This window comes from Mauremys mutica, chromosome 1, assembly GCF_020497125.1.
Source record: "Mauremys mutica isolate MM-2020 ecotype Southern chromosome 1, ASM2049712v1, whole genome shotgun sequence".
Taxonomy (NCBI): domain Eukaryota; kingdom Metazoa; phylum Chordata; order Testudines; family Geoemydidae; genus Mauremys; species Mauremys mutica.
The window spans coordinates 14,304,251-14,376,339 of record NC_059072.1 but is presented as its reverse complement, the minus strand read 5'-3'; the positions used below and the strand labels follow the sequence as shown (position 1 = coordinate 14,376,339).

The 72,089-nt window shown below is 42.5% G+C and overlaps 2 long non-coding RNA genes across 2 annotated transcripts in view; one reads left to right on the top strand and one right to left on the bottom strand.

Moving 5' to 3' along the window:
* The first annotated feature begins 15,195 nt into the window (after positions 1–15,195).
* Positions 15,196–62,903, top strand: LOC123361759. Its single transcript, XR_006576217.1, has 3 exons — positions 15,196–15,276; positions 53,560–53,676; positions 62,443–62,903. It is a non-coding gene; the product is annotated as an uncharacterized LOC123361759 (long non-coding RNA).
* A 7,825-nt stretch (positions 62,904–70,728) lies between these two features.
* Positions 70,729–72,089, bottom strand: part of LOC123361760 — a 13,214-nt gene continuing 11,853 nt past the window's right edge. Inside the window, exon 3 of the long non-coding RNA XR_006576218.1 lies at positions 70,729–70,773. This is a non-coding gene — a long non-coding RNA (uncharacterized LOC123361760). The remainder of the gene's footprint in view (positions 70,774–72,089) is intronic.

Here is a 72,089-nt window from a genome sequence, read left to right as displayed (position 1 = left end):
AAAGGCAATGCAAACTTCCACATAATGCCACAGCAATGTACCTCAACCCTGCTTCGGTGCTTCTAGTGCAGCATTTCTCAAATGCAGCCACCAGGGGCTTTTCTTGTGGCCACAGCCTCCTGGGTGGTGATTGGATGGGGGATGGGGGGAGAGAAGGAAGCAGAGGCCCCTTCCCCTGGGGCCACCAGCAAGAGTTGGTCCCTGCCTCCTTCTGGAGCCACAAACACTGTAGGAGAAGGTGACCGGTTGTGAGTTCCCCACCTTCCCAAGGGCGATGGGGCTTGGGCTCTGGGCATCAGCTCTGGGGTGGTGGGCAGCAGGCTCTGGCCATGTGGCAGTGGGCTCCATCCCCCAGCTGCAGGGGTTCAGGCTCCAGCCCCAGACTCAAACCTCCTCCTCCCCGACGCTGCCCCTGGTCCCCGCTGCCTTCTCTAGCCCCCAGCCGTGGAGCAGGATCTCAGGCTCCAGCCCCAGACTCATCCCTCTCCCCCATCACCCTGACCACTGCTGCCTCCTCCAGCCCCCCATCGCCCCTGGCCCTCCTGCCTCCTTACCCACCTCCCCATCCAGGGTTTAATTTGTCCCCCAGCTTGCCGGGGATAAGTAAGTCTGCTGTCATATTAACAAATATACAAATAACATTTTTCACAGTAGCAGGCTTACTAGCTAGCAAGTCTAAAAAAAAAAAATCTACCAAAAAAAAGTAAATAAAATCAAAACATGCAAAGCACCTTATTTGTGTTTCCTTTCTGCTTAGATCCAGTAAAGGATAGAGAGAACGGTACATTATTTTTATTACTGAGTCTGCAAAAAAACAACACAAAAACCCTATAAATAAATTACAATGATTCGGACATGTATCTGTGCATAATTATTTGTTTCCCTAAAGTTAATTCCCTAAAGTTTAAAAGGGGACTGGATAAATTCATGGTGGCTAAGTCCATAAATGGCTATTAGCCAGGATGGGTAAGAATGGTGTCCCTAGCCTCTGTTCGTCAGAGGATGGAGATGGATGGCAGGAGAGAGATCACTTGATCATTGCCTGTTAGGTTCACTCCCTCAGGGGCACCTGGCATTGGCCACTGTCGGTAGACAGATACTGGGCTAGATGGACCTTTGGTCTGACCCGGTACGGCCTTTCTTATGTTCTTATGTTAATTAAGCATTTTAGGAAAAACTGTCAGGGCAGCCACCAGCAAGAGTTGGTGGCCAAATTCTGAGGCCACCAAAAAAAAAAAATTGTTGTGAGAACGCCTTAGATGTGTTAGTATCAGAGAGACTTGAAAGTCAAGAGATCACGATATACATGCAAGACCTAAGTTTGGAGGAAAGGTACCTCCCAAGGCTTCTTTAGCTCCTGCTACATTCTCCACTCTGGAGAGGAGATTGTGGTGAGGCAGAATGCACTAGTGACTAGCGTGAAGTACTGAGCTGCAGGCAAATCCTGTTGGCCTCTCTGTCCTTATTCTGCTTCCCTCTCCCTCTATCAGCACGTCTCACTTACAGCTGCTATGCTGTCACTGACTCCCTCCCATATGGCTGTGAAGCACTCCCCCTCACTGAGTGGGAGTTAACGCTATTACAAGCAGCCTTTTAACTCCCACATGGATTGCTGTCAAATTTTGGAATCGTGCAGCAAAAAGTGGTTTCTCGCTAACTCGGCATGCTTCCTTAAACCCACAGCGCCCCTACCAGCTGGTGTTCCTGGGGGAGATTTTGGGGACGTTGGGGAGCATGTCCCAGGTCTGCTGGAGCTCACTGTATCAACTAGTTGCAGGACCACCCCTATCCCTTTTTAATTATTTTAGTTCCCTTCCTTTACTACACACAGTGAAGGGGAGCAGCTGGCCTCATAGTTGCTTCTTTATTACACTTGGCTGTCTTTGCTAATACTGGACCAAGTTTTTTAGACCCGTGAACATCTATTTTACCCTATTTTTTCAGGTTGGTACTGAGGAGGTAGGATGGCATTGTGTTTAAGGCACATGCCTAAGAGTCTGGAGACCTGCATTCTCTTCCCAAATGTGATAAACACATTGGAAAAGCAACCTCTGCTTTTTGTCTCAGTTTCCCCTTCTGAAAATTGTGGATACACCTACCTTCCTCCCAGGGGAGGTATGTGGCTAAGGTAAAGTTTGCAACGTCTGCTGAAACTGTCCCATAGAAGGTGCCGTAGAAATGGAAAGCAACAACTGAACCCAGATTTTAGGTTATCTGCAATTTATTTGTTCCTTGAATGCAAAATTCAATAGCAACTAAAATGAGCTGATATGAATCTGCAGTTATCCAAATGTTTTGGCTGTCCCTTGAGGCAATCACATAATCAGTTTACACCTGTGTCGCATTTACCTAATGAAAAAGAACATTCTGTGTATACTATTTGAATGTGCATCAATAATTTAACACCTTTTCCAAATGAATGGGATGTCACCATATGACAAACAATATGTTCAACTGCAGAGGATCGGTGAGAAAGCCCCTGTGAACACGCAGCTTTGCAAAGGATGCATCTGAACCAGTAATGAAAATAGCTTAAGTGGCAGTAGATCCTGGACAAAGATATTATTGGAAACCAAATCTGCCACACACCTTGGATACAAACAGCTTGGCTAAGTCTTATTTCATTTTTTATATTTCCTGTCCTCCTAAATCAATCCCACTCTCCTCGCAGTCCTCTAATAATCTTTGATGCTCTTCTCAACAACCTCCAGTTTGTTAACTTCTTTCTGGACTTGAGGTCCACAGAATTGAAGGCAACATCCAAGATGCAGTCTGTTTGCACAGCATGCTGAGTGCAATCCAGTAGTGTTTATATATTCCACATTCTGTTTTTTGTGTAAATATTCTGAAGTATTGAGGCAAGATTATATGTGGCTCTCAAAGAACCCTGTAAGTGCTTATGGAATGTGAATGCTTTGAAATTTCACTTCTTTGATCAGCACTTATAGGCACTAAAGCTCATCAGATACTCCTAGCACCCAGACTAAGTAACCTACCTGATTAAACTCAAATTACATTAAACTGAACTTAAATTCATAGCTCTACTAGGGCTTGTCTTCACTACCGGGTTAAGTCGACCTAAGTTACACTACTACAGCTATGTGAATAACGTAGCTGGAATTGATGTAGATTAGGTCGACTTACCGCGGTGTCTACACTGTGCTGCTTTGATGGGAGACGCTCTCCCGTTGACTTACCTTACTCTTCTCTGAGAGGTAAAGTACCGGGGTCTACTGAAGAGCGCTTTGCCGTTGATTTGGCAGGTCTTCACTAGACCCACTAAATCGACACCTGCTGCATTGAATGCAGCAGTATTGATCTCCCCAGTAGGGAAGACAAGCCCCTAGACACAAAAATCATGGACTCAGTAGAGAGACTGGTTTTCTGTCTCTTTACAACAATCTGCAACCCACTAACTCTCCTTTGTCCTCTGACTGCAGAGGTGTTAATTGCCCACTTCATTTTAAATGATTTCTTGAAACGTGTTACTCTTACGGATCTGTTTCACCTTGTATTTAGTGGTAACACTCTGAGGGCATGCCTTCACTAGCAATGTTAAAGCGCCATAAACCCCCCACCTTGACGAGGGGAATAGCTACCAGTGCGGGGAGTGCGGTTTCCAGGGCTAGTGCACTGTCTACACTGGCACTTTCCAGCGCTGAAACTTGCAGTGCTCAGGGGGTTGTTTTTTCACACCCCAAGCGAGAAAGTTGCAGCGCTGTAAAGTGCCAGTGTAGACAAGCCCTGAGTATCTTTCCCAGACCTGAAGAAGAGTCAATATTAGGAATTAATATTCTGTGCTGGTAGGATCTAGTTGTGATTCACAATTAAGATTTTGACATTCTAATCTCCCTTTTTTTTGGGTACTCAACCTTATCCTACCGCCGGCCGCCACACCACGTCAGATCTCACAGATTTAGCAGGCTCTTGCCTGGTGAATACATGCATGGGAAACCTCTAAGGCAAGGCCAGACAACTGCAGGAAATAGTACTGATAGCTTCACTAGATGGCATGCTTCCCTCTGAGTTAGTACTGATGTAATGTCTTTGTTATAATGCTAGGGGACACGATGCCAGTGGAGGTGTCTTTACTATGGAAAGTGGAACAGAAATCTTGACCACTTGTGGTTCTTAACAACTCATATCACATATTGTGAAAATACCATATGGGTATTAGCGCTAGTGTCTTGGTCCAATTCCAAAAGGATAAAATGAGATTCCCACGACTGAGGTGGAATTTGTCTTCACTTCCTGTCCTAAATGGTTACATAACTTTGCTGTGCACTGTTGAACAGCTGCCATATTTTACCCTGGGGCACTCTGGAGGCAGATGAAGTGATTACATAAATAAATATCCTGCTCTCACCCTGCATATTGTAAATAGAATGTTTAAGGCACCAGTGTCATGTAGGTTTTGAAATTACACTCAGATACACGTATATAATAATAGATAAATATCTACATGTTTATAGATAAATAAAGATGATGTTCTGCAACACAATGTCCACTAATAATGGCAACAAATATGTCTTTATGCGCATAATACTTAGAAGAGCAAATGGTACAGAAAGCAAAGCAATTGAGAGTTAAGCAACCAATGAACTGGTGGTAATGCTAGACAGTCACAGAAGAACTTCAGAGTCCCAAATGACCCTCACTTACTATGCCAGTGCAACAACATCAAAACTGGAGTAAGCACAGATTCAGACTGAATAAAATAACTATTTTGTGGCTCAAAACTAATTCCAATCAGCCTAGAAATAAAGTAAAATTAATAAAATAAATATTTCAAGTAATATCTGGAGAAACTTTCCCACCAATGAGATCTTCTAGGCTGTCAAATAGACGCCCCAGGTCAGTGGTAGATTCCCCTTTGTTTGGGACATCTAACAATTCACGTGATTAATTATATGCAACTACACCAAGGAATGATGGGTTTGTGGTTAAGGTCCAGGACTGGACTCAAGAGCTTCTTGATTTCTGCCTCTGCCCCAAACTTCCCATGTGACCATGGGCCAGTCACTTAGGCCATGATTCAATAAGATACTTAAGCATGTGTCTGACTTTAAGTATTCAAGAAGTCAATGGGACATCTCACTTACTATCTCTGTGCCTTAATTTTCCACTCGTAAAATGGAGATAATAAATATCAGAGCTGTCTGGAAATCAATTCTGTTTCACAAAAGCTTCGAGGTTTCAAAAGCTGTTTTTGTTTTGTATCAGTGAAAATGAGATCGTTTGAAATGTTTTGCAAAATGGGAGTAGAGAAAGACAGCAATTCTAGAATAGGCCATATCCAAATGGTTAGAGCACTCAGCTGGGATGCAGGAAATCCAGGTTCAAGTCCCCTTTTTACCTGAATGTGAGTTTCACACATTTAAAGCCAGTGTCCTAATCAGTCTCCTGACTAATTCCAAAAGTTTGACTCATACAGAATTCTAGCTGTATCTCTATCAGTCTTTGGCCTGGTTTACCCTGAAGTAGTGGTGGTGGTGGTTGCGGGGGTCGATCTAAGATACGCAACTTCAGCTACGAGAATAGCATAGCTCAAGTCGACGTATCAACTTACCTCCCGTCCTCACGGCGCAGGATCGATGGCTGTGGCTCTCCCGTCGACTCCACTTCTGCCTCTCGCCCTGGGGAGTTCTGGAGTTGACGGGGAGTGCGTTTGGGGATCGATTTATCGCATCTAGACGAGACGTGATAAATTGATCCCCGATATATCGATCGCTACCCGCCAATCCAGCGGGTAGTGTAGATGTACAACAAAGACTGATTCTGACAAAAACGCTCCCTCCCATAACTGGTATGCAACAACTCGGGCCTGCCATGGCAGTCCCACTCCATCTAGGTTGCATTTTCTGAATTTCCATTGCTCTAGTAAAAGTATTGAAAGGTCATTGTTATTTTTTTTTTAATATAAAGCTAGGTCTTCAATGGAATTATTGCATCTTTTTGTAACTGACTGTAGTGACAGAGCCCATAACTTACCATCCAGGATTTTAAGAATAATTGCCAAACATAAGCTGAAAGAAAGAAAAGGGTTAGATTGAAAGTATGAGGCCTATAGACAGGTGGTAGGAGTTCTGGAAAATGTATTAAATGTTGAAATATTATGTTAAGCATAAAATAAAGAGAATATCCTAACACTGGTTAAAAGTCAATTTTCAGACCTGGGCACCAAAAGTAACATGTTCTTATGCAATTTAGGAGCCTTAAGTCCCATTTTCAAAAATGATCTGGGCACAGAGAGTCTAAATCTCATTTTTCAATTTAGACTCTCTGTGCCCAAGTCACTTTTGAAAATGGAATGTAAGGCTCCTAAATCAGTTGGGTATTTTTTGAAACTTTTACCCAAGTCTGCTCCATTGTGCAAGACCGCTTATGGGAGAATAATGAAAAACAAAACCAAACCAGGAAGAAATATCCAATCAGAGGCAGGAGAGTCCATTTAGTACGAGTTGTTCTTCCTTCCCACTGGGCCACTGAAGTGAAATTAAAAGAATAAAAAATTAAAAGCTACCATAATTCAGCAGACCTTGGAGATGACTGCCCTGGCTAGCGACAGCAAATATCCACAGCCTCCCGTATTTCTGGGATTTATTCAGTGTTGAAAGCTCTGGATAACTTGGACTAAGGAGAGCCTGCCTACGCAGTATTACTAGAGCTGTCAGATAGTAGTTCAGATGGACACTGTTGTTCAAATATTAAGTGTAATCTTCTCAAATCTTCTTGACTTTTTCCCCATTAACTTTAAACTGCCCTGAAATCATTTTGACAAGTGCTTCAGCTAATGCAGCGGCAGCCAACATGCCTGCCATAGATAGCATCATGGAAATGTAGCTGCTTTTCCTGTACTTGTGAACCATTGTAAAATTATGAACAGCTGCACCAGAAGATGATAAACAGACAAAAATGTAACAAGTCTTCCTGTTTATTACACAACTCAGTATTAAATAAACCCATGCAAGCAAACCTAAATTTTTCTACTAACCCTTTCTAATAAAGATTGAAATGTAATAAAATATGTAAGAAAGATGCATCATCATGAACCAAAAGTCTGCAAAATAAGGCATTTTGTTAATTATTTATTAACATATCCAGCAAGAATATTATTGAGGGAATGTGGACTATCCATATTAGAAACATTTTTATCTTTAAGAGATAGTGCAGCTCCCATTTTCTTTGTGCAAGATTTATATACGAGAGAGGGAATGAGATCAAAAATGTAAAATTGATACTACTCATTTTTTTTTGCATGGTAGAAAGAAAAATGCCTTGTGGTTTGAATGTGCTTAGCAGAATATATTTTTTAATTACACCATGTTTGTATAAAACAAAACCCCCGTCAAGGAAAAAAAATGACTCTCTTACATTTGACAAAACCAATAACATTGCACCTTAGCTGCATATGTGAGGAGCATGCGAAATTTAGAGCGGAAGGGCAGAAGACTGGACTTCTGCATATTCAAAACTAACAGAATTGGTCAAAATTGAAAACAAAATCACCTATATCTCAATCATCTCCAGCATCTAGGGGAGCACGGTTCTGATGCAGTATGACAATTCCTATGTTGTTCTTTCTGCTCCTATTTGGATTTTGTTTTTAATTGTCAGCATATGATTTAAAATTAACCTGAAGAGCTTCATGAGAGAGATTTACAATCCATGGGCCAAATTATGAACCAATGTATCATCAATAACGTATTTTATTACTCCAACTTACACTGGGATAACTGAGATCAGAATCTGGCTCTCTTGACTTAGCTTGCTTAGCTGTTATGTACAAATTACAGCCTCAATCCTACCACCTGATCCAGACAGGCAGACCCAGGCACCTGCATGAAGTCCAACTGAAATCAGCGCAGTTTCTGAATCGGGACACGTGTCTGCCCACAGGGCTCAGATTGCACAATCGTGGTCTAGGATTTCTTAGGAGGTTAAAAAAAATGTGCTTTAGCGTTGTTAAATAGCTTTAGGCTACGGGAATAGACGAGTTGTGTCATTACTACATCATTTCCTTAATATGAAACACAATCATTAGAGGTAAATTGGTATGTATAAATGTGCTGGACTTTTCCTCCCTTGTCAAAACTAATGACTTATAAAGTAGTTTAAGAAATCATTCCAATATGCTATTTTGATTATACAGAGTCTCTATGTACTTGACTCGTTTTTTTTTCTAGTTGACAATGAAAATAAGACAGCAAATTAAAGGCACATGGGAACATAATGGTAAGAACAGTTACAGGGGTAGGACATGAATTATTTTAATATCTTACCAACAGAGCTGCTGATACTTCACAATTCATGAACAAATTTTCTATTACTACAGAGTCATGCTTTTATTGACTGGTATAAAAACACCATTTGTATCTTTTTTATCCTGCTGTGTTTCTATTTTATTGGAAATATCCTGTAACAGGTATAACATCAGCTCAGATTACCAAGAAATCTATAAAATAGCTTTCCTGCTACTACCTTTGGAGCAGATTGAAAGAATACATTATGATCCCACTGAGTCACTGATAAAAACTGTTATTCACAGGCAAACATGATTTATCCTCACCTGTTAGAAATTCTGGATTTATCCACTTCATTATAAAATGCATTTCACCCACATTGATTAGCAACACAGATGTATTATTAAAGAGACACTGTTTGGGAGCATGAGTTCCAAATTTAAGTTTTAAAGTTTACAACATATAATAGGAACAGAAATGTTTCATGCAAATAAGAGTGATCATAAACAGTGTCTTGGGAGAATTAAACATTCCCTGGCAGGGCTAGAAACACAAGCAAAAGCCTTGTGCTATTGCATAAGAACCAGGAAATGATACTGACCAGTTAAACTTTATTATCCAAGCAACAGAGAATGAAAAATTAATACAGAATAAATGGTGATAAGAAACTTAGATTTAAAAAATGAGTATGCTTTTAATAATACAAGTAAGCTTTTCTTTAATATAACATTAATATGGGACATTAATATAAAAGGGATATAGTTTACCTTTTTTTCCAGTTCCAGGCCAGAACTTATGATGACTAGTTCTATGCTCCAGAACTAAAACCACTGCAAAATCGATGGCTTCTCAGTTATATATTTAGTTCAAAATCTAAAATAATTGTAATATAAATATAAGGTAGGGAAAAGCATGGGACTTATTCTTCCCTTGGTATAATGAATGCTCTGTGGGTGGAATTTTAAAAAGCACTCCGTATTGGGCAAATTCTGCTCCCACCGAAGTCAATGGAAATCCCACAGACTTCAATGGAAGGAGAGCTAGGCAAAAACAGAATGCTATTAAGCATCCCACCTTTAGTGCCTATTAACAACAGTCAACCTTAGCATATTTGAGTAGGCCTGCAAAAATTTTTTTTCGAGTTTCTCTGGTCTACAAACATACTACTATTATCACACCATCATACATGGGGTTGACCTAAACGTTTGGACTGGGCTAGTGAGATGGTTCTTTGAAAGACAACCCAAACTTAAATGGTTCACAGAAAGCATGTGCGCGTTATATATATATATATATATATATATATATAATGATCTCTCTCTCTCTCTCTCTCTCCAGATGATATCTATATGTCTCTCCTAGTCTCCTAATACAGAAGTAGAGACCAGCTACTTGTTCCCTTCAACCTAGTGATTGGTTTCACTTTGGGTTACATCAATTTCCATTTTTCAAGTCTGTCTTTGCAAGAAAAAGGGCTAGATACTTAAAGAAATAAGCTGAAATTCTCCATTACATGTATAGTGCTTCAGATCATAGGCCCAATGACTAGCTTTACAATTAACAATGATCGTCATTATGCCTGTGCTTGGACAGAATTCACATTATTTGGTATGACTGTTGTCCAATTTTATTCACTGTGTCTTTTCACTATTACATTAGTGTTTGAAGGATAAATAATACAAAATAATACAGGAAGTGAAACTTTTTTTCCTACTATTTCAGGCTTTTTTTAAATTTAAGAATTGTTTATGGCTGTGGCTCATAAGCTGGCAGTCACGTTAGGGATTGTCTACACAATCATTTAGTGCACAGCAAGCTGGGGTTTAAATCTACAGTGCTGTAACCTGCTGCATTCTAATTGGCAGTGTTGATCCTGCTACTGTGCACTTAATGTGCGCTTTGACGTACTTCAGTAGGACATACTGCACACAATGACTTGGTGTGCGGGAGGCTGGAAAGCTACACAGTCACCGTCTGATGTGCTAAGTTTCCATGTGGAAAAGCCCTTTGTCTCCTCCTTACCACTTGTCCAGGTCATAGCCAAATCTTGCATATTATTGTATCTCTTCCTCTAAAGCCCAACAGATAAACCTCTTATCTAAGCCTCAATGATCTCACATCTTGACTTCAGTATTTTGCTCTCTAGGTTCCTTGACACCCATATTGCTTTGCAACAGCCCCTCCAAATTCTAGCTGCTAAAAACTTCCATGTCCATCAGTTTGTTTTGTTTTTGTGAGCTTAAGGGTTCCTAAATTCCATAGGCTAGACCCCTTGGAAAGCCCAGTTTTAATCTCCTTTTCACAAACACAAGTTAAAAAACATTCTGAAATTCATGTGCAGTAAGAAAGAGACAGAAATACTTGTCATAATTTACAGGCTTGTCTTACTGCGTAAACCCTAAGCAAGTTAATTTATATTGACATTTACAATTTGATTTTATGGACAACAGTAACTTACTAATTTATTGCACCTTTAGTACTTTTTGAAGAGAGCACTAAAATCCATATTTAGTACTTAAAGTTATTTGTGGAAACGAATAGAAATACAATCCTGTTCACTTTTCCTGATTACAAGGTAAAATATAACATATCTTGCTTTTAGGATCATTTCATTTGTTTCATTTTGGGTTAAGAGAACTAGAAACTGATGTTACAACAAAAGTGTAAAGAAGTCTACTGTATTCAGTTTGGCTCTGTGGTTATCAGAGCAATCATACACAGGCTTCCATTGAAACATACATGACATATTCAACCACTTCTGTGCCTATGATAGACTCACAATTTAATCTCTCTCTTTTTAAGAAAGGAGGTTCGAATGCAAATCTCAATATAGAGAGGAAAATCTGTTGACCTAGATGAGTCATTACACATTAGATTTAGTCATTATAACAAAATGTTCGATTCATTAAGTGCATCCTTAAATTTCAAAACCTTTTCTGATCATTGCCACTGTGGCCGTACAATGTACATTTCAGTACAAAGTACTACCCAGAAGGCTCAAAGTGGTTGTCATTAGTGTTGCTTGAGCTTTCCATAATTCTGTGGCTGCAATCCCCAGGAGGGCCACTGGGCTGCATATAGACGACCTCATGGAAACAAAGGAAAAATAGATGAGAAGATACACAATAGTGACGCTCTAGAATAATGAACCATCCTTTCACACCTAGGTCAATACTGAATGAGGCCCTCTGAATACTCTGTTTATAATGCTGGAAAATGATACTTTCTGAGCAGTCAGTGCAAAAGAAAATCAAGGCCTTTTTTCTAGCCAAGAGAATACAAAGGATGAGGCATCAGGAGGGAAGGTCCTTTCAAAGCATTTCAAAATGATGTGCCTCTGCTTCATATCTTAAAATTCTTTTCAATAACTGTTTCCCCTCATACTGGTGCAATGCAGTGAGTACAATATGACTATACTACACTGCGCAAAGGGCAGTTGAAATATCTGAACATTCTCTCCTTCTAGGGTATTTTCTTGGTCGTTTGGATTTGTGCTGCTAATCCATGGGCAAAATCCTCCTCTCAGCTCTGCCTGGCAGATCTTGAGTCTGATATTGTGATCTATTCTGCACTCATGGAACACTCATTAAGTCAGAATCCACAAAGATGGGCAGGGTATCAGAACATGAAGTTTGCCTGCGCTAAGCCTTTCGAGCCTCCACTATCACAAATTTGCATTTCCCAATTGACTTTAATGGAACTATGCCTGTTTACACCAGCTGAAGATCTAGCCCTTTAAAAAGAGTAATTGTTTCCATGATTACAAAGTTACATAAACCAAGCTTTAACCTGTACTCAGCTATGGATTCTGCAGATGAGCAAACTGCAGTGTCTTTACAATTACCATTGCTATAGAACTGACAAAAATCAGAATACCCAGAGTAACCACTGATTTTCACATCATGAAGGGAGATGGGAAACAGAAGAAGGCATGACGCAAATGAAAAAACTTAGCTGCACTGAAAGCCCGATGAGTCCATTTTCTCTATTATTAGATTTGAGCAGTCATAATTTTCAACTTGTTTGTATTTCTCACAAATTGACAACTCTCCTGAGACACAGCTTTCTCTTTCTTACCTTAAAACCAGACAAAGGCCAGAATTTTTCAGAGTTGGTTGTCTAAAGCTAGGCAGCTAAATCGATATTTACACCTACATTTTTAAAAGTGACTTGTGATTTTGGGAATTTCCATTTTGTGTATCCAGCTTGAAAACATCTGATTTTGAGAAAGCATTGACCACCCACTTTCTGAAAAACCAGGTGGTGTCTCCAGGCTTAACTGTGGTTTTATGTCAGGACAGTTTGAACAATTTCTGTGGAAATTGTTTTCCAATGGAATTTTTTTTGGACAAAATGTGAGAGGAGGCAGTTGCATCATGGGAGACGTAGGCTGACCAGAAGCCTAGCCTAGAGAAGAGAATGGGAGGAGGAGGGCACCCAAACTACAACACCCATGAGGCACCATGGCAGCATTTCTGAAACAAAATATTCTTTTTTTTTTTTTTAGGGAAAAAGCCCAACTCTAATTAAGGTACCTAACTTTAAACATGCAGGTTTGAAAATATTGGCCAATGTTTCATCATCTTGTAAGATCTTTGTAGCTCAAAATGTCTTGATTTCCACTATTGAAGTTATGCAGCTTGGCTAAAGGTATTGCCATCTTTTAATCTCAACACCAGGGGCTGGAACATGCAGACACTCCTCTTTAACGAAATGGAAATAGATAGGACCCATAGCCAGTCAACTATTATGCTATGACAATGTCAACTGCTGTTATAATTAAATAAGTAATTAAGTGAATAATGTCAATATCAGTTCATTAATATTGGCAAACTGTGGAAAGCAAAAGATTCAGGCCATTTGCAATTTGTTAGAAACTGTGTTTTGCAGCTATAGCTCAGTCTAATTCAGTGGGTACACATGTCAAATTTGGTTGAAGATAATTAGGCATGCATTCAATTCTTGGTCAGATTTCTCTATTGGAAACTAGTATTCCCATTGTACTGCAGCATTCTTTTCCTAACCTGTTGTAGGCATTTAAAAAAGAATGATTAACCCAAGATGCACCCTCCTTCTCATCTCCAATTACAAATTAATCTTTAAATTTTCTAAACTAATTGTTAAATTTCGATTTAGCAGTTAGCACTGTGCAACATTTACTGGCAGAATTAACTGTCTCACTCACTACAGGACTGATATTTCAAGCTCAATTACATTTTCATATGACTCAGATTGGTAGCTCACATCTTCTTACAATAACCATAGTCAGGAGTGGGCTGAAACCAGAAACTCAAATCCAAACACTTTCAAAATTCCTGGAGGAGTTGGCTGAGAATTGTTGGACTGGACTCTGCACACAGGGGTTGGGTTAGTCATTAGATCCAGAATTAGAAGGGGCCCATTTTCTGGTTATGTTTTGGATAAGGCTACAATCTCACATGAACAGATTTCCCATCAGATTTCCTCTCAAAATGTCTTATGCAAATAGTCAAATTTTATAGATTTCCACCATTAATGAACTATGTAACACTAACTGTAGGTGGCTGGATTCTTCAGTTGACCTGATTTGTTAGCAGATGTTTGAACTTTATTGGGAGATGAAAACTCACTGTGGCAGGTGTAACAGTGTAATCCCAGCCTGGATGAGAAAATGCGGGATTGGCCTGTCTAGGGTGTGCGGCTCAGAACTCCAAAGGGATGAACTCTAGAAACATCCAAGCCTGGAAAGAAGCTTAGGGCTAGAGTTTGTTAGACTGACTCTACATCAGCATATCAAGTCATTGATTTGGAGCCAACTGCTCAGCATAACCTGATTCACTGAATCATACGATTATACAAATTCACCCACAACTAACACACTTGGAGACGAGAATAGTTAGGAACCTCGTGGTTACACTAGAGTTGACATTAATGACACTAGTCAGATGCACAGTGTCTTCCTAATAGTAAAAACCTCCAGTGCTGTTGCGTTGGTATGGATGCCACTCAGTATAGGGGACCCTGAGGCTCCTCTCACTCACCCACATAAATCCATCTCTTTTGCAAAAAGGAAGTACACAGAATGTGCCGCAGAGTGTGTGGCATCAGTGTGAAAAGGAACAAAGCAGTTTAAACTAAGAATTGATCTGGAACTCTTCCAATAATGAAAAGTTATGGGAATTTGAGATTGAAACTGTCCGCATGAAGGCAGGATTGTCTGTCCTAATCCCTTTCTGGCTGTGCCTAAATCCTTTCTAGTAAGAGCCAATGAATAATAAGGGATTTAGTCTTTTTTTATTGATTGATTGATTGATTTCATCCTCTAATCCCTCTGTTTCTTTCTCTCTCGACTCTATAACTTTTTCCATACAGTCCCCTATGCCTGGAGCCCCATTTCTGACCCAATCTGCCAGAGATCTCCACCCTCTCCTACTCCAAATCCCTATTTAAAAATACATTTCTTCCTTGAAAGGCTTCAAGTATCAGAGGGGTAGCCGTGTTAGTCTGGTTCTGTAGAAGCAGCAAAGAATCCTGTGGCACCTTATAGACTAACAGACGTTTTGCAGCATGAGCTTTCGTGGGTGAATACCCACTTCTTGCATCTGAAGAAGTGGGTATTCACCCACGAAAGCTCATGCTGCAAAACGTCTGTTAGTCTATAAGGTGCCACAGGATTCTTTGCTGCTTCTTGAGAGGCTTGACATTCCTTTCTAACCACTGCTGACTTTCAAAGCGCATGCTCTGATAACCAAAGCAGCCACATGCTCCTATTGATGACACCCTCGTCCTCCTTTCTCTTTGCCTCTCTACTGTTCCATCATAACCTATATCTTGCCCTTTGTGGCGGTAACTTTACAAGGCAGCATGGGGAGACATTTTCAAAGTCATAAATGGCACCTCACTCCCAGTGACTTTGAATGGCAGTTAAGTGCCCAACTGTCATTTGTGCCTTGAAAATCTCCTCACCGTGTCATATATATCAGCAAGCACCATAGACATTTGTGGGGCTGTACAAGCAACTTGCTGTTGTCACCATATTATAAGCATAGTTAGGGTAAGTGTTCTGTGATTTCTGTTCAAAAATATCTTTTGTGAAACATGCAGGATATATTCACTCTACTGAATGCACTGGGTAAATAAGCATTGTGCGTATTGTGTGGCTGATATAATCCTACTTTGATGTACCATTTGGCAAAATGATTGGGTTATGCCCAAGTGGTGCTATCAACGTATAGTTAATTTGGCTAATCAAAGAATTATAGAATGCATTTGTAGATTCATATATTTTCAGACCAGAAGAGACCTTTGTGATAATTTAGCATGATCTCCTGCACTACACAGGCCAAAGAACCTTACCCAATAAGCTGTGCACCAGGTCCATAACTTTTGCTTGAGCTACAGCATATCTTTTAGAAAGACATCCAGTTTTACTTAGAGATGGCAAGGAATGCAGAATCCACCACATCCCTAGGCAAGTTATTCTAATGGTTAATTACTCTCACTGTTAAAAACTTGTGCCATATTTTCTAGTCTGAATTTGTCTAGCTTCAGAGCTACTGGATCTCATTGTGCTTTTTTTCTGCTAGATTAAAGAGCTGTCTATACTATCAGAAATGCATGTGCGCACGTGCATCTGATTCTGGGGCTGAAGGAACCCAGCCCTGGGGAACCTAGGTCCTGCAGGAGAGCTCCACTGGGAGGGGACTTGCAGAAGGGAGAAGTAGAGCTCCTTATGAAAATACAAGTGACACAAGCAGTACGTTGATAGAATTACAGAACCCCCTACCGCCCAGAAGAGTAACCCTAATAAATGAGTGTACCTCAACATAATGGGCAACTCTGGTAACAGTAAGCCCAGAATCCTGGGTTCTAATACTAGCTCTAGCACCAACTAAACTCTTCAGGACAAGGACTGTCTCTCATGATGTGTTTGCACAATGCCTACCATATCTGATTTGGGGATTCTTAGGTGCTACCATAATCAGGGACGGCTCCAGGCCCCAGCACGCCAAGCGCGTGCTTGGGGCGGCATGCCACGGGGGGCGCTCTGCCGGTCGCCGGGAGGGAGGCAGGCAGGCTGCCTTCAGCGGCATGCCTGCGGAGGGTCCGCTGGTCCCGCGGCTCTGGCGGACCCTCCGCAGGCATGCCTGCGGGAGGTCCACCGGAGCCGTGGGACCGGCAACTGGCAGAGCGCCCCCCCGCGGCTTGCTGCCGTGCTTGGGGCGGCAAAATGTTTAGAGCCGCCCCGACCATAATATAAATAATAACCAGCAATGGGTCAAAGTCAGGACATGTTTTGGTTAAGACAGTAAACTTGTGGACTAAGAGGTAGAAAGTTCCACCATGTTTCGGGGAGCAGAGGAGTCATAAAGGGAAGCTATATCAGCAAGGAAAGGTAGGCAAAAACCTGTCAGGTAACTAATCCATTCGTGTTAAGTGGGATGGACTATGCCCATATAATGTCTGAGGAAATACCAGCTAGTCTATTTAAAAGTCTGGCCATGCTGCTGCATGCTTGCAAATGTCTCATATTGAAAATGATGGGAAGCTCGCTGGTCTCATTTAACTCAATTGTTTCCCCTTTCTAATCAAATATTTTCATAGTGTAAAACTTACAAGAGCAGCATAGGCTGTCGTACTATTTAGCAGACAGTACTGCCGCAGAGCCATGAAATATGGCCCTTCATTGTTAATATAATTTTGAAAAATAAAGTATGTTTATTACCTGTTATTTTCTGTTAATTGTTTTGTGTGGGGAAAAATAAAAGCTGCTGCCTTGAAGCATAAAAAAAAATGACAATGTGCAGTCATAGTTGAGAGCACGAAAGTGTTCGGGCTATGAAAATTATGTAAATGATGCATTCCAGTAAAAGAACTTTCAAACCCTCGGGGTCTTTAAACAGCATTAATTCAAGAAGTTAGATATAAAATTTAACTTTTTCATGCTAATAATGATTTCATAAGGAAAAACTCATTAGTAAAGGTGACAAATATGAAAGTCTATTGAACATTTAAATTCAGGAATCTTAGTGTGTGCCCCTGGGATATATTTACACAGCCAATGACTCTCTGATGTTATTAAGTAATTTATTTGAGAAAGTCTCCATTCATGAGTTTACATAAGAACAATATCAGGTTTACAAAGGCTTGTGTTGTCAGTATAGTAAATAACTAATTTACAGTGACTTTTGCTTAAGATTTTCATTAGGTTGTGCAATATTGTTTGATAATTTAATGTCAGTTTCATTAGATCATAGTTCTCCCTCCATGAATAGAGAAAATTAAAGTGAAAAATAAATTATGCTACCAGGGGCGGCTCTAGCAATTTGGCTGCCCCAAGCAGGGCGGCACGCCGCAGGGGGCGCAGTGCCAGTCGCCGGTCCCGCGGCTCCGGGGGACCTCTTGCAGACGTGCCTGCGGGAGGTCCACCCGAGCCGCGGGACCAGCGAACCGTCCACAGTCATGCCTGCGGGAGGTCCACTGGTCCCGCGGCTCCGGGGGACCTCTTGCAGGCATGACTGCGGAAGGTCCGCCGAAGCCGCCTGCCGCCCTCCCGGCAAAATGCCGCCCCAAGCGCGCCCTTGGCACGCTGGGGTCTGGAGCTGGCCCTGTATTCTACTTAGAACATTAACTAAACTTCAGAACTATATATGAGAAGTGAGAAAAATTAACCTGATTTTCATCTAAATTATAAATCAGCTTAGCTATATGATACAGATGCAATTAAGCATCTGAAGTGGTAAGAGCCTGAATTTTATTGGTGTGCACATTTTTCATATGCCAGATCTTCCAATGACAATCCAAACACTGTGTATTGCTTACTCATTCTGGGTGGTTTGGTAATCTGCGGCATTAATTTTATCCATTTATAAGCTTCTTCGCATGAGCATCAGCAGTGAGGCCTTCCATTGAATAGGCCTGGAAACTCAAATACCCTCACACTTCTAGAGAATTTGTCCTTGATCTTTATGATTATTAATTACAATGTGATCTAGAAACTGGAACCATTGGGCTCTGTACTGTAAAAATATAACAAAAATATAATCCCTGCCCATAACATAGTCCCTGTTACAACCTGAGTGGATATGACAGACAGAAGGCGCAAAACATCCTTTCAGTCTTGATGTTGAAACACAGTTGGGGATTAGGGTGACCAGATGTCTCGATTTTATAGGGACAGTCCCGATTTTTGGGTCTTTTTCTTATATAGGCTCCTATTACCCCCCACCCCCGTCCCGATTTTTCACACTTGCTGTCTGGTCATCTTATTGGGGATGGATATGTGGAATCTTCAATAGCTACTGCTCATGTCATAATATCCTGGATAGACTTAGGAGAAAGAAAGAAAGCTCTCCCTATGTGACACCTTTCACCAGCACTAAACACACTGAAAAGCATGACTAAGCCACTAACCTGCAACAGATAATGTTCCAAGATATACAGCAATCATTGTGCAACACCCTTTGCTGCCCCATAAGTTTAGTGTTGGCGTGCAATGCCATCAGAAAAGGTGAGAGCAACAGAAAATGAATTGACTGCTACGAAAGGAGGAAATATATAAGTACTCAGCTAAAAAGATGCTCTTTGTGGCAGCATCTTGTGTGGACTGGAGGGAGGTGATATGGGTGTCTGTGACGAGGCGATCTGGTTCCCCGCCACCCCAGAGAGGGACGAGCTCCTCTGGACGCCAAAGTGGGCAGAGCCAGTGGAGCTTGCGCCCACCCCCCAGAGGTCAGGGCGCAGGACAGAAAGTAGAAAAGCCTGACCCCAGAGCTCACTATAGGCCCGGCCGCTGGAGAAGCCTGTGGCCTAGCTCCCGGTTGGGAGATTCCTGCAGTTTGCAGCTGAACCGAGGGCTGGCCAGATGCCGACCAGACCCCGGGGAAGCTGTTAAGCCTGCCTGTGGCAAGTTACCCGGAGGAGCTGCCAAGCCTACTGCTTGCCAGGTACCCAGAGGAGCCCATGGTGCTTGACTTAGTGGAAGACTCCGTCCAGACGCAAGTACCTCTGGAGCGGGAGGTAGGAAGTAGCCCGGGAGCTGCTGACCCTAGTCTGGCTGCAGCACACCCAGAGACGATGTCAGTGTGTCGCAGCCAGGATCCCCACTGACGCAGCAGCGGGTCATCTACCGCTGCTAGGGCCCCAGGCAGGAGTGGGAGGGCCTGTGTCCCCCCTGCCACCCAACTCGCGGGTGGCCGTCTCCCCCTCGCCCAGGCCCTTTGGAGCTAGGACCTGGGCCTCCTAAACTTATTTGTTTGCTCAGCCCCTGCCTGAGGGCCTGAGCTATTGACCGTTTGTTGCCCCGCCCTGACCCAGGGCCGGGGCTTGCTAATATTGAACTGTTCGCTCAGCCCTGCCTGAGCTACTGACTGTTTGCCGCCCAGCCAGGCTAATTCCCTGACTCACCTGACCTAAGTAGTGAGGCGGCCTCGTTCCCCGCCGCCCCGGAGGGGGACGAGCCCCGGCTGAACCCCCTACAGTGTCACTGAGTACAGAGAAAAGTAGGTTAGAGAAACGGAGATGATTAGGGCCTGGATGGGAGTTTCAGCTGTAAAAACACAGAAAGTGGCTGATCGTAGAGGTACTGTGCAGGAAGAAGTGAAAGGATATAGACCTTGCTTGGTTGGATGGGGAAAGGGAGGGAGGAGCAGCAGAGATTAACCCTGGTTATGGCCCTGAGTGTCAAGGAGAACGGTGTATTGACTTTGAAAGAGCACATGAAGAATGGGAAAAGGGAAATGGCTAGGAGGGAAGATAAAGAGCTCAGTTTTGTCCATGTTTGGTTTTAAGTTATAAGAATGTATCATTTAGAACAAAATAAGATTAGTTCCTGTGTAATCAGCTAGGCCATTGAAAGTCCTCTTGGCTTGCTGCTGCTGGTAGATGCCTGACGGGTGAGGAATTGGAAGCAGGAAGAGAGAAACAAACACAGCAGAATGAGTTAGCGTTGTGTTCATAGAACAAGCCACTCATTTAAAAGAATATTTTTTATTCCTGACGGAAGGCATTGGTACAGATTTTCATATGAGAAAGTCACGTAAAAATCAATCGGAGGTTTCATTACAATGGAAGCCGAGGGGCTGTGCTCATCTGTCTTGTGAGCGCGCGAGTGCAGGACGCAGTAAGAAGAATGCCCCAAGGGGCAGGCCCTCGATGGCCGAATTCTAAATAATTCACACAGGATTCAAGTAATTGTTTCGAAAAACGTGCATTAAGAATATTCCCCATTAACAGCAACGTGTTGCTGACGCCTGTATTAGTCATGATAGTTGTGTAAAATAACCGGCTGTAAAAACAATAGGGGCCAGAGGTATTATATTTCTTCCTGTCTGCCTCCCACCCAACCAATGTTGGGCAGAGTTCACTGGCACAGACAGCATTAGTTATCATTCTACCATGACAGGTTACAGGCCATCAGACCTTAAAGTCACATCATTCCAATGACTCTTTCTCATGCTGGATTTGGCTACCAAGGTAACACTGTAGAAATACCTATAAGGTAACATAACCCCGCTGACACCACCCAACTTCAATTTCAACTAGATTTTAAGCAGCCGCTAATCCCTGGAGCACAGAGAAAGTTAGAGATTGACTTCAATGGGACCTGCTCAGTGCTCAGCCCTTTTGAAAGACAGGCCACTTATTTGAGGATGAGATCTGTGCTGCAATGGGTTCAAGTCACCTTTATGCCCCCCCACCCAATGCTGAGCTGCTCTGGGAACTGGGGAGGCCCCCAGTGTAATTTAGGGTATGTCCAGACTGCTATCGCCCAAGCAGTGTTAATCTAGGTAGTTTGGGTCCTGGAGCAGTAAAGCCATGAGTAATTACTAGCATGTGCTGCCACAGCTTCACTGCACCAGGATCTGATTAAAGCTAGCTCTGGTATGTTTACTGGATCTGCAGTCACACCCTGTGATTGCAGTACTGACATATCCTTGGTCCACCTTGGGGGCCTGTCAAAGGTACAGAAGCCTCCCTGGGCTACCCTATGGCCTGCAGTCCTGCCTGGAATCTGCACAGTGCTTTGGCCAGCAGCATGTCCCCTATGCCAGAGCTTGCAAAAGGGTCTTCAGCTGTCTCTTTAGTGCCTGGGGTGGGGAGAATCCATCCCCAGGAGGAACAGAGGCTTTTACTGACTTTTTATGCAGCTTCAGCACTTTTACCTGCCATAGAGGGACTGGGAAGTGGGAATGAGAATCTCATCCTAGGGGCCTAACATTAGGCACCCGTTTGAATAGCAAACCTTCGTTGTAGCCTCTACTAGTGATTCCCAGACTGTGGTCTGTTTAGCTCTCGTTGGTAGTCTCCAGAGAGCTGGTGAGTCAAATGGCACTGACTCTATCTCGCCAGAGGTCTTAGGGATCTTGTAAAGAAGAGCCTGGGTGCCTGTAAACTCAGCTGGAAACATGGAGGAGGAGCCAGCTCGCATCCTTCTCCTAGTAGCACATGAGAAGAGAGGGAACAGGAATGATAGGATGGGCACTCATTAGTGGAACAGTTTAAAATACCTCAGTATCACTTTTCTATGTAACCGTTTGCTGTAATTGCCACAAATGACAAAGAAAAGAGGAGGTGGTCCATGTGACTCTGCATGGGAGAGGACCACTGGAAATCTCTTTAGCTGAGAAGCCCTGGTCTGTACAGTACAGTATACTGAGAAGTTATTATACGTTGTAGCATATCTGCACATACAACTCATCAATCACATTTTACGGTTAATCCTGTTTGCTACGCTAGTGCCTGGGCACCAGCCAAGATCGGGGCCCCATTGGTCTAGGTACTGTACAACACAGAGTACTAGATAAGCTAGTACTAGACACAGCCCTAGAAAGCTTGCAATGTAAATAGGCAACAGTGAACAACTGGATGACAGAAAACATCCCGTTAGTTCCATGATTTATTTTTGGGAGGTGGGGTTTGAGTTCGGAGGAGATATGTTAAACCAAACAACAGGAGAGGGTACATTGATAAGTGTAGAGATAACTGTCCAGGATAGGAAGGAGAAGGGAATGCAGGGCAGGTGTCAGGTGGGGCTGAGGTGAAGACACTGTGGAAGAGGAGATGGGAGGGTGTTGGAGCAAATGGCCAATCAGCACCGGGAATAGAATGCCCAGTCAAAACTGTAGCAAATACTCCAACATCAGTGTCTATTGGTCCCTTCTTAAGCTACTTCTGCAAATGCCCCTACCATCTTTGGCTGGCTCCTCCCTGTATTTTCTTTCCCAAAGGCCAAATGCAAGAAGAGGAGGGGCGATGCCGATTGGGACCTAGTGCCCCAGAGAGTCTCCCCTGCACAATTCTGGGTCTCTGGGTGCTGGGGAGAAGGGTGGCCCTAGTTATCCCTCCACAGTGCAGCAGTTCCTGCTTAAGCTGCTTCTGCAGCTGCTCCTGCCTTCTTCAGTGACTGTTCACGTCAGTACTGACTGTATAGTGTTCTAGCAGAGTCTTTCACAGCAGTAAATGTTGCTATTTGATATAAAAATACGATGATACAGTACGCCCTTAGAGGATGAGATCAAACTTTGACCTCTTAATAGTTTCAAAAAGTATTTCTCTACTGTTTGAATGCAGAATATCTTCAAGTTTACCTAAGGAAAGTTAGAGATGATTTTCTAAGAAAGGATAAAGAAAACCTGCAAAAGCTTTAACAAAAGGAAATACATTAAAACAGATAATGGTACTGGTCTTATGTAAAATTCCTCCCTGTTCCAAACACAATGGAAATCCTGAACACAAGGCAATTTAACTGTACGTGAGCTGGCCTGACACAACTAATTGCTTACCTTTTGGCTTTAAGCATAAGCAACAGTGGTTAGTATCATGCTATTGTAACCCCCCAATAACAAGAGTGAAGCAGGTTCATTTAATTTTGTTTAACATTTCTTCTGCACTCTTTTCCTCCTCTAGACATTGATATTGTTGCCCGTTTGGTCCAAGCAGTTAGCTGAAATTCAAGGCCTTACCAGGTTGTTTCCATTAAGATGAGAAATCAGTTATATAAGTCCAATATAAAATTTGAGACAAGAGAATCAAGCCCTATCCCTTTCAATTCAGTTCTGTAGGATTCAACTAAAAACAAAACAAAACAAAAAACAACTATCTGGATGAATAAAATTACCAAGCCTTTTACTGCAATTAGATACAGAATCTTGCTAGTCACTGTTTTGTATTTGTTATATTTCAGTGGCCACAAGCTTCTGAGAAGGCTTTCCCCTTCGTTCCACCCATTCCAGCTGAGGTGTAAACCAACAGGGAATTATAACCTTGCCAAGAGATGGACTTCATTGTGAATCACAATTTCCCTCCTTTAAATCACTTTAACTCTTCTTAAGCATATATGACAGCTACCTCACTCCAATGATATACTTGTGAATTTCCCAGAACAGGGGAAAACAGCCACACAAATGTCTTGAGGCTACAGAGCTGGGTAAATAATGTATCAAACTATATTTAGCAAACAATGCAAACTAGTAAAAATGGAGAAAGGTGGGGAAAATAGATATACCCCGTGACTATAAAGTTATTGAATATTTAGTCAGTTGTTTAGAGGCAATGCCTGTTGAAAAGAAATGTCCTTGGTTTCGCCCTTCCTGTGCTAATGTTAATAACTCATAATTAAGGTTCCAATCCTGAAATGAGGTCTGTTGGCACAGACCCTGTGCCCTTGCATAGGGCCTATGAAATCAATGGGGTTCCAGACAGGCTCAGGAGTCTTTGCTTGCAGCTGTGACTGCAAGACTGAGGTGTTAGGATATATTTGAACCCGGCTGTCAAAAAAGCCATAGGCTGTATAACACTCACGCTTTTTAAAAGAAATATCCATGTTAACTTTTGTCACTTGGGGATTTTTCATTGGAGGAGGCGGGGTGCGGGGAGAGGGGAGAGAATGCAACTGAAAAACAGGCAAGCCAGTTCCAAATGGAAAGCTTGAAACCTTCCAATGACCTCAGCAACACAGGAGACTAAAAGCTTAGGATTCTTGTTTTTTCATGCAGTCGTTAGGAAGGGAAGACATGGGCTCCATGATTTTGGGGTGGGGAGGAGTTGGGGGAGATCTGCAGCTTGCATAACTGGTTGAAGACGTGTGCTACTTCTCCTGTAGCAGACAAGGAAGCAAAGGAAAAAAGAGGAAAGCAGCTGTCTCTTGTCAGCATTGCTGCTGCTGAGACTCAGAATTGGCAGACATTGGGGAAGAATTTTATGTTATTTTGGAGTATTTGTTAGTGTCCCAAACTCATCTTTAATTGCAAATTAAAGGAGATTTTCATTTTCATATTTGTAAACCATAAATTAACGACTTTCACTTTTCACCCCTGCATGCCCAAGTTTGTCATATGTGTCAATAACAATAATACTGTACATACAACTCACAGGATAGTGGCACTTAGGTTCCAACTGAAGAGGATTCTATCAAACTGAAGAGGTGATGATACTTAATGTCCCAATTCAGCAAAGCATTTACGCACATGCTTAACTGTGTGCAGAAGAGCAATCTCATTGAATTCAGTGGGAGTATTCACATGCTTAAAGTTAAGCACGTACTTAATTTTTTGCCAAACTGGGGGTTTATTTAGGTTCTTACTGTCTGAACAACATGCTGTGTAATTTTTTCCATTTTGCAGATTTCCTAACAAAACTATTTATTATTATTGTTCGTGTTGGGGTAGGACCCAGAGGCCATAAACAAGATAAGGGCCTCAGAGTGAGGAGTCTGTAGAAATGGAAAATAAAAAGTTCCAGTCCCAAAGAGTTTACAACCTAAAACCACAATCCTGCAAAGAGGACTGGGGCTTAATTTAAAACAGGATGAAGAGGAGAGAAACAGTAATAAGAACACATGTTGAGAAAGGAGAGCTATGTAGGTAGCTAGATGGTTTCAAGTACGCTGCTTTTTTAAAAAATAACTGATATATATATAAATAATAAATATATAAGACAAAGCCTATTTATACATCTTAGCTTTAAGTATCTCCTCTATTTACCACATGTTCTAAATCTGTTCTCTCTGTCATCTAACAAGGTATCTTCCATAATTATTTTTATCCAGTTTTTTGCTTGGTTCCTTCTGTCCTTTCAAAATTAGCTTGTCTAATCAAAAATCACTTCTAGTTGTAGTTCATTACAAATAGATAGGAAGAATGCTTGTTTACTGAGAAATGTAATTGGATTAAAATATTGACAAGAAAGAAATCTGAACTGTAATGAATTTTTTTTAAAAGCACTATGAGCAAGCATGAAAACCAACAAAACCAAAACAAATTAAAAAACCCTAATGAATGAAAATACTATAAATAGAATATGACGGTGGAAGGAATAATTTATCATCATCGCTTACCTAGTCCTTGTTATTCAATTGCGAACGGCTGAATATCTAAGGAAAAGAGAAAAAGATTTATGTATTTACCAAATCGTCATCAAGTAAACAATTGATATTAGCTGTAATTTATCTTCTGGGCTTTGAACCCCTGTACATTTTAATGAAGCTTTGTTACAGAAACAATAAATATAGTGTAACTGAAGCTTTATAATACATTAGAGGAAGAGGATTTCATTTCAGCTATCCAGTAATTATGTTGATAAAGTTCATGTGATCACAGAAAAACTATGCTCAGTTGTTATCTTTTGTAAGTGTATATCTGGGCATATTGGGGGGTTGTGTGTGTGTGTGCGCGCACACGTGCAGGCACGTGCACAGGAACAAATATTAATACAGAGAATTTGTCCAAGCATTAGGAACTTTGTGTTGAATGATTATCAGGTAATTTCTTTAGCGCATACCTTTTCCTGCCTCCCAGTAGTTAAAAATACACGAGCCTGCTCTGTTTCCTTATACTGACCAAAATAACTTAGTGGTATGTTGTTTACAATCTTTTTTTTTTTACTGAAAATTTAATAACTAAAATAAGGAAAATAACTAGAAATGAAAACACAAGAAAAAAGCAATAACACAATATGAAAGAAATAAACAAATGCCAAAAAGAAAACAATAAAATACCACAGAAACAAAGAGAATGCATAAGATGAATAACAAATAGAATATAAAAATTGGAAGCAAGATCAGATCATTTAGAGCTATACTATAAATAGTAGAAAAAGGGATGACTTATGAAAACAGTGAATCTTAAATCCTAGATAAAGTTTGATTCTTACCTGTTCAATTGGCTAACACCTTTAGATCTTTAAATCCGCAGACCTAACAAACAAAATTGTGAACAGAAATTAAAGATAATAACAATGTTCCATCCCTAAGAGAGGCATTTTGTTGATTGATATTAACATAATTAGCACCTCATTTTATTTTTTAGAAAACCATTCAAGTCATTCTTTCAGTTGAATAACAGCAGTGTTAGCAACTGAGGTCCAGTGTTGTAATTGGATTGCAGGATCAGGCCCTAAAGTGGTAAAAGTTTAGGTTTAAAAGGATTCACTCTCATCCCAATATAAAACAGCTTGTTTAGAGAGTGTAGTTTATGCAGCTGTTATGTTCACATTTTGGTACACAAAGAATGAAAAAAACCCACTAACCAAAGCATCAGTTTACAGCGGAGATGAAAGCATAAAGCATTTGACTACGCAAAGACAGGAATTAAATTCCAGATACATCCCTTAAATGTACATATGCAAGTCAGTGGGAAGAAGTCTGTGCATGCCAGAGGCTCTAAGCAACTGTCAGGACAAAAAAAAAATCATTAGTGGTGTAGACCCAGCAAAGCATATAAGCACACGTGTAACTTTAAGCACACAGATGGTCATTGAGTAAAAGACCTCACACTTGGTGAAAGTTATGCATGTGTTTAAGTGCTTTGCTGGATTGAGGCTTAAGGGAATGGAAAGATATTATGCAGAGCTGTGCTCCTGAATACAACTTGACTACCTACATACTCCAACATTTCAAACTTAAAATTATAGAATCAAAAAATTGCAAGGGCCACCATTAGCATGACAAGGGACAAAGCATTAGGAGATGATAGGTCTTATTCTATTTTTTTAATTAAAGGTATGCACACATCCTCACCCTCCTGCCCCCGTGTGTAAAAATTACAGAAACTGTCTTATATTATAAACAAAACAAATTTTATTAAGTACAAAAGGCAGATTTGTAAGTGGTTCAAGGGATAGCAAACAAAACAAAGCAGATTATTAAGCAAATGATACAAGACACGCAAACTAAGCTTGACGCTCTAGATAGGTAGGATACAAATTAGCAAAGTCTCACCCTGAGTGATAAACAGGCTGGCAGATTCTTAAGGCACAAGTTGCCTTGGCTTTCCCAGGTTTTCATACACAGGCTAAAGATCTTAGCCTGGGACCATCACTTCTCACAGTTCAGTCTCTGTTCCTCAGGTGTTTTCAGGTGTGTTGTGGTAGGGAGAGTGAGGACCCCTCATGTTGTCATTGTTCCTCTTTTATATCTTCCTCCCACTTGCTGGAAAACTTTTTTTTGCTGTGACCTGGGTCAAACAGTTCCCATCGAGTTGAGCTATCTCTAAGAGGTTTCTATTGCATGGTTCCTGGGGTAATCCATATGCTTGTGTGCATTTCTTTAATTAGCCACTAACATTCATAGAATCATAGAAGATTAGGATTGGAAGAGACCTCAGGAGGTCATCTAGTCCAACCCTCTGCTCAAAGCAGGACCAGCACCAACTAAATCATCCCAGCCAGAGCTATGTCAAGCTGGGCCTTAAAAATCTCTAAGGATGGAGAGTCCACCACCTCCCTAGATAACCCATTCCAGTACTTTACCACCCTCATAGTGAAATAGTGTTTCCTAATAGCCAACCTGGACCTCCCCCAGTGCAACTTGAGACCATTACTCCTTGTTCTGTCATCTGCCACCACTGAGAACTGCCAAGCTCCATCCTCTTTGGAATCCCCCTTCATGTAGTTGGAGGCTGCTATCAAATCCCCCCTCACTCTTTTCTTCTGCAGACTAAACAAGCCCAGTTCCCTCAACCTCTCCTCGGAAGTTATGTGCTACAGCCCCCTGATCATTTTTGTTGCCCTCCGTTGGACTCTCTCCAATTTGTCCACATCCTTTCTGTGGTGGAGGGCCCAAAACTAGACTCAATGCTCCAGATGTGGCCTCACCAGTGCTAAATAGAGGGGAATAAACTATTGATATTATTCCCTCGATCTGCTGGCAATGCTCCTACTAATGCAGCCCAATATGCCGTTAGCCTTCTTGGCAACAAGGGTGCACTGCTGACTCATATCAAGCTTCTCATCCACTATAATCCCCAGGTCCTTTTCTGCAGAACTGCTGCTTAGCCAGTCAGTCCCCAGCCTGTAGAGGTGTATGGGATTCTTCAGTCCTAAGTGCAGGACTCTGCACTTGTCCTTGTTGTACCTCATCAGATTTCTTTTGGCCCAATCCTCCAATTTGTCTAGTTCACTCTGGACCCTATCCCTACCCTCAAGTGTATCTACCTCTCCCGCCAGTTTAGTGTCATCTGCGAGCTTGCTGAGGGTGCAATCCACTAACATTGTTTGGCCTCATCCAACATAGCACATTTGAAATACAGAGACATGGTCAATATTCCCAGCTTCAGATACAAAAATGATACATGCATATAAATTGGATAAACAAATTCAGTATATTATAATCTTTCCAATGATATCTTACAAGAGACATCTCGCAGAAAGTACATTTCAGTTATGACATATCCATAACAAAACCGTATTTGCATGAAGAATATGGGGTGTAGCGTCACAGTATAACTCCTCCATGTGGACCTTTTATAGGAATAAACATGACTTTATTTTGGATTAATTAAAGTCACTTTATTCCATAATAGAATATCCACAGGAAGGAGTTATATCAGAATAGCTATAGAGCAAAAGTTATTCTGCTATACTTATGCTGGCCAATTTCCCCATGCAGACAAGTGTCAGCTAATCTAGGCTGGAATGCATTTCCATCTTCTCCAATACAATATGTTTCCCAAATTACACAGCTCACAGCTGAGTTGAATCAGCTTGGATTTTCAGACTGTATTTAAAGCAACTCCATAACGCTAATAAACCAGGGCACTTAAAGGTTAAGCAACTTGGGTTATGGTGATACAGTCCTTTATACTTTGCTTAGCTAATTACATTCAGTTAATTAACAATTTCAGTAGTAACCTACCTTGCGAGAAAAATGAAATCTACTGTGCTGTGCTGCATTCTGATGTAAATGGCTCTAATTGCACTGTAAATAGCATATACACACACTATACTCAATGTTAACAGCATGTAGATATTTTGTTAAAAGCTCCATTTGTTAGACACAAGCTGCAGCAGCTTGTTCTCTGCTCATGCGCAGTTTCAAATACATGAGCTCTGCTAGGTTTTAGCAAGATTAAGCTGGCTTTATTATTTATTTAAAACCTATGCATTTACTTATAATATGTATTAACACCCAGATACCAAGGTGAGGGACAGCTTAGAAATGCATAGGTACATTTCATATTCAAGACATATACACTGGAGTCACAGGATTGTATTGTTTTGCCCATAACCAGAAGTCTGGAGAGCAAAATCTCATTAAGATCAGTGTGTAGAAGTAGGTTTACAAGCCATGCATATCCATGAATAGATTAATTTAAATGTCTGAAAAAATAGATAGCTGTTCAAATAACTAGCTGACAGTCTTCGGATTTAGAAAGTCAAGCTAAGATGCACTGAAAACTTATGATGTTCAGAAATAAATCTAGCTGGAAAGTGGTGCTGTAGGAAAATGAATCTGGACTCTGGAAAGGCTGCTCCCCACCTCCCTTTTTCCTCCCTGATCTTCCCATGACTCTGTAACATGCACTTATCCCTGGCATTCTGGTGGATTTGGATCTAATGCGCTCTCACACGGCACCTTTGAAAATCTGATTTGCATAAACCAATGCTTGCATAAGGTGTTTAAAAGATTTGTCAATAAGAAGAATGTTGCAGCTGGAGGAATATTCAGAAGGCTTAGATTCATGCAACGTATCCCATAAAATCTGGCTTACATGGTAGTTATACTATGGTGAATTTGTCCAGTATTGACTTGTAATGGTGACGAGTGGGTACCTCTGTAGATTCAGGTTTCTTAGTGTTTCTAAGTTTTGGAGTTCTAAGTTTGTACAACATGCCATTTCTGATCGCTGTAGTCTGAAAGTTGGTACCAGACGGCTCTGACACACCATTTTCAAACTTAGGGAGAAGCAAAAAATAAAATAAAATGCACCATGTTTGATGGTTTCTTATACATTTTTTGCTGAAACAGATGCAATTCTGTTTGTGGATTTTGTTCATATTATTCTGGATCACCAGAAACTGCCATACTAAATGAGATCAGTGTACCACTAACCACCTGTATGTACTGCATAGGGCACTGAACTCTAAGTCAGAGGACCTAGATTCTATTCCAGACCCTGCCACCAACCTGCTATTTGACCTTGAGTGGGTCACTTTATCTCTAGGCTCCCTCCCACCCTCTACTTAGATGGTAAGCTCCTCAAGGCCAGAACTGTTTCTCGCTGTATTTATGTGCAGGCCTAACATTGCCCCCATCTTGGTTGAGGTCTTCAGGTACTACTGTAGTTCAAATAAATAGTGTCCCATTACACACAGTTATGAAATCACCTAATAAAGGACATTTCATCCTATCCCCCAGCAGTTAGTAGCTGTCCTGTGTCCTATAAGGGATGAAACTTAACCCAGACACCTCACTGAAACTAGCATTGGTGATAAGGAAGCTGAGCTATTGCTCTGACCATACCATGCATTCAAAATATGCTTGGAGTTTTTGCAGAGAGTCAGTCTCTACTATCACTTCAATGTTCTAGCCTGGGAGAATCTACAGACAGACTGCAGAAGGACTGACGATCCAAACACATAGTAAATTAAACCTACTTTTCATTAAATGTGCTATGTAGGAACTTAGGCCTGGGCTTTGAAATTTGCAGTTATTATATTCCATTTTTTACAAAAAAATTACTGTGACTTCACTCTGTCAGTAGGTTTCCTATTGTGTTTATATGGGACCTCTCCAGTAGACAAAATAATACCTGTAGATTTCCATGAATTGTAACCCCAATCTCTGCAGCCCTGCATGATTAAAAGCTTTACATTCCCTAAAAGCAACACAATTAGAGCTGGACTGCAGTCCTGAGTGGCACCTCACCGGTTTCATTTGCCAGTATTGTTATTTTCCTAGGTAATATTTGATTTACAGGAAAAAATGCTTTTAAGTCACACAGTAAATCCTGCAATGTATCCCCAAGTATAAAATCCTCAAATTGCCTTCATTTGTCAAATTCTAAAAACCCTACCTGAGACTATTCAGTGGCAGAGTAGGAATCTAATGATGGCAGTGGGCAGGAGGGAGGCTAGATTAACTCAGTACGTTTATACCTCTTACTCCCACGCTCCCCCCACCACTCTCTTCAATTCAATGGCTTGACCATTGCAATCTTGCAATCTGCTTAAGCTTCAGCCTATGGCATAGCTGGCTCCAAATTCCAATCCCTGCAATTTTATTGAAGTCTTTCTGGCATTCTGGTCATTTGAATTGATTTTAAATTCTAGATCATTAGTGAAAATGGCAAAAGATCGAGCTCCAACTCTAACCCGGCTTTCACCCTGAGCTATTTTCCATCCAAACCATCCTGCCTTTTCCCCCCATGCAGACACAGCAGCTGCCTCCACACTGTCACTGCTGCACATAGATAAGAATACAAGCACGTACAGTGAGGGAAGAGATTCAAACATACACAGTCTGGATTGGAGCTATTTGAATATTTTGTTGTGGAAAACTGATTATACAGATTTAAACCACCTTTTTTTGTTCACTGATCCCATCCATTGATGTTTGCTGGAATTGCCTGAATATGTTATGTGAATGAGCCCCGGTTTTCATTCATGTCCACTGAATAAGTATGATGTCTGTGTCACATTGCTGCAACTGTGACCCAAAGACCTCTTCATACCAACTGGCCTGGGACATAAAGGGGGTGCTTAGCAGTTACAGGGATTTCCTGGATCTGGTATGCACAACAAAGATTGTCATGTGAGGTTTCAATAAAAGCTGCTGTCAGACTGGTCATCAGTATTATTGCAAAATGCATAATGGATGTTGTGTAAGGAGTTATGAATATTAACATTCTTAAGGTCTATGTCTAGGGACTGGTCACTGGGAAAAGTGAAAACCAGGCTTTCTTTCTTTCTTTCTTTCTTTCTTTCTTTCTTTCAAGAAATGTTTATCTACCTATCTGTTAACATGTTTTTTGAAGTGTTGCTGTAGCTCTGTTGGTCCCAGGGTATTAGCTGGCTGAGGTAATACCTTTTATTGGATCAATTTCTGTTGGTGAAAGAGACCAGCTTTCAAGCTACACAGAGCTCTTCTTCAGGTCTGGAAAAGATACTCAGAGTATCACAACTAAATACAAGGTGTGTGACTGGGTGGACAAGGCCCTGAGGCCCCCTGCTGGAGGCCTTCCGGCCCTGCCACACCCGACCTCTGAAAAGGGCAGTAGAGAGGTCCTCTAAGCTGTCTAGAGTGGCTGTGTAGGAAGTGACCAATCAGGGCCCAGCAGGCTAGTACAAGAAGAGCTGCAGGGGCAGACTGAGCTCAGTTCCTTACTAGAGCTGGAGGATGTGTGGGCTGGCTGAGGGAGCTGCAGGACCTCGGATGAGGTAGTGCTGACAGAAGCCGGGGAGAGTGAGAAGGAGCCCTGAGCTGGTTGCGGGGACTCCATCAAGACAAGGCCCTGAGATAAGGGTGAAGACGTCACAGGGCTGTGGGGAAGTGGCCCAGGGAATTAGAGCAGTAGCATGATTTAGATAAAGGGACACAGAAGACAGCTGCTATCTACAGAGTCCCTGGGCTGGAACCTGGAGTAGACGGTGGGGCCAGGTCCCTCCCATCCCCCTTACCACTGGGAGAAGTGGCCTGGACATTGAGGCATCCCAGAGGGGGGAACTGAACTGCAGCGGCCCACCTGGAGAGCTGCGTCTGGAAAGGATGAAGACTTTGTTGCCAGGCAGGGAGCTGTGGGGTACTGCTCTATCCTGGAGCAAGGATAACTGGGGGGAGACCTTAAAGAGAGCACCGAGAAAGACCCCTGCTGGACTTGTACCCCGGGAAGGGGCTTTGCTCTGCTTTTATCGCACAGTGTATGACTTGCTCGGAGGGCTGAGTCACTTGAAGGCCCACCACAAAGAGAGAGAGAGAGAGTGCAGGCATGTGCACTGGGCCAGTGGGCACTCACAAGAGGTGAGTGTGACCCCGTTACAAGGTGGAACAGATTGCTTTGCATAAGTAGTTACATTCTAAGAGACTACTGAAGCTGAATGGTTAACATCTATGCAGTCACAGGACAAAATGGAGGGTGTTAGTGGGTTACAGATTGTTGTGATAAGCCATAAAGCCATATCTTTATTAAGATTAAGATTATTATTTTCCATCGAAGTTATGAATGTAAGCTCCCAGAACTGTCTTTTGGAAGCATTGTGCAGGTTTCCTTTGAGGACAAGGACTGAGAGGTCAGAAATGGAAATCATTAGCATATCAGTTTACATGTAACTTAAATATTGTATGGTTCACAGTGGACCTCCACTCACCAGTCTGAACCAAATGCTGATGAAGGATTGTGAAAACGTCAAAGAAAGAAAAGTAACTGCTAGTTAAGTTTAGTTTCTGGAAAGCGTGTTGTGATTTTGCTTTATATGTAACCATTTGTTTCCAATATCCTTATTCACGATCACTTGAATCTGTGTACTTTGATAATAAACTTATTCTTGTTTTCACTACCAATATATCTAAGTGCTGTGTTTTTAACAGAGCCAAGTTCTAAGAAATAACTAATAAGCGGTGATGTACTGTTCATTTGAGAACAGCAGGCCTGGTAATTCTCTGAGTGTTCAGTGGAGAATGGACTGGACACTACAGGGAATGCTCAGAGGACTCAGGGCTTAGTATGTGCCTCTCGCTATCTGTACAGAAAGAACAAAGCCTTTGGAGGCCGGGAAGGCAGTGCTTGTGTTGCCACAGTCTGGTAGAGTCAGGGAGCTGACCCACCACAGGCACAGACAAGACTTCCTCACTCTAAGGGAAGGTGGAGATGAAATGCCTCACAACACTGTGAATTCCTGTGTGCTCATATCTGAAAATACCTGGTCTTCCAGGCCAACTGCATATCGTTCTTTCTGCTGTTAGTGCCATCATTTTAGAAAGAAACCATTCAAGAGAGAGAGCCAAAGTTCAGTCTATTGATTGCTTGGAAGACCTGGATCTTCTTAAAATTAGACCCAAGAGCGAAGAAGGAGTTAGTGCAGCAGTCAGGACACCAGGGCAATATGCTCTCAGTGATCTAAATTATTCAGAAGATGTGGAAAGCATATTGAACTATCTGGAGTATCTTTGTGACATTTCCCACCACCACAGCTATAAATATAGTATAGTAATCAATCCTGGAGCTGATAAATATGAGAGGATACTTCTTTCCTGAGACCTTCACGTGACTCCCATAAGTTGAAAAGGTAATTTTCAATAGCTCAAATCTTCCACAGAAACATAACAAAAATGGTCCCATGCATTGGTTCTCATGGAAAAACAAAGAGGCCTACATTTTCACAAGGAACTGGTGATTTTGGGTCTTTCAGTTTTAGGGTACCCTACTTGAGATATCTTAGAGGGGCCTGATTTTCAGAAAGTGCTGAGAACCCATGCTCTGAAAATCGGGGCCATTTCAAATGTCTCCACCTGGGCAGCCAGAAATGGAGGCACCTATCTCACTAATCACAGTTGAAAATTTAGGCCCTAATATGTATCTGTAGACAAAATGTATGGATTTGGGATTTGGGTTCTGAGTAGACAATCGCTCCTTCTCCTGTCCCTCCCCGCCATCCTTCCCATGCACAATTTTCCTATATTTTCTATCTCAAAACTGTTAAAATAAACCCAAAATGTTATGTTACAAGTGCCCCACATGTGACAAATGTTGGGTGCAATGGAGCTTTATTCAGATAGGAAAAATAGAAATCAGGGTAATCATGGAGACACACTCTCCAATTTTAGGTATTTGTTTCATGAGACTTATAAACTCTACAGGAATGCTTGCTGTGAGAGCTTGTGCAAGTGCTCTCCAGGAACTTACAAAGTTTGCAGGTGTTGAAGAAACTCCCACAGGTTCATACCTATGCACCTTACACCACCAAAGTTTTATGCCCAATGTTAATGCTATAATTGCTCCACTTCCTTATACCCCTTCGTAGAGTAATGCAGAAATCTAATTTTACAATTTTAGTCCAAACTGGTTTTGAAATATATAAAAACCAGAAACACTTCTGAAAAGGGAAAATTCAACATTTTCATTTTCTCCAAAACACATTGTTTGATTACTCTCATAATTTCCCCAATCTTTTCTTCTGGCCTAAGAGTAAGTATGACAAAACCCAGGCAGCTTTTTCTCAAAAGGCAAGGATGAGGTGGTGAAAATACTTGGTCCAACATATTCCAGGAGAGGGGGAAGCAATTTATCACCACACACAAGAATCTTTGCAACTTTAGTAAGGGAGAAAATACAAAATGTTCATGTCTCACTTCTCTTTTCAAGGGAAGAATATAATAAACAGATTTTGGGTTCTGAGTATTATTTTGGGATGGTTGTGGACTAGGCAATACACTGGGAGAGCTAATCTCTTTACAAAATTACTCCTTTCTGTGGCCTTGCTCAAATCACTTAATTTCTTTCTCTCAACTTACTGAAATTGTCTTTGTCCATATGTGTTATGAGGACTAATGTATGAAAAGCATTTGTGTAATACCATCCCGGGCAGGTCATCCATGAGACTTGAACTTGGGACATCTAGAAACATGAATGTCTACTGTTTGAGCAACGGTGCCAGAACCATTAACTTGAAAGCAGTAGCAGACACCTTGGTCTTTATATGTGGGCTGGCCAATAGATGGGGTCAAAGAGCCATAGTGTACTAACATAGGTTATATTTACATCTTCAGGATGCTAGTGCTAAATATTTTCTCCAATGTGGAATTCATCTGTGCCTCTTGACTAGAATGTTTAGGTTTTTTTATTCCTATGACATATTATTTTTTAAACATACAAATCACACATGAAATTGCACCTAGACCAACAAAAAAAAATCCTTTAAACTTCTTTTTAATCTTATGATTGACAGAACTAGTACAGAAAGCAACTGGTACAGTACATTTTAAATGATTTGCACTAAATGTTTTTCATATGCTAGACGTTTCTGATTTGAGGCAGCATATCTTTTAGACAAGAAGAAATATTTCACTGAAAAGAAAGCCTTATTGGAAGACTACTTCCTCATTATGCAAATAATGAAAAATTATTTGTACACTGAGCATGATTTCCTTAATACACCTCCATTTTCTCACATGAATTTTAACTATAGGATAATGCAGGTCAAGAACTTGAAAAACAAAAGCCATTCATGGTCAAGCTCTTAAGGTAGACTTACATATATAAAAACATTGGAGTAACATTTTTATAATATCAGAGGAGTAGCCATGTTAGTCTGGATCCATAAAAAGCGACAGAGTCCTGTGGCACCTTATAGACTAACAGACGTATTGGAACATAAGCTTTCGTGGGTGACGACGCATTTATAATAGTAATCTAAGTGGTTTGTGTCAAATTTCTCTAGTAACTAAAGGCAAGCCTAATTTTCATATTTTCATGCTGCCTTTTGTGTGTGTGTGTGTGTGTAAAAGAAATCATTCATCATTTAAAGTATATAGAATAGGGATACAATAGTCTGCATGCCATTTTGAGGAGACAAATAGGTTATGGTGCCAGGACCAAAGGACTGATCTCTATCGCCAATTATGGGATTTTCCTAGAGCACTGTGGGAATGTAACCTGTTCTCCCATACTGCTTGAATAATACCTAGCTCAAATATAGAAATTTTCATCAGTAAATCTCAAAGTGCTTTACCAAGAAGGTACCATAATCATCCCTATTTTACAGATGGCAATACTGCGGCACAGAGGTATCTCTTATTTACTCCAGGTCACTCAGCAGGCTAGTCACAGACCCAAGACTGGAACTTAGGTCCCCTGAGAACCAGTCCAGTGCTCCATATCCTTTAGGCAACACTTGCAGACTTCCAGAAAGGGTTAACAAGATTGGATCTAAGGGATAAGTAGCCAGAAAGCATTGCAGCTGCAGTGGTGTAGCCCCATGCAAGTCCATACCGGCAACTGAACAAACCAGTGGTACTTGCACCAGCTCAATTATCAATGGTTCAGTTCTATAGTGCAACACCATCATTAGTTATCAGGCGAGATGCTCAATTGCTTACCCCAAATTCGAGTCTATTTTCTCTCAGTAAGCAGCTCCTTCTGCAGTTGTAACATCTAGTGAAATACTCCCTGCTGTAACTACTGCAGGAGGTGACATGTCCATCATTGGAATGCACTTAGGAGTAATTTGCTAATTTAAGGTGTTGAGGCTTGCAAAGACATCGGATGATCACCAGAACATGGCATGGGTGTTTTTGGTTATAATTAAAATTAAATTACATTTCAGCACAGAGGGAATAATATGATTTTCTATAAACTAGAGAAGCATCCGTCGTGAATAGATACCTCTGCTTTTAGTGATGTATGGAATTCCGGCATTGCTTGCATTATTTACCTCCATATTAGCATGAAGAGCCTGGTGATTATTTATTTATTAGGGCTTTGGTCAATGATTCTACATTTTGTATGGAAAGGTTGTTGGGTTTAATTGTGGTGAGGCAGCCAGAGCCTAAAGTAGGAGTATTCAAAGTGAAATAAATAAATATGCTTTGGTGGATTCTCTTCTATGACAGAGCTCAGCTTGGACCAGAAGAAATGGGGAGTATCAGGGAGCGGGTTCTAGCTTCCTGATTCAGAAAACCACCTCCAGCCCCACTTACAATTGTTGCTGGGCAGCTCTAACTTACTGGCTTAGGTTCTTTAATGAGTTCTACACCAGTGGAGGATAGGTGTAGCATAGCAGTGCTTTGCCTGCTGCCTCCCCACTCACCCCTGACAGGTACATGGGAAGGCAGTAAGCCCAGACACACTTGGTCCAGCATGGAGTTCTCCTAAACCAAGGGAATTTCTGATGGCCATCTGCAGCCCATTGAGCTGCCTAAGAAGGGTAAGGGGCCAGATCTCAATAGAGAATCTGGCCTAATATGTTTCTGGAGCCAGAAATTTAATTCCTCTTCTTTCTCCCAGTTGTCAGGATATGCTGGGAGGGGAAGGATGGATAGTTCTCTCTTTCTTGGTCATCCTGAGGGCCTATGAGTAAAATTGGATAGCATTAGATTTCACCATGCCACCTAAAATTCAGGATTGACCCACATATAAGAGGCTCCCTCTAAAAGAGTCACCCATTCCCTTCAGCCATGGGCTTCACAGATCCCCCAACACTGGCCCTGAACCAGGGGCGGCAGGTTTGTATAATTGTTGGTGCTGCCTGGGGAGGCATGCGGGGGTGGGAGGCAGGGGAACACAGAACGCTCAGGGGAGGCGTGTGGGGGCGGCAGGCAGAGTCGGGCAATGCTCCGGGGGAGGCGTGCGAGGGCAGCAGGTGGGACTGGGGGAGAGACCCGGCCTCGAACATTGGTGGAGCTGGGCCACCCAGGCCCCGAATTTGCTGGAGCCCGGGCACCATGGGCCCATACAGCTCGTCGCCCCTGCTCTGAGCTATTTGGCAGAAATGACTTAAACTTTTCCAGTTAACATACCAATGTTTGTTTATAAAGAATGAACCAGAGTTAAAAAAAATAGAGTTAGTTTTAAGAGCCTTCTTTTCGGTAGAGTAAAAATATCTGGGAAAGGTTGAGAGCTTCTTGAGGGAGAGCAGCCTATTTCAGAGAAGAATAGATTTGAAATCATTTTCAGTGCTACAGCTATGAAAACCCACGACTGAAAACTCTAGCCTTGAGAAGTAACAATGCATCATGAGAAAAAGGTGAGTCAACATGTAATGTTTCAATTACAGGGCTCTCAAGGGTGCACCGGTGGTGTAATAAGTAAGGTCATGGTCTTTCCGTCAGCAGTACCCCTGATATTTCAGCAGTTGCACTGAAAGGGAAACAATAATAGTTATGATCGTGGGAAGACCAAAGATCATAATGGATCGATCTAATGTTCGGAAAAGTAAATAGATAAAGATTTGTAATGTAACAAGCGTCTGTGGTATTTATATGACCTGGGTTGTGGGGTTTTTTTTGTCTGTGTGATGGTGTCAATGAACCACAGAGGTGACCAAAATATGCAATAGCACATGACGAAGGAAGTTAAAGACATAGCCACCTTTCCCCTCAAATACCTTCATTTAGAACCCTCCAGAATTTGAGAGGTGGTGGAATTTAGGGTGTCTTAGAAATTTTTTTTTAAGATGTATTTTTGCATTAGATTGGGATAGGAAAAGAAGAAGGGAATGGATGGGCTCAGAGGACAGGAGGCAGTGAGCTCCATTGGCTTGGAAGTCAGGATGTCTGGGTGCTAGTCCTTGTTTTGAGATGGACCTGCTGCATTGTCTGTGGGCAACTCGCTTTGCTTCTCTGTATCTTCCCCCCACCATCTTTCACCTGTCTTGTCTAGTTATTATAAATCTCAGCCCTGAAGAGCTCTCTCTCAGCAGTTTGTACTGTTGCCACTTTGCCCTGAGCCAGTATTTGAGGCCTGGGGTTCTTTCCATTAGAAGGAGCAATTGACTTTGAGTCAGGTATATTCTTTGGTCCTGCTTATTTACAAAGAATGTACACAATGTCCCATTTCCCTGAACACGGTATAAACAAACAACAGTAGGCAGTTTCCTTGCTATACCCTGTCTCTCTCCTGTCTGTTGACATTCTGGCTGCTTTAACACACACACAACACACACACACTTTGCCAAAAACCAAAAACAATCCGCTAGTCCCTAAATTTGCACAGATCCTATTGCTTAGCCCTACTCTGGCTTTGCCATGTGGCTCAGTGCCTTGGTCGGTGGCATCTATTGTCTCTAGCTATTTTACACTATAAAGAGGTGTGATGTAGTGTGCATACCCCGCACTGGACCAGATAGGGTTAATCCCACATTATGGATGGTGGAAGTCCTGCCCCTTAGACCATGCTGGGCATGATCCAACTGTTGCCTCAGTATAAAAGGGAGCGGCCCAGTTCATTCCACGCTGACCATCGGTGAGGAAGGATGCTTGGTGAAGACTCCAGCCCAGGAGTCACATCAGCCCTGGCTGCAGGAACCAGAGATCCCGAGGCCCAGACTGGAGATCTGGTGCCTACGGCTGGTCGACTGGAGTCAGAATCCCAGCCAGCTACCCAGGGCCGGCTTTAAGCCAATTCCCCCGATTGCACGGAATTGGGCCCCACACCTAAAGGGGCCCCAAGAGTCTTTTAATTTTTTTTTTACTCCCCTGGCAGCGGGGTGTGTGTGTGTATGTGTGTCCACTCCGGGTCTTAGGCAGCATTTCAGGGGTCCTTCGGTGCCGCGGAAGACCCGAAGCAGACCCCCACCCCTGCCGCCGGGTGAGTAAAAAAAAATAAAAATTAATAGACCCTCGTGCTGAAGTCCCAGACCGCCGCCGGTATTCAAATCCCCCACCCACCCATCATAAAACCAGTCCTGCAGCTACCTGCACCAAGGAGCTTGGAATCCCTGATGAAGAATAAACCCCAGCTTCAGGACACACAGCAGGAAGTGGCCCAGGGGGTAGGGTGAGTGGTATCTTCCACCTGAGGAAAGTTAGCATGTTGCATAAGATCCCCGCTGGCTGGGTGGTGACCACGCTCACCACTGACAGGATAATGGGCTGGGACCTGGTGGAGCAGGGACGGCCCAAGTCCCCCTACCCCGGCCATCACCCTCAAGGTGGTGGCCCCTGACCCTGGCCATTAAGCCACACATCCCTGACCTCAAGGGCAGTTGGATTGACTCTAGCCATCAGGTCGAAAAGCCCTTAGCTCAAGGGCAGCCATATTGACTCCAGCCATTAGGCCACACAGCCCTGATCACCAGGGAAGCCATATTGACTTGGGCCATTGGACTGCACAACCCTGACCTCACGGGCAGCCGTATAGACCCTGGCCATGCAGCCCTGACTCCAAGGGCAGCTATATAGACTCTGGCCACTAGGCCATTCTGTCCTGAACACAAGGGCAGCCACATTGACTCTGGCCATCAGGCTGCACTGCCCTGCACCCAAGGGCAGCTATCTTGACTCCAGCCACTGAGCCATGCTACTTCCAGTCTACGGATGATCTGGAAGACTGTAATTTTGGTGGTATCACAACCCCAACATACCCACAACAAGAGGTTAAATTCTTCCTTACATTGAGTCTGAAAGAGGGGTCGTTAGCATGGCCATTGACTTTCACCAGGTCTGCAACTGATCTATAGATCAAAGAAATGCTTAATGGCAGCCAGGAATATCTTCTAATTTAACACTACAATGCATGGCACAGTAGGGACCGAATATCAGTTTAGGCCTCTAGGTGCTACTGTAGTGAAAATAATAAAGATTAATCATGGAGCAGGCACTCTGCACAGTACAGATCCCAAAGAAAACATGACCTTTCCTCTTTAGGTCATTAGTTAGCTTGAATCCAGATCGAGTCAATGTTAGAGGCCATACACCTGCCAACTTTTCATTGACCTATACTGAACGATCATGTAGTCTCTTTTGAGTTCCTTGTGCAGTGGCTGTAACCACAAAACAACACTTATCAAAGCAAACAGGCCAAGCCCCTACCCTATATATAGCAGGTTGAGAGAAAAGAAGCTCCCATGAACAAGCCCCATGCTCCCTGTGGGTGAGGCCTTGAAGCCACTGACTGTTCCTTCCTCCATCATTCCTGAAATGGTTAAGTTCTAGCAGGACAAGCTCTGTCAGTAGAGGAGTGAGACTGTCTCTCTACCCTGAGGACTGGTACCAAAGGATCAGTCAGTACATGAAACCTATTCAGTGAGGCACCATCTCCCTCTAGTGGTGGGTTGGCCACAGAGGTTGATGAAACCATTTCAGAATTGGCTAATAGAGGTGGATCTTTTAGCTCATGCTTTTGGATGCAGAGCTCCCATGTTCAATCCTGACTGTCAGCAACCCACACACATGCAGCGTTGCATGTAGGAAAGTGCCTACACTACCCTGACTATGCTACAGTGCTGTAGTTATGCCAGCATAACCTTGTACTGGAGGCGCAGACTACAGCAATAGAAGATGCTTTTCCATCATAGTTGGAACACCACTCTCAGAGCAATGACAGCTAAGTCAATGGAAGCATTCTTCTGTCCACCTAGCTATGTCTACATGGGGGGATTAGGTTGGCATGTTGCTTAGGGCTGTAGATATTTCACATTCCTGAGAGCCATACTTATCTCAACCTACATTTTAAGTGTACACCGGGCCTCAGTCCTGATCTCAGTAGGGTTGTGGCAGTACATGCAGAAATCTTTAGGAAAATCCCATGCCATAATTTGCATTTTCTTATATTCAAATTTATACATTAAAAAGTAATGCAAACATTTCAGGCCCTATAGCTTGAGAAAGGTGCAAATAAAATACATTTTACATGTTTAGGTATAACATTTGTCAATCAAATTAGTCACTGAAAATAAATCTGAAATAGTTTGGTACTATGAGAGCATTAGTGTTTACATTTCCTGATTTATATGCCTTTAAATTAGTAACCTTAATGTTCTATTAATGTAATTTCTTTGCATTTAGTATTTTATCTTCATTTAAATAGCAATGAAATAAGTCACAATGATTTATAGCAAAAGTTAATAGTGTTGTCAGATTCACTTCACTGTCCGCCTCTTTCCACTGAGACTCTTCCCTGCTAAGTTGTCTAGCAGTATCCACTCATTTGATTTTTATCAAAACCTAGCAGTGTTGTATGACAGCTAATCACTACTACACCATGATTCAACACAGAGAAACTAACAATATAGATTGTGTAATCATTGATCTTTTCTCTCACAATCTCTGAAATGTTTCTTAATTATGCATAAAACTAGATGTGGCTGATACGACAATTCAGTGCTATTAGCTCTGCACGAGTGGTATTAGTCTTCCTGACTTGTCTGTCGGAGAAATCTGCTAAGCTCTTTCTTTGTTGTAAAAATCCCCAGCTAAATTTAGAGAAAGTCAACGGAGATAGCATTGTCCAACTTTATCGAGCTGTCATTAAGATTTTTGAAAGGAGTCTAAAAAGTTGAATTCCATTTGACATAATCTAAATTGTTACTGATTTGTTGACATTCACACTGTTGCCTTGGTGGCAACAGAGGAAAATTTTCAAAGCAGTTGTCAGAGGATTGGAGGATGTGTTTGTGAGTGGAGGAAACAAAGGGAAAAATATATTCAGAATTCAGAGTCACAAGACTGCTTTTGATGTTTTTTGTTTATTAAAGAAATACACATGGCAAATACTAGCAATCTGCACATAAAACACTGTTTTCAGCTTCTGTAGCCCATAGATACCTTATTCCTGATGGGAGTGTTAATTTCAACACAATGACAGTAATAGCAACTATGGAAACAAGGTATGCATTCAAGCAGCCAAACAGTCAGAGACTGTTCTCAAGGAAGAAGTAACAGCACTAAAAATAAATAAATAAAAAAATCCATTTTCTAATTGAATCTACAATGTAAGTGCTATCTTGTTAAAAGGGACCTTGCTATCTTGATAAGGGAAACTAATGAGATGGCCTTTCTAGGGCTAGTCACATAATAGTCCTGGTGACAAGGGCCTCTATCAAGAAATAAGGCTGAAGATAAATGAGATTTTTCTAATATCCATTTCACCCATTGTTCACAAGTGTCATGCAGTACAACTTCTATTTATCACAAGCTAGTAGAGACTAGACATGATTTTGTAAAGGAAGGCAAAATTGCAACAATATGTTAACAGGCTTTAACCTCTCACACTTTTATTTTTTTTTAAATTACTATTTAATTTTACTATTCAATTTTTGTTTGCTAGGGCCCCAAAGGACAGCACATGTATTTTGTATGTGCTGCTAGAACTCCGACTGCACCAGAATTTTATACAGCATTCCAATCTCAAATGCCAGTAAATCTTTCAAATTAGTAATCCCCTGAGCCCTTTCTCAGGGCATCAGCGTTACGTTTTCTATATACAACTGGTGACACAAATTCCACAATCCAAACCTGTCCCTTCCCCGGACCCAGGGGCTTCCTGCTGGAACCTCCCTGTGCCAGGCTGCAATTTTCCTGGTCTTTCTACATGCTATCTGCCTGGGAGTCACCCTACTCCAGGACCTGCCCCAGGAGCCAGCCTGATTCCTTTGCTTCTCCCACCCCAGGCTCTCCTGCAGGACCTTTCCTACTCCCAGCACCCCTCCGCCCCAACTGAGCCACTTGCTGGCCTTTATAATCACCTCATCCCCAGCTGAACAGTGTCAACATACAATACGCATGTATATTTCCACTACATGCATCCGACGAAGTGGGTATTCACCCACGAAAGCTCATGCTCCAATACGACTGTTAGTCTATAAGGTGCCACAGAACTCTTTAAAAAGAACAGGAGTACTTGTGGCACCTTAGAGACTAACAAATTTATTTCAGCATAAGCTTTCGTGAGCTACAGCTCACTTCTTTGGATGCTGTAGCTCACGAAAAGCTTATGCTAAAATAAATTTGTTAGTCTCTAAGGTGCCACAAGTACTCCTGTTCTTTTTGCGGATACAGACTAACACGGCTGCTACTCTGAAACAGAACTCTTTGCTACTTTAACAGGGAGGTAGAGGATCCAAGGTGAGGCTGGGCCCAACTCCCTTTAAAGGGCCAGTCACTGATATTTAAAAATAACTGAATGGACAGGAAGGGAGAGAGAGAGAATAAATGTGTTTATTCTACAATGTTTTAGAATAAGTTTCACTGATAGACCTTTTATCCTTCATAATAATAATGAATTATTAAGATGTGGGCACTCCCAGGTGATGTAACTGAGGTGTATATTTTTAAAAACAGAGCTCCATTAAATTTATAGTAGTACAGTCGAACCCATTTATCTCGACCTCGGTTAACTTGCCAATCCTATTAACTCGAGGTTTTACAAGTGGAACCGCCAAACTCCCTCTTTATCTTATGGGCTTCTCATCTGTTATGTCGATTTGCCCAACCCTAATATCTCGAGCCCGGCTCCCTGCGTCCCCAGCCGCCCGCTCCCTGGCTCTCCAGCCGCGCGGTTCCCCAGCCGCCGCTCCCCGCGTCCCCAGCCGCCCGCCCGCCCCCGCATACCCGGTCCCTGCCCGTCCCTGCCAGCCCGGCCCCGCATACCCGGTCCCTGCCCGTCCCCGCCAGCCCGTCCCCGCATACCTGGTCCCCGCTTTGCCTGCCGCCGGTCCCCGCTTTGCCGCCCGCCCCTCCGCCCGGCTTCGCTTCGCCGCCCGCCCGCCCGGCCCCGCATACCCGGTCCCTGCCCGTCCCCGCCAGCCCGTCCCCGCATACCTGGTCCCCGCTTTGCCTGCCGCCTGCCCGCCCGGCTCCGCCGGTCCCCGCTTTGCCTGCCGCCTGCCCCTCCGCCCGGCTTCGCTTCGCCGCCCGCCCGGCCCCGCATACCCGGTCCCTGCCCGTCCCCGCCAGCCCGTCCCCGCATACCTGGTCCCCGCTTTGCCTGCCGCCTGCCCGCCCGGCTCCGCCGGTCCCCGCTTTGCCGCCCGCCCCTCCGCCCGGCTTCGCTTCGCCGCCCGCCCGGCCCCGCATACCCGGTCCCTGCCCGTCCCCGCCAGCCCGCCCCGCATACCCGGTCCCTGCCCGTCCCCGCCCGGCCCCGCATACCTGGTCCCCGCTTTGCCTGCCGCCTGCCCGCCCGGCTCCGCCGGTCCCCGCTTTGCCGCCCGCCCCTCCGCCTGGCTTCGCTTCGCCGCCCGCCCGCCCGTCCCCGCCAGCCCGGCCCCGCATACGCGGTCCCTGCCCGTCCCCGCCAGCCCGTCCCCGCATACCTGGTCCCCGCTTTGCCTGCCGCCTGCCCGACCGGCTCCGCCGGTCCCCGCTTTGCCGCCCGCCCCTCCGCCCGGCTTCGCTTCGCCGCCCGCCCGCCCGGCCCCGCATACCCGGTCCCTGCCCGTCCCCGCCAGCCCGCCCCGCATACCCGGTCCCTGCCCGTCCCCGCCCCACATACCTGGTCCCGGCTTCGCCGCCCGCCCATCCGCCCCGCTCCGCTTCCCCGCCCGCCCGCCCCCGCATACCCGGTCCCTGCCTGTCCCCGCCCGCCCGGTCCCGCATACTTGGTCCCTGCCCGTCCCCGCCCCACATACCTGGTCCCGGCTTCGCCTGCCGCCCGCCCGGCTCCGCTTCGCCGCCCGCCCGGCTCCGCTTTGCCGGATCCAGCCACGTGCAGGCAGCGCGGTAAGGGGGCAAGGAGGGGGTGGGGGGGTGGATAGGGGTTTATCTCGATCATTGGTTATCTCGACGGCTTTTGGCAAACCCCTAGGCCGTCGAGATAACAGGGTTCAACTGTATATGACATTTGTTGTCAGATCCTGGGAAAAGTTCTGCAGAGTTTATAAGAGCTTAGAAGTACCATGAAGCTGGGCATTACATAAAACCTTGAAAAAGTGAAGAACACAATGATTGCCATGAACCCACACTGTATTTATGGCTTATTACAACAATCAGTAACCCACTAACCTCCTCTTTTAGTCCCTCTGGCTGCAGAGGTGTTAACAGGCCACTCTACCTTGAATGGTCTCCAGAGTATGTGCTAAGTACTTATGCTAAACAATCTGTTCCATCTTGCCTTTAGCTATGACACTTGGAGTACCTTTCCCAGACCTGAAGAGGAGCTCTGTGTAGCTTGAAAGCTTGTCTCTCTCACCAACAGAAGTTGGTCCACTAAAAGATATTACCTCACCCACCTTGTCTCTTTACTATCAGATCAAACCAGTCATCCACTGTTATTCAGTATCTGTCTCCAGCCGTGACCAGCAGCAAACACTTGAGATCAAGGATGACAAATACATGGCCCACAGACTGGATCCTGCTTCATTATGTATTTATGGGGCCCTCAGCTCATTCAGCTTCTCCGAAATCGAAACTTCTCTTAAAGTATGTTTTAAAGTAAGTGTCTAGCTCTCGTGGTTGCAGCTATAACCTTCCATTCATGATCTGAGTGTAACTGATGCAGTGATTTCTGCCTGAGGGTGCAGACAGCCTGAAACAATGACTCAGAGGTTGAACACCACATTCTCCTATTAATTTGATTGGAGAATCAACTTTCAAGCACAATGTTGACACTTCATTGTCAATGTAACTGTACAATCCTTCATCATTTTAGTGGATGGAATGAGGTTGGGGGTGGGCATGACACCCAGTGGGCTGGAAATTGCTACAGGGAAGTAAATTCAGGGAGGGAAAACCCAGGGGATTCACAAAAACAGGGAAGGTGAAGAGAAACAGAAAGAACAATGGTGAAGGAGGAGAAACAATGGGCAGGGAGAGTGTAGTGGCCCTAAAGGGAAAGAATTTTCCTAGCATGGAATGCAACAAGAATGCTTTAAATTAATAATAAAGAAATAATTAGTTACCAAATAAAGGTCAGATTTTCTCCTGGGTCTCTGTGCAAACATCCTAGTGACATTCAGTGACCATGCATTGTGTGGAGTGTATAGATCCAAATTTAAATCCTGGCCTGCAGACCATACTTCAACATCTCCCTCATCCCTCTCCTTCAAATGAGTTTGATAACTCTGCTTTAGAAGCCACATGAGATCCCACAGGGAAAAGTTATGGAATAATCTGCTCACAGAGAGAGCTCCTTCCTAACTCTTAGAATCATAGAATATCAGGGTTGGAGGGGACCTCAGGAGGTCATCTAGTCCAACTTGCTGCTTAAAGCAGGACCAACACCAACTAAATCATCCCAGCCAGGGCTTTGTCAAGCCTGACCTTAAAAACCTCTAAGGAAGGAGATTCCACCACCTCTCTAGGTAACCCATTCCAGTGCTTCACCACCCTCCTAGTGAAAAAAGTTTTTCCTAATATCCAACCTAAACCTCCCCCACTGCAACTTGAGGCCATTACTCCTTGTTCTGTCATCTGCCACCACTGAGAACAGTCTAGATCCATCCTCTTTGGAACCCCCTTTCAGGTAGTTGAAAGTAGCTATCAAATCCCCCCTCATTCTTCTCTTCTGCAGACTAAACAATCCCAGTTCCCTCAGCCTCTCCTCATAAGTCATGTGCTCCAGCCCCCTAATCATTTATGTTGCCCTCCGCTGGACTCTTTCCAATTTTTCCACATCCTTCTTGTAGTGTGGGGCCCAAAACTGGACAAAGTACTCCAGATGAGGCCTCACCAATGTCGAATAGAAGGAAATGATCATGTCCCTTGATCTGCTGGAAATGCCCCTACTTATTTAGCCCAAAATGCCGTTAGCCTTCTTGGCAACAAGGGCACACTGTCGACGCATATCCAGCTTCTTGTCCACTTAACCCTTAGGTCCTTTTCTGCAGAACTGCTGCCTAGCCATTCGGTCCCTAGTCTGTAGCAGTGCATGGGATTCTTCCATCCTAAGTGCAGGACTCTGTGCTTGTCCTTGTTGAACTCATCAGATTTCTTTTGGCCCAACCCTCTAATTTGTCTAGGTCCCTCTGTATCCTAGCCCTACTCTCCAGCGTATCTACCATTCATCCCAGTTTAGTGTCATTGGCAAATTTGCTGAGGGTGCGGTCAATGCCATCCTCCAGATCATTAATGAAGACATTGAACAAAAGCGGCCCTTGGACTGACCCTTGGGACACTCCGCTTGATACCGGCTGCCAACTAGACATGGAGTCATTGATCACTACCCGTTGAGCCTGATGATCTAGCCAGCTTTCTTTGGCACAGGGTTTGGTTTATGCTCTGACACATGAAGGTTTAAATCCCTTTCCCCCCCTCTTTTTATCCTGTATAATGTAATGGTAGAAATTCTTTATTCCTATAAAACAACTAAACTTTTTTTGTTCTTAATTGGACTAAACTCTTAGCCTCCATGATTTCTTGTGGCAGTGAGTTCTGCAGGTTAATTGTGTTCTGTGTTTTTAAAACATCCTTTCATCAGTTTTAAATCTGTTTCCTTTCAGTTTCACTGGTTTGTCTCTTGTTCTTGCATTATGAGAGAGGGTAAACGTAAGAACCCAATTTATCTCCTCTATTTTTTTCTTCTTTCTTAGGTTATAGGTGTGGGGGTAAGGGCCACATCTGCCTCTATGATTGTACAGCACCCAACACGCTGGGTGCTAATATTACCTAAATAACAACAACATTCATGATTTTATAGTTTAGATAGCAGCCAGCTCCTGCTATGGTATCAGCCTGAGGCTGCTCAAGGAATCGTAGATTCTTCCAGTCTCCCCCGATTTCCTCCTCCTGCCCTCAGTGCAAAGTTTGAAAAAGACGGCTTGTCAGTTGTCTTTCCCCTGTTCTGCTCCAAATTGCACCCATGGTCCCACTGCTTCCCACTGCATATGAACCCTGCTGAATGAGATCTAGTGCCACTTCTGTAAGGTGCTGAGTGTGCAGCAAAGTGCACACAAATCATGAAAACAGTGATACCTGTTGACTGCTGTTTATATTGATTGGCTCACTGTTCCCCTGAATACACAGGCAAGCTGAAGGCTCCCTCCCCCTGATTTTGTCTGCTGGGGAACCGAGTCTACTGAGGGCCCCATCCAGAGCTTAATCTGTAATGAAAAAGGCACAAATTAAGACTGGCCTCATCCCAAACCCCTGAAGAGAGGGAGAAGGGGGCATCCCTGGCTGCTGCATTGCAGGGCAGGGAGTGACCAACTCAGCAGGCCCAGTGCAGGAGGAGAGCAGAATTCTGGGTCTCTGTGCATGGGCTGGGGAAGAGAAGGCATTTCCCAAACCTCTTGGTACCCTCCAGTCATCACTAAAGTACCTTTCTTCAACCCCTTCCATTGAGGCAAGTGAGTGGCAAGACTGAGGAAAGGCGGGTGAACGGACGAGAGGAGGAACAGGGAAGGAGTAGAACATTAAGATAGCGCCTTTCATCCTGAAAGACCCCACTGAGCTTTCATGCAGCTTTACTGCAATTCTGCCACCTCCGGGCCAGATTTAGGGGCAGGCACACAGATGAACACCTGAGTTGCCAGGCTCGGGGGGTGCCAGGCTTGGGGTGCTGTTTTTGTTGTTAGCATGATTTTCAGATTGCAGTGTGCACATTTATTATCTTATATGACAGGGATAAATCATACATGCAAATCATGCGTCAAAGTCATGAAGTGGGCTACCCATGCAAAAAAATAAGGTATTCAAAAGTTTAACAAATGGAGGGGGCCACCTAAGATGCTCCTCGCCTGAGGTGCCATTTGGTTTAGGGGCAGCCCTGTTTTGGGTCTGGGAGGCAGCCAGCAAACGGCAGTGAGATGGAAAGAATCCTAGCTGCAGACACTGGAGCAAACCCTCTGCCATTGGATCTTCAACATCCAGGCAGAACACGTGGATTACACTTAGATTAAAACTATGGGAAGACAAAAGATGGCCTTGTGGTTAAAGCACTGGAGTGCAACTTGGATTCCCAGCTCTGTCACACACTCCCTGTGTGACCTTGAGCACCTCACTTAATCTGTGCTGTAGCTTCCCTACCTAAAAATGGGATAATAATATTACCTTTCTCCAACTATTTCTCTGATTTGTCTATTTAGTTTGTAAACTCTGTCAGAGTGGTAGCTATCTCTTACTATGTGTATGTACAGTGCCTAGTATAATAATAATATGCAGCTATTATATAATGATTTTCATCTGTAGATCTTAAAGTGCTTCACAAAAGAGGTCAGTAAGATTATTCCCATTTTACAGATGGGGAAACTGAGGAACGGGGAGGGGAAAAGACTTACCGACAGTCAGCCAGCACAAATATAGCACAGGTCTCCTGAGTCACAATCCAGTGCTCTGTCCAGTAGGTCACACTGCCTCCCTATAATGGGGCCGTGATACTGTATAATAATAGTGATAAGCAGCACACAAAGGTCTTACTTTTTCAGGTTTCATCCACAAAGCAACTGGCACAGAACTCTCAATTTATCTATCTCAGAAGCATGAAGGACTGGGTCAACATAACATTAATGATATCCTGATGGCTATTAACTTCAAAGACATCCTATCCCATTTTTCATCAGAAACAAGACTTTGAAAGGAGAGCACAGTCATGATACAGAGAAGTGCTGCCTTTTAAATTACGATCAAAGCTTAAATATGCTGCAATGTTGCCAAGAGACCTATACATTGGTTTATAGACTGCACTTGTGGTATATATTGTTTTAGCTGTATATATTGTTGTACCCATATGGTAAAGTCAGTATGAAAAGTATTAGTTCTCTTCTCCCACTGAGACAAGACTGGGGAGAAAGGATGATCTTTTGGTTCATACGCTATAATGGAACTTAAGAGACATGGATGTAGTTTCCAGCTCTGAATTATGGTGTGACATTCCTAGATAAATAGGAGATTCTCCTATTATACTTGGATTAAATGGTTCAAGATTCTTCTTGGGCAAAAATGTTTGTGTATCATTTGGAAGGTATTTCCAGGCAGTGATCTTAACAAAGGTGTCTCAGGATGTCTGGAAGAGTGTCACCAAAAGGCATGGAACACAAAGTGCTGCAGGACTACATGCAGGGCATTACCAAGCCTGTGATCCACCACCAGGCCTGCTGCAGGGCTCATCTACGGACTGATCTATAAAGAAACCCCAGGGGTGCTAAAGGTTTTCCCAGAGAATGTCATCTGGGAGGTGATAACCCACACAGAATGTGCCGTGAGAAAGACCAGAGCTGCCATGGATGTGGTAGATGTCCTGAAACATCAGGGCTTGCATAATACCAAGGAAATCGAGCTTTCTTGGATGCCTCCCTAAGACCGTCCAATGAACTCCCATAGGAACTAAGGACTATCACAAACCTCACCACCTTCTGCTCCAAGTGCAAGGTGCACTTCTTTGACCTTGCCTTCCCTAATATAATGTGCGTGCACATGCATTATAAAAAAAATCCTGGGGAAGAGAGTGAGAGAACAAACGCATACAGATGTTAGTCACATTTCTTAATGCACTGCTGGAAGGTGGTGAGCACTGTATAAGAACATGTATATGTAACCCACGCACCTCCTGGGTGTGGTGTTCTGTCCCATCTAGTGGCACTGAGACCACTTAGAAAGAGAGAGAGTAACGAGTCTGCTCTACAGCCTTAGCTAAGAGCCATAGGTCTTGAGGCTCATGCAGTTAGCTCCAGAGGTCCCAGGCTTGATCCTACCCACTGACAACCAGGGTCTGTCGGTGTTACATATAGAATGGAACAGGAGGCCACTTTAAATCTCAAGCCCAGGCAAACAAAATTCTACATTTAAAATGTTCTTTGCAGCCTGTATTTAACTCACTTTGGAATTCAGCCTCTCTGTCATAATTAAAAACACTGTATGCCATAAACTGACAATGATATTAGCCATTAAAAACAAATCAAGACATTTTGGTATTGTGTTCTGGTTCCTAGTGAGAGCTTCATAACTTCCATGCCAATCACATACAAATAATACAAAGAGAGCAATATTTTCTCCTAGACAACAGGTTTTTTCGTGTTTTTGTGACAATTATAAATTAAACAAGGAACTTCATGTTTAATAACAATGTCAGATAAAGCCACTTTTGAAATCTATTTTGTTACTCGATATGTCTTGAGTCTTAAGTTTGCCAGCTAAGAGTTGTAGATTGCTCTTGTTTCACACACGCTTCCTGTGAAACACGATGGAAGTGCTGCCATGGATTGAGAGTACAACATGTCCCTAAGAGACTAATTCTCCTCCACACTGCGCTGAGAATTTCTGTAAAGTACCATCGATGATATCTGAGGGGAAAGAAACACTTTGCGGAAAAGGCTGGGATAATATTTACTAGTATCCACATGCGAGGGCTGTCACCGGGGATTGAACTCAGGACCTCTGAAACGAAAAGCAAGAACTGCTACAATTGAAGCTAAGGCTCCCTCGGTGGGACTATAACAGATGCATAGCCTCTGGGGATGGGGCACAGAAAGGAACCTGTCACTCATGCTCAGTGGGTTACACACAGATGCTTGGGACAGGGATTGGAGGATCTTCTTTGACAAACACTTTATGAGTATTTTTTGCATCAGAAGTTGTCCTGCTCAGAGAAAAAGACAAGCTAATGCCAGGTAAACAGTGCTGCCAAGTCTCACAACTGTTTAGTGAGTCTCACAATATTTAGTGTTTTTCCTTAAAGTCACACCTCCTGGAGTCATGTGATGAACTCAGCCTTCATTTACAAATGTACTTTTCTTGTCTTCTCGGTTGTGGAGAAAGCCTGAACATGTGTACTCTAAAGTCTCAAAAAACAGAAGCCAAATAAAATCACCATTAGAAGAAAAATGTTTTGGAGCTCGACTCATGATTTTTCACTGCTTGGGACAGCCATTCAGGGTAAATATTCACTATTTTATGCCTAAATTGAGAGCTTGCACTGAGTTTATTTTTATGCTACTTTCTCTAAAACTGATGATAAAATATTATTTTGTGTAAGACAAGTAACATTTTCTGAAGCACTCAGATGCCTAAGTAACTTAGGGTACGTCTACACAGCAATTAAATATGTGTGCCTGGCTCAGGTCAGCTGACTCAGGCTTGCGGGGCTTGGGCTGTGGGGCTATAAAATTGCTGTGAAGACGTTTGAGCTCGATCTGGAGCCTGAGTTCTGGTACTCTGCAAATTGGAGGGTCCCAGAGCCCAGACTTCAGCCCGGACGCGAACACACAGCAATTTGTAGCCCTGTGAGGCCAAATCAGTTGACTGAAGCCAGCTGCAGCCGGGCAGAGGGTCTTTTATTCCAGTGTAGACATACCCTTAGGTATTTTAGAAAATTTTACCCAGTGTGAATTGGGACTTGAAACCATTAGCTGGGGACCACAGTTCTGATTTCTGGCCAGGAAGTGTGAGGGGATGGAGGAATCCACAGTCTCTCTTTGTAATCAGTGCTATGGAGGGTTAGTGAGCCATCGTGATCACAGAAAAAACCTAACAACCTGAAAGCTGCTATGCCTGAGTACATGGATGTCATGAGGCTTTAATTAACACTTGGAAAGCACTTGGAGATCTTCAGATGACAAGGTTTACGGAACTCCAAATTATTGTTATTACATCCCCTCTGTGCTTGTGATGGCAAAGCGCCAACGAGAAGCCATCTGACCAAATATGGGCATTTTCCCCCAAATCCTTGTTATTTCTATGCTTCTGTCAGAAAAAAAAGGTGGATCTGGATCCAATTTAGTGAGTGCAAATTACAACTGACTTTGGTAGGATTCCTCTGTACCCCTGAACATGAGATAAGTAGCCCGCAGAAAGCTATCTAGCTGGCTAAATATTTAGCCAGCACCCAGAGAACTGGTTGCAAACGCTAATATTTGAAGAAAACAGGCTAATCTGTGCCTCTTTTGTAATACATCTAACCACAAACTAATCTTTTCCTCCATCTGTGACTGCTTTATTATTGATAATAGTCTTTTCATATATCTTTTCATACATACATTTTAAAAAAAAGCCTCAAATCCATGTAAAAACAAAATAGTATGCAGCACACAATTCCTCCCTTGGTGAGAGGATTAGAGAAAGAGCAAACCACATGTGATAGATGTTAGTCATGTCCTTTTGTACATCAGTGGAAGGTGCTCAGGTACCACGGTGATGATAGCAGTAAAACAACCTGAATAGAATAGAATCTTCTGGTTTAGGACACAAAAAAGGAAGCTGCCGATACAAACTGAAAGTGGTGCTTGCAGCATATCAAGACATGTGATATCGCTTTAGCTCAAGCTGTAGGAGGATGCTACTGCAAAAGGTGGCTAAATTTAAAAAAAATCACAGTTCAGATTTGTAATGATTAAAATGCAGATAATGGCAAAATGACCAAATTCTCACAGGCAGCAAATACAAAATGAAGAGCTGAGATATTCCCAGGGAACAAACATCTGATCCCATCCTTCACAGAGGAGCACAAGATGAAAATTCTCACATTTCACTGGGAAGCACAAAGAGCTATGGATTGAGATGTTCATACCTGACTGGAGGATTGAGCCGCACAACATCCAATGAAGTTAATGAGTTATGTGGCAAAGTCCCCTAGTTGGCTTTGAAAATCTCAACCATAAAGTTTATGTTCTATTTGCACAAATCCCATTTGTCAGGAATCCCCAACATTGCTATTACAAGGTGAAGCGTAAATCATACAGCCAAAACGTCAGTGGTGCATTGAGGTATGAACTTTTGAGCTCACTATGTGGGCCTTTTGATACTGAAGAAGAGCTGGTTATCCATGTCTGTGCATATATCAGTTGACATGCCCTGCCATTCAGTATTTAAACTGCAATGAATTAAGAGCAAATGGCAGCGGTTGTTACCCATGCAGGTGGTATCCTGTAATAATTCACTTGTAGCTGCAAAAGCCTGTTTAAAGATTCCTCACAACCTACGTGGTGTCTGGCTTGAATTGCTGAGATGGGAAACCAGTTTATATGGTACCCATCAGTAGTTATATTCTCCCACTTAAGCCCCTATTTTGAGTGGTTACGCAAGGGTGAAGTTCCCCCCAACAATTACATAGGGGGTAACTATCAGAATAAATGTTGCTATTCCATTGTTTCCAAAAATACAAAGAGTAAGGGAAAGCCCCAGTTAATGCATCAATGTAGGCTTTGGGTACATGTGTATTGATGGTATTAAATCCTCCATTCTACAAATCTTCCCTTCACAATTTATTCAGCCTAAGTGATATTTATGTGAGTCACATGTTACCATTGTGCTTCCTCTATATACATTTCTCTATAGTGTAAACATGCACAATTATGTTGCAGTTGACTGATTCACCTCTCCTTCCTGCAAACTGATCCATTCTATTACCACACAGGGCTATTAACATAAACAAACTGTGAATCTGATTTCAAAGCTGCTTTAAAAACATACATAGAGAAATGTTAATATATGCAGCAGAAGGTATTTAAAATATATCTGTATTTTAATATCTGTAATATAGAGTTAAACCCGTGTCTTCCTAGTGATAATTATGGAGCAATCAGAAGAGTACAGGGAGGGGAATATTTATTGCAGGTTGAAAAGCCAATTATTAGGTCTGTATCACAGCAAACCATGTGGAGTTACATTTAGAAACTGTCTTTTTGATCATGGATGGAGGACTGTATTAATAACGGTTCTCCCTCCCATATTTTAATCAGTGATATTGATAATTGAGAGGGAATAATTCAAAAAATGATTAAAAGCATTAGACATAAAAGTAACAGCTTAAGGACCTGATCTAGAAATGAATTTAACCACTTGCTTAACTAAGCATGGGAGTAAGTCCTTTGGAAGGCTACTGACATGGTGAAATCTGAACATATGTCTATATGTTTTGCAACCACAGGGCCTAAATTTTGCTCTGATTTGAGATTGCACCCCACTGGTTAGGCCAAATTTTCAAAGGAGTGTAAGAGAGGTAGGTGTCCAATTCCCAATAACTTTCAAAGGAAGGTAAGCACCAAACCCTTTTGAAAATCTCGCCGGAGAGCTTCAGTGAGGTTGCACAGGTAACAGAATTGGACCTAATATTTTTAAGAGCCCATTAATTCTTCAGCAAGTTTCTTGGGCATGTTTTCTGTTGTTGATAAATCATAGAGTCAATTGCTTGACCACACTTTGGTTCGTTATGAAATATATCCAAGAGACCAATCAGTCGGGTTTCTTCCTGTAAATCAATAATAATATAATATGGGGAAAAGGTTCAATATGATTCCTGGGTCTCCGGGAAGCCATCTAGTGCAACACTGGTCCATTCACCTGATACAGAAGGTATACTCTCTAACTTATACCCCTAAAGCCATCTTTTTAAACCTTACCCGTATACAAGTAAAGGGTACCGTGTACATCATCTGAAACTAGATTTAACCAATCTTTCTACCTTGTTTTTCTGATACCATAGTGTACCCCTTATCTCTTTGTTCTGAACACGCATCCCAGGTACCAAGAATCATGAAGGCACCTCCTAGGTTTGTACCAGGATAAAGCATTGCTATATTGTCTCCTTCTCCTATAGGACATTACAATATTAGCCTGTCAGAGTAATTCCGTACCTGTTGCTATGATAAAACACTCAAACGTCCTGATCCTGATAGTTTTCCTATCCATTTAAGACAAAGCTTACTTCAGCTAATGCAAGGTGTTATGGGATACTTAACATTAGAGCCCTGCGTGGATACAAATCTATATGTGTGGAGATGGATATCTGCGAATATAAATTGGTATCTGCGGAACCAGGAACTGTAGCGGCGAAAGGAGCAGAATGTGGGGCCACCATTCCCAGGAGCCAGCACCCCATGGCAGCAGCTCCTCCGGCGTGGCTGTACCGTCCCCAGCCCCACCCCCAGCCCTTCCGCACATCTGTCTGCGTCTCCCGTCGGGGGGCATGTGCACCACTTGAACACAAGAGCGCAACCAGAGACAGCTGCTGGTGAGCCTGGTGCCCACCCCAGTGGATGGGGCTAGGAGCAATATAGCCACGCTGGAGGAGCTGCCGGTGTGGGGCGCTGGCTCCTGGGCGCAGCAGCCCCATGTTCTGCTCCTTTTGTCGCTGCGGTTTCTGGAAGATCCCTACAGTTCTGTAGATACTGATTTATATCCGTGGATATAAATTTGTATCCGTGCAGGGTTCTACTTTATATGGATAGAGAGAATTGTGGGGAGAGTGTAATAAATTCAGTTAACATAACTTCTCAACACTTACATTAATACTATGCCTAACATATATGTATTGGCAAACACTGTCATCACAAGGGGTAGTGCAGAATAGCATTAATACCACAAACTCAATGCTTTGACTTTTGAAATTAGGACTCTTGCCACTTATAAATGACAGACACCTTGTAAATAAGCTTATTATCTTAGAATATCAGGGTTGGAAGGGACCTCAGGAGGTCATCTAGTCCAACCCCCTGCCCAAAGCAGGACCAATCCCCAGACAGATTTTTACCCAAGTTCCCTAAATGGCCCCCTGAAGGACTGAATTCACAATCTGGGTTTAGTAGGCCAATGCTCAAACCACTGAGCTATCCTTCCTCCTCCGCTGAGTGACCTCTCCTTGTAATAATAAATGAACACCAAGCCTATCTGAACATTTTCCTCCTCTGAAAATATTATTAGAGTTGGAAGGATCACACCCACTCACCGTTGAGCAGACGACTTCAATGGAACTATGCCAACTTACACAAACATACATTCAGCATGACACGTGTTTAAATTGTGTAGGGCCTGTAGAAGCAGAAGAAGAGAGAAGCAAAGAGATAGGCAAGACAGGAAAAGGTACATTTCCAGGTAAGATGTGTAAAGAAGAGGGAGCCGGCCAATTACCATTATTATCTGGTAAGCTTCAATAGTATGCAAGAGGCTGTACAAGACAAAATTAAGTCAGTCCCAGACTCTGTGAGTTAGTTATCAGTGGGCCTGATCCAAACCCTACTGCAGTCAACGGAAATCTCTTAATGTCAGACACTAGAAGCCAATGAGTTACAAAGATACAGGGAAGGCTGTCTCAGGTTCTCATGCCATCGTGTAGAAATAGAAGACCGGAACTGAGAACTCAACTCCCTAGCACTATAAACTATTCATTTGTAGCCCTTACAGCTTACAAGGGAACGTCTACACTGCAATAACTGGGTGTGACTGCAGCTCATGTAGACATACTGGAGCTAGCTTTAATCTAGCTAGCTCAGGTTGTGCAACAGAGAAGTGCGGCAGCATGTGCTTCAGCAAGGGACATACAAGCCCACTTAGAACCCTGAGGTAATTACTGAATCTGAAGCACACAGTCCTGCCACTTCACTCCTCCAGGACCCAAGCTAGCTTGATGAAAGCTAGCTCAGATATTGGCACAAGCTTCAATCACACCCTGTGACCACAGTGCAGACAAACCCTAAGATGTCAGATGTTAAAAATCAATTCATTTTGATTACTGGCTCCCCTCCAGCCAGCTTCAGGAAACCACTCCTGTCTTTCTTATTTGGATCAAACTTCCACTGACATCAGTAGGAGTTTAAGTGCTGCAGAATCATGCCCAGGTTCTGACATGAATATAGGGTATATGTGAAGTTATAATTATACATGCACTTTTCCCCCCTTCAGAAGCAAGGAAACCCAGTGCAACAACACCCTTCATCCTCCCACCAGCTACTACTAAAATGTGGTATGATGGTTGAAAATTTTAATGCACAGACTTCAGGAAATTCAAAATATACCGAAAGCTACTGTGAGCACATTGCACTTTCTGCAATACATTAGGACATACATTTTACAGCCAATACACTAATAAAAATACTACATATACAAAAAGGGACCAAAATACAATTGCTGTGGGAACTGTAATTTATCTTACACTGGTAATGGAAATGTATTTGTATTTTCTGCATAATCCCCTACCTCCCAAGCGACATCTCTTCAAAAACAGGCAGATCCATATTTCCTCTAGCTTTCATGCTCTTTTCATGTGTTTCTGCTTAGTTTATGCATCACAAGCTACATTTCTCCTTTCATGAGTCTGTGGTAAAGTTTGCTGGTGGGTGTCTCATTTGGGAGCCAAGGGCAAGCAAAATCTGTCAGTTCTTTCACTGGGATCTATCTCATTTCACCATAATTTTCCACAGCCTCCAACAGATCACCTCCTGTGTGCTCCAGTTGAAAGGCTAAGGTGGACAGTTTGCTCTGCTGGACAGGAAGCAAAGCTGCTGTCCCACTGCTTATCAGGCTAGAAGGTGCTGAAGAGGGATTTATTTGGCCTCGTGGCTGGGATTTTCAAAGGGGCCCATGGGAGTTTAGGGCCCAATTGATGGTCAGTCCCTCTGAAAATCTGAGTCTTGTATTCCATCTCTCCTGCAGGGAGTAAATAACTGAGTATCTGTAAGAAAGACAATCCTTCTCTGCAAAAAAGTATGCCTACACAAGAAAAAAAACAACACACAAAAACCCATGGCCTGGTTTCAGAGCCCAGGTTTCAGCCCAAGCATCTACACTGCTATTTTAGCCCTGTAACACAAGGTCTGTGAGCCAAGTTAGTTGATGTTAGGAGAATGTAAAGTAAATAAGATAAAAATTAAACAATAATCATTTTGCTTCTGTCTTTGCTTTTAGTTTAAATAGTCTAAATAAGCAAGTAAGAGAAGATAAGTGAAAGCACAATGCTGAACCTCTCCCTTTCTCCCCCCCCCCCCGCCACAGCTGGTAGCCTTGAAGATAAGGGGCTAATCGAGCAAGGGGTTGCAATGGTTACCAAGTAGTTGGAGAGGAGGGGAGGGGAGGGTGTAAGGAGGAGACACAAGGTCTACAAAAGAGTGACCATGACTAAAAGAAACCGCGCTCTTTACCTCTCCCATCAGGTACAAAAGAGGTGGTCTTATCGACCCCAGACTCAGGACCACCCCGAACAGAACATGACCATGTATTGGAAAGGGTGGTACCAACAGAAAGGGGACTACAAGTATGCTTAAGTTTGCCAAAAAATGGGAGGAAGAAAAAGGAGCTCCGTTGGTGTTCAAAGCTAGGGGTTAAGAGAAGAAGGAGGTTCTATCAGAATATAAAACTATAATTAAAAATAAAAACTCTATCTTCGTATAAAAGACTTCAAAATATGCTTGCTTATTTAGCTGCAATAAACCCACCAAATTGCCTGCAGACTAAACTCTGAACTGTTATTTTCCAGCAAACTATGTCTAAAAACTGAGAGGGAGGAGGGAGCTGGACCCCCATCTCCAGTTGACCTTAGCTCTGAGATGCACTGCCATCGGGTTTTTTTGTTTGTTTGTTTTTTGGCTGGGCAGACGTACCTTAATACTCCAGGGCTACAGTTCAAACATTCTCTATTTCTTCCCACTTCCCTACTTCTTCCGTCAGGAGCCCTATCATGTCTGCGTTATGCTGCCGCCTAAATCCTCCTCAGAAGCAGGAGCCCCATGGATGATCTGAAACACGTTTCTCTTGCATAGCACTGCACCATGCTGTTATCAGACAGGCCAAAATAAAACATGCTTTGTTCAAAGTACAGCTCAAATTAGATCCATTAAACATTTGGGAGAACTATGGACTTGGGTATGCATACACCAGATATAATGTGCCTTATTTGGCAGCGTATGCTCTTCCATCATGTCACAGCCCTGTGAACATATAGTACAGATGTGTGCACTGATATTTTAAATGAAGGACTGGCAAAAACCCAAGTGCTTGCTTACGCATTTTAAATAGACCCTTCACCGGAAGAATATAGACCCAGCCCGAGTCCTGAAGAGTTTGCAAGAAGAGTGAAACAACTAACTATTGAATGTGACTAGGGCAAAAGGAGGAAGTGGGTCAAAAGATCCTACAGTTACTTAGCTTTATGTGCACATCTTGACAATCCCACTAAATGAGTAGATTCATTGAATTTAAGATCAGATAGGATCATTATGAACTAGTCTGACCTCCTATATAACGCAGGCCATATTTCATTCAATGATTTCTGCATCTAGCCCAGCAACTTGTGACTTGTAGAAGAAGGACATCCAGTCTTGATTTATAGACTCCAAATGACTAAGAATCCACCACCTCCTTTTGGTAATCTGGTAATTACTCTCACTCTTAAAAACAATACAATTAAAACTTTTCTTTAAAAATTGCATCGTATTTTCAGTTTGAACTTTGTTGACTTCAACTTCTAGTCACTGGATCTTGTTAGGTCTTTGTCTGCTAGAGTAGAGAGCCCTGTCGTCTGAGAATATCTTCTCCCTGCGTAGGTACTTATAGACCATGAGTTAAGTTGCCTCTTAACTTTTTATTTGAGACGCTAAATACATCGAGTTTCTTGAGTGTCTCATTTTAATATCTCAGTGTTATGTACATAAGTACAATGTACGCGTTTCTTTTGTTACCAATAATCAGTAACTTTTTTGAGAATGAAAGAACTTTCCTCCCCTTTTATTTAACCTGAAATGAAATTACAAACTTGTCCAAAATTTGTCCACCTACTGTTTAAGTTATATTCTATGCAATCATCACTTTAGATTTGTGTAATGGGAATTATTTAAGCACTCCAATTAGTTCGTAAGAATTATAATATTTTGGCTGTTCTAATCTAAGTATGGCACATTTTGTATCCAATTTCATTTCTGAATTTTATTTCTGCAGTACCTAAGGGCTCAATACGCCTGAGACCAGGGACAGCAGTCAAGATCACCACATGAGACAAGATACTGGCTCTCTGAGCAGACTCCTCATGCTATGCACAGGTTTTAAGTAGAGTCCAACAGCCCTGCTGTCAAAGGGTCAAATCTAGCACTGGTTGGAAATATTCTCCCCCATAGACAATGTTTGATGAAAATGAAAAAAAATCATTCTCATCCAAAAATTCCATAGAAAGTTTTGACTTTTTGGCAAAAAAAAAAATCAACCAAAAACTTTTAGTCAAAAATTGAATATTTCTATTTGGACATGCTTGCGCAGGGCCTCATGGGAGTTGAAGTTCAGGTGTCTCATGCCTCCATTTTCTATGAGCCAGGTTCACAGGCTGGATTATCTCTCCCATAATGAACCACGGACTTCCTCTCTTGTTGAGCAACCACAATGTATTATGGGTATCCATGCCTATGAGGTATCACAACAGATGTAGTTTGACTGGGGAGCCCAATCCGTAGAAGAGAATGGGAGCATAAGGCAGTGGCATTTTCCTATTGATTTTGTTTTTCAATAAACTTTAAACTTTTTGCAAAATATTTCATTGAACTAAAACCCCAATTTTCATTGAAAAAAACCCCAGTTTTGACAGAAATTTTTCTACCAGACCTAATCAAGACTCCACCCACATTTGTAGTGGAAGAGTCAGTGCAGTGGGAAGTGCTGACCTTTTGAGGTTGGAGCAGGGAGGAGAGGGAATCTGGGAGGTGCCGTGGGGAAGCTGATGTCAGGAATATGTTGGGGGTGGAGACCTGAAGTTCATTCAGTGGTGAGGGTTAATACCTTGGGGTCAGATTTGCTGCAGTTGACAGTTAATTAGAGAAGAGCAGGGAGATGAATTAGGAGCAGCATTTTTTTAGGGTGGATGTAGAAGAACTCAGGGTCAGAGGGGAAATCAGGACTGTGAGCTGGGAAGCAAAAAGGAGGGGAAGTGAATAATAAGATAATTCAGAAATCAACTCTTGTGGAAGATAACCCTCTGCCCCTCCTGCCCTTCTCTCTCATACAACCCTAGATCCAATCCCAACCCCATTACCCACTGTTTCTCCTTCCCTCACAGTTTCCTAAATGGGCCACTTATTGCATGTTTCCTGGTACTCTGGGGCTTCCATATTACTTATACCCCAGAATTCACTGTGTGCCCTCCAAAAAGTACCTCGGAGCACGTGGGACTGCTCAGGCCATAAATAATGGCTTTAATAACTGACTGGTACATTGTATTGAAGCATGCACAAAAAGAAAGCTAATGCCAAGTAATGAATTTCTAACATTTCTACATTTCCTTTTATTAATATATAAGATACTTAAAAACAAAATTAATTCAGCACTCATGAAATGGACAGAACTTGAGATATCAGTGCTTATTTACCCCTGCAGCATAGGCAGCAGCAGAGCAAGCTCCCCCCGACCCATACCTCAAGCTTTTTCGGAAGGACCATCTCTACGAGCACAATGGTTCAGATTCAGCCCCATTTAGTTCAAGATCTCTCTGCTGAGGCTACAAAGACTGCAAAGGTGGATTCTGAGATGTGGGCAGTTGTCTAGTATGAACTGGTTGGGAACTAACTTGCCTTGCACAAGCCAAAAAGGCAATCAGGTGCTTGGTAACACTCTTTAAATGTCTGTCCAATAACTTTATTCTAACCAATAACATAGGAGGTGAATAGCTCCCTTTATACTCTTACTAATCTGTTAAGTCATCTAGTTCTCTGCACAAATTTGCTGTAAGAATAACACAAAAATCTATTATTTGACTTTTATTGCCAGATATTTGTAGTCCAGATCTTGGTGCTCATATAGATTTGTGAAGAGTGGTTAAAATATTAAAATACAAATATAAATAGGTAATTACAATCCATATTCAACATACATACAAAAATCTGCAAATTAATTTACTGGACAAAGCATGTTATAATAGGCTGTCAATATATTCAATTTTAAAATGTATCGCGTTCAATCAAAGAATGCTACCCAAGGGATTACACTGTCTGAACTCCTCAATAAAACAAGCAACCTTTAGATGTATTAAATATTACATTTGAAAAAAAAATCAGAAGTAAGAATGAAAATCTATAGCTAAGAGAAACAAGCCCAGAGGGAGAATTCAAGATCTGTTTATGTGTAATTGGGTTTTTCTCTGTGACAGCTAGCAGAGCCGCCTTACATGCATGAGATTGTTAATCACATGAATCTAAATGCTGCTAACTGCTTTAAGATTTACAGCCTTTGGTCTGGTTTTACTGCATTTAGTCCATACATTACCCAATACAAATTCATCCAGGCACACGTGGGTCCGGAAAAGTAACATAAGCTCATTGTATGAATGAACTATCTCGAATGATGAAACCCTGGTACCCCAAGTGCTATTGTGCACCAAGCTGTAATTCAAGCAGAGAGAGCCTGTAAATTATACTGCTAATCAATAAAACAGCCAACACATTTTACAATTTGGTACAGGCACACAAGTGTGCCAGATAAATGAAAATCAATTTGGACAGATAAAACTCAGCATCACCATTTTATTCTGGATCATTTCAGGGCCAACATTTCCATTCTAGGCTATTGCACATTAGAGAAGTGTCTACCGGAGCTGAAAATCAGCAGCCCTGTGAAATATTTTTATATTGCAAATCACCGCTCCTCCCAAACCATCCCTTCTCCCTCACTACTGATACTAGAGTCATCCTCCCCATTGCCCAGGCTTACACCTTGGGGTGATTTTTTAATGTCCCCCCTCCTTCTTCCCATATGTCCAAGCAGTCATCACGTTCTGTCAGCTCTTCTCCACAATTTCTTAAAATTCCAACCTTTCCTTTTCATTCCTGCAGTTAAAATATGCATCCATTGTTTGCTTCTCTCCGACCTCAATTACCGCAACCTCCTGATTTCTGATCTCCCTGACTTTCCTCTTGATGCCCTCCGATCCACTCAAAATGCTGCTGCTAACTCCAGATCTTGTTTCCACCGAAGTCAATAGCAGAATCCCATTGACTTCTATGGAATCTAGCTCAGATCTCACATCACTCTGTCTTTTGAATCTGGCCTTCTGTGTCAAGTTCAAATTTCTATCCTCCCCTTCTAAATGCAGTTCTGCAGCTACTTAGAACTCTTTTGTCATTTCTGATTACTCCCTTTCCCAACTCTGCCAACAAATCCCACCTCATCTCTTCCACTGCCTTCTACTCTCACGTTCCAGTCCTCACGCCTTTCCCCCATGCTATTCCCTATGTGCCTACCTTCTCTCCTTTGAAATTCCTTCTCGGGACTCTCTACTTCTGGGAAGCTCAAATGCTCCATCCTTTCAAACCATCAGTTAACGGAATAGGTGAAAAAGGTAATTCCCAATTGACTGAACCTTACGTCGAAGCCTGACAGCGTATATTCATTGCTTGTGTAGTTAGGCTGTAAACGCTTCAGAACAGGGGCCATATGGTCCTCACAGCCCCTCAGTTTCCACTGGCAAAGGATTCACTGCCACATAACAGCAATTCCCATCAAGACTGATAAACTCATTATGCACAACACACTGGTATTTAGCTATAAAGAATGTCGTGTAGGGTATCAAATGAAAATGTTATAATGGTCATCATTGGCATTGTGATGTATGTCTGAGGGTATGGCTACACTTACAAATCTGCAGCGCTGGTAGTTGCAGTGCTGGTCATCCAGCTGTGCAGGGCTAGCGCTGGTGTGTGGCCACACTCACAGCTACCAGCGCTGCAGTGTGGCCACATTTGCAGCATTTGCAGCGCTGTTGGGAGTGATGAATTATGGGCAGCTATCCCAGCATTCAAGTGGCAGCAACGTGCTTTTCAAAAGAGGGGGGTGTGGGGCAGTGTGACAGGGACGGGGGGGGGGGAAATAGAGTGGATTTTTGGAACTGACACTGTGCAAAATCAGAAAATTTTCCCACCCCCTTACTGTTAACTGCAAACAGCCTGCATACAACATACTCTCTTTCCCCCCTCTGCCCCCTCCCCCCGTTTCTCTCAAGCAAAGCAAACACTCAAGCCCTGTGAATGACTCCTTTTCTCGCTGCTGGTCAAGCAAAACGCAAACACTCAATCCCTGTGAATCACGCAGGGAGGAGGATCTCATTTGATTGTTCACAGATTGATCACAGCAAACAGGAGCTGATAAGCAGCTCCGGTAGCAACGGAGCTCCAGAGGTTCACAACAAAACAAAGAGAGGCTGCATAACAAAACAAAGGGAGTAATTTAGTTAAAAGCATTCTGGGATACACCCTTATACCCTGGAGGCCAATAACAGCGCTGGTGTGTGGCCACACTTGATGACCAGCGCTGCAGCACCAGCGCTGCAATCCTTATTCCCCATGCTGAGTGAGGTGTACGGCCAGCACTGCAGCCAGGGAGTTGCAGCGCTGGAATTGCCCTGCAGGTGTGGCCACTTACTAATTGCAGCGCTGGAAAGCCTCCACCAGCGCTGCAACTCGCAAGTGTAGCCATACCCTGGGTGTTAAGTAAAAAGTTGTAAGTGTATACTACAAATATGTTTAAAACCATGTAACCAAGCTGGGTTGATCAACAAGTCTTCCTTGGACAAAAGAATGTTAATTTACCTGTCTGCCTTGGTACTTGTTGTGAATCAAGCATCATGAAGCCAACACAAAGGACACTTCATTTGCATTTTAAGTCATCAGAAAAAGTTAACAGAAAAAAAACAGGTATCAGGGGAATAAGAAAACAGCATGGGGTCAGCTCACTGGAGCACAAGCAGTTGGGGAGAAAAAAGTTATCTGGGGATACACTTCAAAAGAACACATTTCAAAGTTTAATTGACTATTAGAAGGGGAACGAACCCCTTTGTTATCGATCAGAGAGGAACAGAGAGGTCAGAGCTCTTTGAATTCTGTGAAAGATGGATTACCAACCACGTTGGGTGGGTAATGCTGAAAGGCTGCTTAAGATAAAAAATGTAGCTTAGTCAAGGATTGTGTTGTATTACATTTTAGACACTAGGAATCATGATTATACTTTTGTTTTATCTGTAACCATTTATATTTCTATTATCTCTGCTTAGTGTCACTTAAATCTCTGTTCCGTAATATAACAGCACTGAGATTAAATGAATTTATAATAAACCAAGAATAAGTTTATTAATAAAGTAAGATGTGACTATTTAGCTGAACCAACAGGCTGTTGTGTATACTGTCTTTTTGGAGACAGCAGACGTAGTAATTTCTGTGAGTGATCAGTGTTGGGCACTGGGTGCTGCAGGAAGACGCTTCAGAAGAGTTTGGGAACTGAAGTATGTGAAAGATTAACCTGCAAGACAAAGTTAGGACAGATGGAGTCCTAACGAGTTGTTTGGCTGGCTAACAGACTGGTGTGGCAAGGAGCTGTCACCCAGTTTAGCATCAACAAATTCCACTTTTGCTAAGGCAGAGGAGGTTACAGGGTGACTTACAGTTCTGGATGCTCTGAGAAAGCGTTACAGGACATATATTCTGTCTCTTGTGCTCAGGTACTGAGAATGTCCTCAGAGCTAATGAATAGATATTAAATAACAATATTCCTAGTGGCTAAAATAGGGAATAGGAGTCAGAAAATGTGAGTTCTGTTCTAGAGATAGATGGATGCTTTGCTGTTTACTTGTGGAACTCCTTACCTGAGGAGGTTGTGAAGGCTAGGACTATAACAGCGTTTAAAAGAGAACTGGATAAATTCATGGTGGTTAAGTCCATAAATGGCTATTAGCCAGGATGGGTAAGGAATGGTGTCCCTAGCCTTTGTTTGCCAGAGGATCGAGATGGATGGCAAGAGAGAGATCACTTGATCATTGCTTGTTAGGTTCACTCCCTCTGGGGCACCTGGCATTGGCCACTGTCGGTAGACAGAATACTGGGCTAGATGGACCTTTGGTCTGACCCGGTACGGCCATTCTTATATGTATTTATGTTCTAAGGCACTGGACCAACACTTGGAAGACCTGGGTTCACATCCTGCTTCTACCACAGACTTCCTGTCTGACCTTAGGAAAGTCTCTTAATCTCTTGGTACCTCAGTTTTCTATCTATAAAATGGGGAAAAAAACTTCCCCATCACACAGGGGTGTATGCATATAATATAATTTATATATAATTTATTAATGTCTGGGAGGTACTTGCATACAACAGGGAGGGGGGTCATATAAGAAACCAGCTAGAAAGCTTTCCACTAAGTATGACTTTGAATTAATTTCCATGCCTCAGTTTCCCCCTGTATAAAATTGAGATAATAATGATTGCTTCCACTTTACAAGGGGCTTAACTGGTGTTTGTGATGATCTGAGATCCTCAGAAGAAAGACATTAATGTATGTAATGTAAGCAAAATGTACACAAGGCCCTATGCAAATGCTAAGCCCATTAACACAAAGTGAAAACTGTGTTAATTTCAATTTTTTAATTTCACCTTAAAGTATCTAATTTGTCACAGTGCAATTTAAAACAACACATTGATTCAACTGGAATCAGTTAAGGACTAATTAGAAACCAAAGAGGGTTTACATTGTATAAACATGTCCCAATCCTTTAATGCAATCAATTAATGAAATAAGTCCAAAAGCTGCCTTATAATGATCAAACTAGGCAGCAGGCTGTCTTCTCTCTGTTAGCTATTTTTGATTTCACACCACATAATATGTTCTCTAGTTAGCTCTGATTTAGAACTGGACATTTATACTAGAGCCCATGGCAGGCTGGGTGCCAGAATTTCAAAGCCTAGTGAACAAATGTCTTAGTCTATCTGGGCCCAGAATTGATAACTTGGCCTATGTTGCTTTTATTATCATGGCCCATGTTGGGAAAAAAAACCCACAACACCTTTAGAAATGTTTTCTGGGTTTGGGACCCTATGAGTTTCATGAGATGATTTAAAAAAAAAATCCTAGGGATAGGTGAACTGGTCTGCTAGGACAAAACAAGAATCGACAGCAGTCTGAAACGAAAACAATTTTGTGGTAGAATCAAAACTCCCAGCCTTGTCAAGTATACCATAGAGAGCTGTAGCCTCATTATGCCATGTCAATGCACCTCAGGTCTAACCCTGAGGGACCACTTCTAGGGCATCATGCTAGAGTTTCATACATTTCACGACCTCATTTTTGATAGTCTCACGTGCTGAGACTATCAAAAATGGTGATGAGGAGAGATCCCTGGAAATTAGAGGTGGAAAAAGACTTCTTCTAGTTTAGCTAATCCATTAAAATAATTAATAATAGTTAAACTCTGGAATAGACTTCTAAGGGACGTTGTGGAATCCCCATCATTGGAGGTTTTAAAAGAACAGGTTAGGCAAACTCCTGTCAGGGATGGTCTAGGTCTACTTGGTGCAGCCTTATTACGGGGGGGCTGGACTGACATGTCCAGGTCCCTTCCAGCCCTACATTTCTGTGACTCTATGGTTCTATGATTCCCTGGCCAATTTAAGAATGTCCCCTGCAGTATATATTCTAGTGTTTTGTCCAGTCTGGTACAATAGTCCAAGCAATGGGTTCCCAAGAAGCTATTCCACAGTTTAATAGACCTCAGTGTTAGGAACTTGCCTGATATCCAGCCCAAATGTTCATTTATCATTTACATTGCATGATTCCTTTTAATACACTTGACCACCCTGAACAATTCCTCTCCCCTTCATTGTTCAATTGTCAGCTAAATTACTATTGGAAAACATTTGCCGAGAGTCCAGATGAATCACACAATCAGAAATTAGACATGAAAAAGTCCTATTAAGTCATCTAATACAGTGCATATTAAAGAAATTGTATGGAAGACAGTAAGTGTGCTTCTTTCTTTAGCAAGATAATGAATAATTATATTCATATTTAACCTAGCAGTGACTATTGATGGGTTATTTGCTTAGGAAAGCGCACAATGTGTAACAAACCTGCATGATGTAAACAGTTAATGATGAGCTCAATACTGGGCCCAGAACTTTTGGTTCTTCAGCTCCACACACATTTATAATTGGATAATGGTTTCTATGCAGATTTTTCCTTTGTTTCAATCGGCTCAGGTTTTCAATCCCCGAATCTTGGTTTCACTTACACATTCAAGCAAACCCTCAATTATAGATGGTTAAAAAAAGGTCTGGGAATGTCAAAGTTATTTTAATTCCACAAGTTCAGAAAAAGAACATTTTGTTGTTTAGTCAAAAATTTTAACGTTTTAATGGAAATGCCCATTTGTTCCATTACAGGTTTTTCTCAAGATTTTCCTGAGTGTTTTTTTTCCTTCTTTCTCTCCATTCACCCTTTCTTTGTTTTTCTCTGCTTTCCATTTGACTACTGAAAAAGCAGAAAACAAGAAAAAAATGGGATAAAATTGCAAATAGCCCCTCTTTAATTGTCCCTCACACAACCATATTTTTTCTTTTCCAATTTTGTGAAAGAAACAGAAAAATTCAATCAATGGGACACTATCATTCCAGGGTACAAAATATATCGGAAGGACAGAACAGGTCGTGCAGGGGGAGGAGTGGCACTATATGTGAAAGAAAATGTAGATTCAAATGAAGTAAAAATCTTAAACGAATCCACATGTTCCCTAGAATCTCTATGGATAGAAATGTCATGCTCTAATAAAAATATAACATTAGGGATCTATTATCGACCACCTGACCAGGACAGTAATAGTGATGATGAAATGCTAAAGGAAATTAGAGAGGCTATCAAAATTAAGAACCCAATAATAGTGGGGGATTTCAATTATCCCCATATTGACTGGGAACATTTCACTTCAGGACGAAATGCAGAGATAAAATTTCTCGATACTTTAAATGACTGCTTCATGGAGCAGCTGGTATGGGAACCCACAATGGCAGAGGCAACTCTAGATTTAATCCTGAGTGGAGCGCAGGAGCTGGTCCAAGAGATAACTATAGCAGGACCGCTTGCAAATAGTGACCATGATATAATAACATTTAAAATCCCTGTGGTGGGAAGAACATCTCAACAGCCCAACAATGTGGCATTTAATTTCAAAAGGGGGAACTATACAAAAATGCGGGGGTTAGTTAAACAAAAGTTAAAAGGTACAGTGAGTAAAGTGAAATCCCTGGAAGCTGCATGGGCGCTTTTTAAAGACACCATAATAGAGGCCCAACTTCAATGTATACCCCAAATTAAAAAACACAGTAAAAGAACTAAAAAAGAGCCACCGTGGCTTAACAACCATGTAAAAGAAGCAGTGAGAGATTAAAAGATTTCCTTTAAAAAGTGGAAGTCAAGTCCTAGTGAGGCAAATAGAAAGGAGCACAAACACAGCCAACTGAAGTGCAAGAGTGTAATAAGAAAAGCCAAAGAGGAGTTTGAAGAATGGCTAGCCAAAAACTCCAAAGGTAATAACAAAATGTTTTTTAAGTACATCAGAAGCAGGAAGCCTGCTAAACAACCAGTGGGGCCCCTTGACGATCGAAATACAAAAGGAGCGCTTAAAGACTATAAAGTCATTGCGGAGAAACTAAATGGATTCTTTGCTTCAGTCTTCATGGCTGAGGATGTTAGGAAGATTCCCAAGCCTGAGCTGGCTTTTGTAGGTGACAAATCTGAGGAACTGTCACAGATTGAAGTGTCACTAGAGGAGATTTTGGAATTAATTGATA